At 42.9% G+C, this 51,802-nt stretch overlaps 2 protein-coding genes across 2 annotated transcripts; one reads left to right on the top strand and one right to left on the bottom strand.

The window, feature by feature from the left end:
- Nucleotides 1-15,047: 15,047 nt before the first annotated feature.
- Nucleotides 15,048-19,085, top strand: LOC122542037 (probable G-protein coupled receptor 139). Its single transcript, XM_043679326.1, has 2 exons — nucleotides 15,048-15,120; nucleotides 18,184-19,085. Exons 1-2 carry the CDS (start codon nucleotides 15,048-15,050, stop codon nucleotides 19,083-19,085), a joined length of 975 nt encoding a protein of 324 aa, XP_043535261.1.
- A 17,800-nt stretch (nucleotides 19,086-36,885) lies between these two features.
- On the bottom strand, nucleotides 36,886-40,076 carry LOC122541988 (gastrula zinc finger protein XlCGF71.1-like). The gene is made up of 2 exons (XM_043679282.1): nucleotides 39,980-40,076; nucleotides 36,886-38,377 (listed from the first exon to the last, which is right to left on the bottom strand). The coding sequence occupies exon 2, from the start codon at nucleotides 38,342-38,344 to the stop codon at nucleotides 37,661-37,663; it is 684 nt and encodes a 227-aa protein (XP_043535217.1). The 5' UTR covers nucleotides 38,345-38,377; nucleotides 39,980-40,076; the 3' UTR covers nucleotides 36,886-37,660.
- Nucleotides 40,077-51,802: the final 11,726 nt, after the last annotated feature.

Below are 51,802 nucleotides of genomic sequence, written 5' to 3'. Positions count from 1 at the left end.
TTCTTCCTGACCTCTCCGCCCCCACCCCAGTCTGACCTTTCACCCTCATCTTGACCTCTTTCCACCTATCACATTTCCGACGCCCCTCCCCCAAGTCCCTTCTCCCTACCTTTTATCTTAGCCTGCTGGACAAACTTTCCTCATTCCTGAAGAAGGGCTTATGCCCGAAACGTCGATTCTCCTGTTCCCTGGATGCTGCCTGCCCTGCTGCGCTTTTCCAGCAACACATTTCCAGCTAGAGATACCAAGTGGCCTATTCCAACTCTTGGTTCACTTGTTCGCATGTTCATATAAGCCTGACTCACTGGCCTGGAGTTTTTATCACCAAACAACAATGGTCTTCACTGCTGACCCAAAAGATCTAGGATGAGACAATTGCCTCCCTTGGGTGTGCACTGGATTTCTGACTGAATGAGGATTTCTACTGTACAAGTGCAGTTATTAAAGCAGTCAAGTGTGTGGTGCTGGAAAAACACAGCAGGTCAGGCAGCATCCAAGGAGCAGAAGAATCAACATTTCGGGCATAAGCCCTTCATCAGGAATAGGGCTCATTCTTGATGAAGGGCTTATGCACAAAACATCAATTCTCCTGCTCCTTGGATGCTGCCTGACCTGCTGTGTTTTTCCAGCACCACACTCTCAACTCGGACCTCCAGCATCACCTCTGCAGTCCTCACTTCTTCCAAGTTATTAAAGCAACCAATCACATTAAAGAATTATCAGATAGTCAGACAGGAAAAGAAAAGAACTAAGATCAAATTACTTTTTAAAAGTATATATAGAGAAAAATAAAGATAGCACAGGCTGAAGTTAGTATTTTTTAAAAATCTTGATGTTTAATGTGTGCTTTTCAACAACAGTTTACTGATCAGGTTCTTAATCATAATTCAGACATTCAACAATATTCCATAGATGTAAAATTGTTTTCAGAAGCAGATCTGTGAGATAGGGAAAGATTTGAAAGGGAATCTGAGGGTAACCTTTTCACACAGAGAGTGGTGAGTGTATGGAACAAGCTGCCAGAGGAATTGGTCGAGGCAAACACACTCATGATGTTTAAAAGACATGGATTGGAAACATTGAGAGGGATATGGGACAAATTCAGATAATGGGACGAGTTCAGTTTCAGAAATTTGCGGGCAAAATGAGTTGGGCCGAAGGGTCTGTTTCTGTGCTGAGTGACCCTATCTGAGCTATTCAGTATTGCTCAGATCTTCATTTTATGCACATAAATTATTGATGTTAGATTGAATAAACAGATAAAATAGCATCTGGGGCTCCCAGCCAATTTGAACCGTCCCAGGCAGCAAACAGTTAATGGGTCTTTCAGCCTGACTGCCTTCCTCGCTTTTGCAACTACATGTAAGCTCGGGTATTGTTGGAGAGGAAGCATGCTATATCCGATGGTTTCCTGTGTTTGTTGGGCACTACAGGGCTTGGAGTGTATTTTTAGTCCAGAAAGCAATATTTTAAATTGAATTTTGTTCTTTTAAATTTGAACATTTTATTTTTGTTGCAGAGCCTGTTTAAAAGGTTTAATTTGATTTCAAGTTGCTTTTAAAATATTATAAATATACATGCTGGTTTGATTTTGGCTTCCTCTGAGTAATTTACTGCTGAAAGAAGTGATGATTCCCTTAAAGGCAAAACTGCCCTATCTTAGGAAGGAGTCATGCTTTCGGGAATTACTTGGCAATCAAATGGCCAGGAAGGTGTATCAAACAACAAGGCACAGATACAGAAGACAAAACTGCTTGTTAGCACAGATACAGAAGACAGTCTGGATTCACAGGACTCATTCAAGGTCATGCAGCTTGTCAAGTATCATCAACAATTTCAGTCCTTCTGCCCCTCCTACACTATCTATTGCCTCATGCAACCATCTAATATCATTATTAACTTTTAGCCCTTCGGCCCATCCCAGACACAGACCAAAGAGAATCTTTCACTGAGTTAATGGTTTCCAGGTGCAATAGATGTTTGTCTCGGTGTGTGTTCGAGGGATCAGCCCACAGAGCGCAGAGCCCGTGTCATGTACCTACTCAGAACGAACCTCGACACAAACCACTGCATCTCTCTCCAGACTTCCTTTGCAAAGGCATATTCCACCAGGAGATGTGTGGCAGTCGCTACCACCCCGCAGCCACTTCAAGGATAGTGTGCAGAGGTGCAAGAGTCTGGGCAGACATTAAGGATCTGACACCTTCTCACCACCAGCCAAGCAATATCTTGGTGCTTGCTGTAAAGTTCTGGTGATGAGGCATTCTGCCAAATCACTTTTGACAATCTGCTCAAGGAACAACCTGACAACATCCACCCCCTTCTTTTCTCACAGGGTCTCCAGAACAATACATGCTGACCACTTCCTGATGGACTTGTGGTCAAAGATGATTTTCTTTGCAAATTTCTCCATGAAGGGCTGTTGATATGGAATGGTCCAACTACTTGAAGCATTCTGCAAAGCCGAACCCAGGCCCATCCTTCGCAACACCAGGAACAGGTAGAACCTCAGAACATAGTGACACTCGGTACATGCGTACTGAGGGTCAATGCACAGCTTGATGTAGCCACACACAAAGGTGGCCTTTAGGACGGAGGTAGTGTTGAGTATGTTCCTCCCCACTTTATCTGGAGTTTTGTACATGGTGTCCCTATGGACACTGTCCATCTTAGACCTCCAAATGAAGTGGAAGATGGCTGGGGTGACTGCAGCAGCACACATTCTGGGAATTGACCAGACCTGTGCCATGCACAACAACACTGAGAGTACCTCAAACCTGATGGAGAGGTGTTCCCAATAGCCCAGATTCTGCCTCACCTTGGTGATATGCTCCTCCCAAGATTTTTTCACATGCCCTGGCCCCTCTGAACCATGCTCTCTGCACCTTCAGATAACCTGTCCTGACAGTGAAGGGGATAAAGGATCGGTCGGCATAAATCCAAAGTTCATAACCTCATTCATGCCTTGATTCACCTTGGCTCCCAAGGCCAATTTGATATGGTCATACATGCTCATGAGTCTGTGCACTGAAGATCTGAAGAGAAAATGGTGATATCGTCCATGTACAGGGAGGGCTGGAATAGTCACCCCTCTCAGATTCACATCCTTCCTGACAGACTCAGCAAAAAGGCTCAGGAGGTCATGTTGTGCCTGTACAGGACATTGGTTAGGCCACTGCTGGAATATTGCATGCAATTCTGGTCTCCTTCTTATCGGAAAGATGTTGTGAAACTTGAAGGGGTTCAGAAAAGATTGACCAGGGTTGCCAGGCTGGAAGATTTGTGCTATAGGGAGAGGTTGAATAGGCTGGGGCTGTTTTTCCTGGAGCGTCAGAGGCTGAGGGGTGACCTTATGGAGATTTATAAAATCATGAGGGGCATGGATACGATATGTAGACAAAGTCTTTTCCCTGGGGGGGGGAGTTCAGAACTAGAGGGCATAGGTTTAGGGTGAGAGGGGAAAGATATAAAAGAGACCTAAGGGGCAACGTTTTCAGCCAGAGGGTGATACGCGTATGGAATGAGCTGCTAGAGGAAGTGGTGGATGCTGGTACAATTGCAACATTTAAAAGGCATCTGGATGGGTATATGAATAGGAAGGGTTTGGAGGGATATGGACCAGATGCTGGCAGATGGGATTAGATTGGGTTGGGATATTTGGTCGGCATGGACGAGTTGGACCAAAGGTCTGTTTCTGTGCTGTACATCTCTATGACAGCATATAAATAAGACAGGAGAGAGTGGGCAGCCCTGCCTGACTCCAGACCTGATCGGGAAGCCTTCCGATTTCCACCTGTTGATTGAGACTTTGCGATTGATGTTGGTGTAGAGTGGATTTCCTCCCCAAAGCTCATTTTGGAGAAGGTGAGCGATCTCCTGTCAATGGCCTTTTCCTGGTCCAGGCTGATGTGACAGGTATCCACCTCACTATCCTGCACATAGGCAATTGTATCCCTGAGGAGCACAAGGTTCTCAGAGAACTTCCTGCCCATTAGAGTACAGGCAGCATAGTAGCCTTGACCACATAGTTGGCTGTGGTTTTGTTTTTTTCTAGGTACATGAGGGCCTCGGTCAGCTCATCCAGAGATAACAGCTAGTCCAGGCTCTACCATGTGCTGTCGTCTAGGATCTCCATGGTAAAGGCCTGGAGCGAGTGGGAGGCCAAACTGTCTGTGGGTAACATGTTATACAGGTGGCATAAAAGGGTTTGCTGTTCCAAGATGATGTTACTGAACCATCTTCTTCCCTCAGGCCACTGAGCACAGAGCTCTCTTGTGCACCTTCTGGAAGAAGAAACGGATGCACATCCCATCCTGCTCCACAATGCAGACCCTGGACTAGAAGATTATCTTTGAGGCCTCTGAGGAAGAGTGCAAGGATTGCTGACTCTTCACCTTCTGGAGATCCTCCTTGACATCGACTCTCATCGTCCGCAGCAGGATTAAGTTCTGCATGTTTTTCTGGAATTTGGAGAGTTATCCCTGTCTCTCTCTCTCACCTTTTAAACACATCGAGGATAAAGATCCTCTTGATTCCCACAGTGTGGACACTGTCCATCTTAGACCTCCAAATGAAGTGGAAGATGGCTGGGGTGACTGCAGCAGCACACATTCTGGGAATTGACCAGACCTGTGCCATGCACAACAACACTGAGAGTACCTCAAACCTGATGGAGAGGTGTTCCCAATAGCCCAGATTCTGCCTCACCTTGGTGATATGCTCCTCCCAAGATTTTTTCACATGCCCTGGCCCCTCTGAACCATGCTCTCTGCACCTTCAGATAACCTGTCCTGACAGTGAAGGGGATAAAGGATCGGTCGGCATAAATCCAAAGTTCATAACCTCATTCATGCCTTGATTCACCTTGGCTCCCAAGGCCAATTTGATATGGTCATACATGCTCATGAGTCTGTGCACTGAAGATCTGAAGAGAAAATGGTGATATCGTCCATGTACAGGGAGGGCTGGAATAGTCACCCCTCTCAGATGGTGTGGGAATCTGAGGCCAAAGGGGAAGGGCTTAATGAATACTTTTCGTCAGTATTCACATTGCGAAAGGGCAATGTTAGTGAGAACACGTAGCTACAGGCTACTAGATTCGATGGGATTGTGGTTGACAAAGTGGAGGTTTTAGCAATTTTGGAAGATCTGAAAATAGATAAGTCCCCTGGGCCAGATGGGATTTATCCTTGGATTCTATGGAAAGCCAGGGAGGAGATTGCGGAGGGTTTGGCTTTGATTTTTATATTATCATTGTCAACAGGAGTAGCGCCAGAGGACTGGAGGATAGCAAATGTTATTCCCTTGTTTAAAAAGGGGAGTCGGGACAACCCTAACAATTGTAGGCCAGTGAGCCTTACTTTGGTTGGGATAAGGTGTTGGAAAAAGTTATAGGAGAGAGGATTTATAATAATCTGGAAAGGAATAATTTGATTAGGGATAGTCAACACAGTTTTGTGAAGGATAGGTCATGCCTAACTAACCTTATTGAGTTCTTCAAGAAGGTGACAAACAGGTGGAAGAAGATAAAGTGGTTGATGTGGTGTATATAATCTTCAGTAAGGTATTTGGTAAGGTTCCACACGGTAGGCTATTGTTCAAAATATGGAATTTCAGGATAGAAGGTGATTTAGCAGTTTGGATCAGAAATTGGCTAACTGAAAGAAGACAGAGGGTAGTGGTTGATGGCAAGAGTTCATCCTGGAGCTCAGTTACCAGTGGTGTGCAGCCAGGATCTGGTTTGGGGCCACTGCTCTTTGTCATTTTAATAAATGATCTGGATGTGGGCGTAGAATTTTAAGTTAGTAAATTTGCGGATGACACTAAGGTAGGCAGAGTTGTATATAGTGCCAAAGGATGTTGTGAGTTACAGAGGGAGATGCAGAGCTGGGCTAAGAAGTGGAAAATTGAGTTTAATGTGGAAAAGTGTGAGGTAGTTCACTTCAGAAGAAGTAACAGGAATGCAGAGGACTGGCCTAATGGTGAAATTCTTGGCAGTGTAGATGAACAGAGAGATATCGGTGTCCAGGTACATAAATCCCTGAAAGTTGCCAGCCAGGTTGATAGGGTTGCTAAGAAGGCATATGCTGTGTTGGAGTTTATTGGTAGGGGGAGTGAGTTTCGGAGCCATATGGTCATGCTTCAGCTGTACAAGACACTGGTAAGGCTGCACCTGGAGTATTGTGTACAGTTCTGGTCACCACATTATAGGAAGGATGTGGAAACTTTGGAAATGTTTCAGAGGAGATTTACTAGGATATTGCCTGGTATGGAAAGAAGGTCTTACGAGGAAAGGCTGAGGGAACTGAGGCTGTTTTTGTTGGAGAGAAGAAGGTTGAGAGGTGACTTAATCGAGACATATACGATAATCAGAGGGTTAGATAGGGTGGACAGTGAGAGCCTTTTTCCTTGGATGGTGAAGGCTAACACAAGGGGACATAGCTTTAAATTGAGAGGTGGTAGATTTAGGACAGATATCAGGGGTAGTTTTTTTACTCAGAGAGGAGAAGGGTATGGAACAGCCTGCCTGCAACAGTAATAAACTCTCTGACGTTAAGGGCATTTAAATGGGCATTGGACATACATATGGATAATAATGGAATAGATTAGATGGGCATCAGATTAATTTCACAGGTCGGTGCAACATCAAGGGCTGAATGACCTGTACTATGCTGTAACATTCTCTGTACTATGTTCTATAATGTTCCTCTTGACTGTTATCCACCTGTCCATTGGAGACTCAAAGAGGGGCTCCTGGTTCTCAAGTACGTGTAATCCCTTTTGAGCTCCTCAATGTTTTCTGGGCTCAACAGTTTCATATTCAGCTTCCACATTCCCTTGCTGGCTCACTGGCCAACCAGTAGGTGACAGTAGGCCAGCAGGAGGCAGTAGACAAAGAAGAACACTGGCCTGATGTTGGTGGATCTGACAAAGAATGAGCAGGACACGAACAAGAAATCTATTCTTGAACGGACAGACTTGTCTGACCACGACCAGATATATCTACGCTGTGCTGTATCTGCAGGGATGTTGGAGATATCATGCCACTTGGCAAGATTAATTTTCCATCAGAAATCTGGACATGGCATCCAGTTTGTTGTATACCCTCTGGATCTACTAACTGTATCAATGATGCAGTTGAAGTTTCTGCCCAGATGACTAGCCTGGTCATTGCAGTGGGAGCTGCTGAAGGACAGCCAACCGTTCACTCTTTACCTCTGAGGCATATACCTTAATCATTTTCAGGGGTGCCTTTTTGTACATAATATCTGCAACCAGGAGGTGCCTGCCCATCGCCACCTTAACCTTGGAGATGGTGAAGTTGCCTCCGTTCAGCAGAAAACCCAGTCTGGAGGAATGGTAATCATTTCCCACACCTCAACCAAATCAAAGGCCTGTGGGCCTACAAGCTCGGCCATTTCCTGTAGCAGCTGAGGTGTGGTATTAATGACTTCTGGGGAGGAAATCCATGATCCTTATCACAAAGGGTCACTCTGAAAAGTTCAGCATACTATTCAATTCTAAATAATATTGCCACAGAGAAACACACATCGACAGCACAAACCTGCTCATAATATATCAAGGAGATAGCCTACACCCTGATATTTACCTTATTTAAAAGCAACTGTAAGGTGCTGTGTTCCAAATGTGAATCAGTTGGTCTACTATTACGCTTTAAGCAAAACACACTTTATTTTGAGTTAAAATAAAAACAAACAAAAAAGAATTGGCCTAACTTTAACTGTAAAATATTTAACGAATAATATATATAATTTAACTGGCAATCATCAACAGTTCCAATAAGCACCATCCCATTTGGCAAAGGCAAATTCAGCAAAAACAGACATTCCTCACTTGCTGCTTCTTCCAGCCCAGGAGAAAGGAACACCAAAAGAAACAGTCTAGCAGCGAGACTGTTGTTGCGTAGAGAGATAGCTGTATCCATCAGCTTCAAACCCTAATTAAACCAAAAAAAACTAAAACCCTAGGTCTCTGTGGGCCTAACTCCACCCATTCATGCTTCTTTTGTCTTGTTTAAAAAAAACCCAGGGAGCTCAAAGCTTTTTACCCATTGCTTCTGTAGCAGAAATGTCATATACCTTTTTGCATAAATATCTCTCAAATACAGTATCATCATAGTACCAACACCACAACACCGGAAGCTCTTCAAGCAGATCTACACTACAATGTTCACAAGGACAAATGGGCAAAAAATGTTGGCCCAGCTAGTGATACTCACATCCCAAGAGTAAACAAAAAAACAGAAGACACATAATGAGAGTAATCGACAAAGGGACTAGAGAGCAGAATTATTTTTATAAAGTGTCCCCTTATAATCTGAAATATAGTTCCAAATGAGAATAGTAGCAGATTCAATTGAACATGGAGAAACATATTGAAATAAAGGGTTACAACCCCGAAGGGTATGCAGCAGCAGAGAGATTTGAATATTATTATGTATGAGATATTAATGGTGGCAGGACACATGGAGAGAGCAGTTAATAAAGCACAGCGCATTCTAGGTTTTATCAATGGGATATGGTAGCCTGTATAAGATACAGGCTACACCTCAGCTAATGTATTGTGTATAGTTCTGAACGCCACTCTTTAGGAAGGATGAGAACACATTGGAGTGAACGTGGAAGAGTTTTATGAGAATAGCACCAGGAATGAGAAGAAATATTCATAGATTCATGCAGCACAGAAAAGGCCCTTCAGCTCATTGAGTGTGCTAATCCCAAACTCCTGCACTTCTCCCATATCTTTGAATGTTATATTTGAAGTGCTCATCCAAATATCTTTTATAGGTTGTAACGTTTCTGACCTCCACTACCTTTCCAGGCAGTGCATTCCAGATTTTCATAACCCTGAGTAAAAAAGCCTTTTCCCAAATACACATTGAATCTCCAGCCCTTACTTTAAAACTATGCCCTCTCATGAGTGACCCTCAACTAAGGGGAACAGCTGCACCATACCTGTCATAATCTGACACAACTCAATCGTTTCTTCCCTCAGCCTTCTCTGCTCTAAAGAAAACAATTTAAGCCTATCTATCCTCTGCTTATAGATCAATTTCTCTATCCCAGACAACATCCTGGTGAACCTCCTTTGTAACCCCTCTAGTGCTATCACACCTTCCTGTAGTGAGGTGACCAGAACTGCTCACGGTAGTCCAGCTGTAGCCTGACCGATGCTCTGTACAACACCAATACTACCTCCTTACTCTTATACTCTATGCCATGACTGATAAAAGCAAGTGTCCCATATACCTTCTTAACTGTCTATTTCACGTGCTCTGCTGACTTCAGGGATCTGTGAATAATTATTCCAAGGTCCCTCTGTTCCTTTAAGCTACGCTTTGTCTTGCCATTTATTAAATATTCCCTCATCTTGTTTCTTCTTCCAAGCACTTATCAGGGTTAAATACCATATGCCACTGGTCTGCCCATCTGACTAATGTCTAACCTACAACCATCTTCTTCACTATTAACCACTCTACCAAGCTTGGCATTGCCTGCAAGTTTGCCTAACATTCCCTCCACATTTTTATCTACAGGGTGACTGACGTATCCTCAAGTCTGATTACCACTGTTTCAGTTGCCTGCTGTTTACCATGGCCCGAACATATTACAAGGAACATTCCAGAAGCCGGGGCTGCTGGGGATGTAAATTTCCCATTTAAATGAATGGGTTCGCTACTAATCGTGGTTTCGGGCATCCTCAGTAGGTCTTGGAACGTATCCTCTGCAGGTATGGGGGAGTACTGTATATCATTTATGGATATAACAAACAATAAGGGTCCTAGTGCTGATCCTGTGATACACTGTTGGACACCAGCTCCAGTCACATGAACAGGCTTCTACCACGATTCTTTGTGTCCTATTACTAAGGCAGCCTCTGATCTATCTTGCCAACTTTCCCTCAATTACATGTGCTTTAACCTTCTCAATCAGTCTCACGTATGGGACCTTGTCAAAAGTATTGCTAAAAGTATTTGTGGGCGGCACGGTGGCACAGTGGTTAGCACTGCTGCCTCACAGCGCCAGAGACCCGGGTTCAATTCCCGACTCAGGCGACTGACTGTGTGGAGTTTGCACATTCTCCCCGTGTCTGCGTGGGTTTCCTCCGGGTGCTCCGGTTTCCTCCCACAGTCCAAAGATGTGCGGGTCAGGTGAATTGGCCATGCTAAATTGCCCATAGTGTTAGGTTAAAGGGGTAAATGTAGGGGTATGGGTGGGTTGCGCTTCAGCGGGTCGGTTTGGACTGGTTGGGCCGAAGGGCCTGTTTCCACACTGTAAGTAATCTAATCTAAAAAGTAATCTAATCTAAAGTCCATATAAACTACATCAACTGAATTTCCCTCATCCACATATTTGATCACATTCCAAAATCTTCGAACAAATTTGTTAGGCATGAGTTCCCTCTGATAAAGCCATGCTGACTATTCCTAATTAATTCATGCCTTTCCAAGTACGTATTAATTTAGTCCTTCAGACTTTTCTTCAATAGTTTCCCTACCACTGACATGAGACTCATCGGTGTGTAATTTCCTGGTTCATCTCTACCACTCCTCTTAAAATGTGGAACCACATTTGCCATCCTCCAGTCCTTTGGCACTTCCCCCATGGCCAGAGAGGAATTCAAAATTTGGGTCAGAGCCCTGCAATTTCCTGTCTTACCTCACACAGCAGCCTAGGATGCAATTTATCTGGGCCACTGGATTTGTCTGTTTTTAAGCCCAACAGCCTACATACCTCCCCATTCCCTCTGTCAAACTGTGCAAGTTCCTCACTTTCCCTTTTCCTGAATTCCATATGTTCATTCTCCTTTTGCAGAGTGAAGACTGAGGAGAAGTATTCATTCAACATCCTTCCAATATCCTGCGCTTCACAACAAGTCATCCCCTTGTCCCTAATGGGCTCTACTCTTTCCTTGGTTAACCACTTCCCTTGTATGTTTTTATAAATAGCTTAAGATTCTCGCTAATCCTGTTTGCAAGTCCTTTATCATGCTCCCTTTTTGCTCTTCTAATTGCTTTCTTCAGGTCCCTCCTGCACTTTCTGTCTTCCTCTAGGGCCACAGCTGAATTGCTCCCTTTGGACTTGATAAAACCCCCTCTCTTCTTCTTTATCCAATCTTGAATTGTCCTAAACATCCAGGGTTCCCTAAACTTATCACTGTTATATTTCCTTCTGAGGGGTACATGTTGAAGCTGTACTCTCCCTATCTCCTTCTTCAATGCCCACAAGGAGCTATTCCCAGTCCACTGTGGCCAGATTCTGCTTTATTCTCACAAAATCCACCTTCCTCCCCAAAACCAAAGCCATCTTTTGCAGGCCATCCTTTTCCTTGTCCAGAACAAACCTAAACCATGTTGTGGTCATTATTGCCTAAATGTTCTACCACTGCCACATCAACTCTTTGTCTGTCTTCTTTCCAAAGAACCAAATCTAACACTGCACTGTTCCTTTGTTGGGCCTTCTATGTACTGATACAAAAATCTCCCCTGGATACATTTCAAGAGATCTGCCCCCTTTAAACCTTTAACACTATGGCTATCCCAATTTGCTTTGGGAAAGTTGAAGTCCCCTAGTATAATTATAACAGGACTGATAAAAGTTTTCAAAATCATGAGGGAGCTGGATAGAATAAATAGGGAGAACTGTTTCCAATCGTGAAAAAATCAACAACAAGACGGAGCAGGTTTAGAGACATAGAGATGGACAGCATGGAAACAGACCCTTCAGTTCAACATGTCCATGCCAACCAGATATCCCAACCCAATCTAGTCCCACCTGCCAGCACCTGGCCCATACCCCTCCAAACCCTTCCTATTCATATACCCATCCAAATGTCTTTTATATGTTACAATTGTACCAGTCTCCACCACTTCCTCTAGCATCTCATTCCACGCATGTACCACCCTCCATGTGAAAAAGTTGCCCCTTAGGTCTCTTTTATATCTTTCCCCTCTCACCCTAAACCTATGCCCTCCACGTCTGGACTCCCCGACCCCAAGGAAAAGACTTTGTCTATTTATCCTATCCATGCTCCTCATGATTTTATCAACATCTATTAGGTCACCCCTCAGCCTCTAATGCTCCAGGAAAAACAGCCCGAGCTTATTCAACCTCTCCCTATAGCTCAAATTCTTCAACCCTGGCAACAACCTTGTAAATCTTTTCTGAACCTTTTCAAGTTTCACAACATCTTTCTGATAGGAAGGAGACCAGAATTGCATGCAATATTCCAACAGTGTTGAAAAATGTGATGTTGAAAAGACACAGCAGGCCAGGCAGCATCCGAGGAGCAGGAGAATCGACGTTTTGGGCATAAGTCCTTCTTCAGGAATGAGGCTGGTGTTCCAGGCAGGCTGAGATAAATGGTAGGAGGGAGGGGCGCTGGGAATACGATAGGTGGAAGAAGGTGAGGGTGATGGTGATAGGTCGGAGAGGAGGTGGGGGCGGAGAGGTCGGGAAGAAGATTGCAGGTCAAGAGGGCGGTGCTGAATCCGGGGGTTGGGACTGAGATAAGGTGGGGGGAGGGGAAATGAGGAAGCTGGAGAAATCTACATTCATCCAGTGTGGTTGGAGGTTCCTAGGCGGAAGGCGCTCTTCCTCCAGGCGTCATGTGGTCAGGGTCTGGCGATGGAGGAGGCCAATTCCAACAGTGGCCTAACCAATGTCTGTACAGCCGCAACATGACCTCCAAGCTCCTGTACTTAATACTCTGACCAAACGCCTTCTTCACTATCCTATCTACCTGCGATTCCACTTTCAAGGAGCTATGAACCTGCACTCCAAGGTCTCTTTGTTCAGCAACACTCCCTAGGACCTAACCATTAGGTGTATAAGTCCTGCTAAGATTTGTTTTCCCAAAATGCAGCACCTCACATTTATCTAAATTAAACTCCACCTGCCACTCCTCAGCCCATTGGCCCATCTGATCAAGATCCCGCTGTAATCTGAGGTAACCTTTTTCGCAGTCCACAACACCTCCAATTTTGGTGAAATCTGCAAACTTACTAACCATACCTCTTATGCTCACATCCAAATCATATAAATGATGAAAACTAGTGGACCCAGCACCGATCCTTGTGGCACTCCACTAGTCACAGGCCTCCAGTCTGAAAAACAACCCTCCACTACCACCCTCTGTCTTCTACCTTTGAGCCATTTCTGTATCCAACTGGCTGGTTCTCCCTGTATTCCATGTGATCTAACCTTGCTCACCAGTCTCCCATGGGGAACCTAGTCGAACGCCTTACTGAAGACCATATAGATCACATCTACTGCTCTGCCCTCATCAATCTTCTTTGTTACTTCTTCAAAAAACTCAATCAACTTTGTGAGACATGATTTCCCAAGCACAAAGTCATGTTGAGTATCCCTAATTAGTCCTTGCCTTTCCAAATACATCTACAACCTGTCCTTCAACAACTTGCCCACCACCCATGTCAGACTCACTGGTGTATAGTTCCCTGGCTTGTCTTACCACCCTTCTTAAACAGTGGCACCACGTTAGCCAACCTCAGTCTTCCGGCACCTCCCTGTGACTATCGATGATACAAATATCTCAGTAAGAGGTCCAGCAACCACTTCCCTAGCTTCCCACAGAGTTCTAGAGTACACCTGATCAGGTCCTGGGGATTTATCAAAAAACCGTGCAATGTAAGGAAAGGCTATTCAAAGAGCATTTGGTATGGTATTTGAATGCACTGCCTGCAAATATGATTGAGGCAGATTCAATCAAGATCCATGATGGCACTAGTCACCTATTTAAATAGAAAGAATGTGCAGGATTAGAAGGAAAAGGCAGGAGAATGGTATTAAGTCATCATGGTCTTTCAGAAAGACAGTGCAGATATGAAGGTTGAGTGCCTTGCTTTTGCACCATAGAATTTCTGTGATTCTGTGACTTTCATAAGGGAATTGGACAAATACTTGAAGGGGATAGTTGTAAATAGCATCAGGGTAAAGCTGCAGGAAGTTTTTAATGAACTGCAACACCAAGGTATTCATAGGAATGAGAATAGTATGGTTGTGCACACCTCAGGTTTACCATGCTCCTCTCCAACCTTGACAATTTAATTTTCCAAACCCCTGGATAAATTGAAAAAGAATTCAGGATTTGCAGCAATCTGTGGCAGGCAAAAGATCATTATTTGAAAAAGAACCATGTACAGGAGAATGGTAAAGGCAAAATGCTAGTGGGTGGCACGGTGGCACAGTGGCACTGCTGCTGCCTCACAGCGCCAGAGACCCGGGTTCAATTTCCGCCTCAGGCGACTGACTGTGTGGAGTTTGCACGTTCTCCCCGTGTCTGCTTGGGTTTCCTCCGGGTGCTCCGGTTTCCTCCCACAGTCCAAAGATGTGCAGGTCAGGTGAATTGGCCATGCTAAATTGCCCGTAGTGTTAGGTAAGGGGTAAATGTATGGGTGGGTTGCGGGTCGGTGTGGACTTCTTGGGCTGAAGGGCCCGTTTCCACACTGTAATGTAATCTAATCTAATCATGCTCACTCAGAGAACTGGCACAAAGGTGAGGGGCTGAATGGTCTCTTTCAGCATTATAACAATTCTGCGAAAAAGCTACCACCCAGGGTACTGGGAGGAATGGACAATATACCACCCATACCAATGCCACTCTGATCCCAAGGAGGTATTTGTTTAAAAGATAAACTTGAGTGAGGCAAATTAAATGTTTGAAGTGACAATTTTACCAGCTGGAGTTCACACATGATAAATATATTCAAATGATTTAGCTGCTTGAGGCAAGAACAGATTTAAAACAGGTTTTAAATCTGAAATTAACTAAGTTATTTTAATCCCCTGAGCTCAGAACTCCCTTCTGAGCAGAGTACAAATCTTGGGACTTCACATTGTTTTTTGTGAATTAATGAGTCCTCACACATTCTGTTCCACAAACGTGCAGGGCCGATGAAGCAACATTTGCAGTCTCGAGGGAGATTATCTTCTGTATAAAGATGTTGGAGAATAGATTATTGTAGTGTCCAGAGCTTGCTGCAGAATCATTTGTTCTTATACAGCATGTATCAATATTTTATAATTCTCCAGATTGAGTTCATTTACTACACAGTTATTGCTGTGCTCGGTACTCTCGGTAAGCTGTTATTATTATTATTAAACAGTTGTTTTCTATGTGTAAAAACTGAAAAAAACTGCAGATGCTGTAAATCAGAAACAAATGAGGAAGGGTCACTCGACTCAAAATGTAACTCTGATGTCTCTCCAGAAATGCTGCCAGAGCTGCTGAGCTTTTTCAACAAGTTATGCTTTTGTTATCTATGTGTGATCCTGTTAACTAATTGTCTCATTTACTCCTCGTAACTTCATTTGATCCTTCACTGTAACTGATATAGTCTTTGGTTCCTAATGGTTATGTTCACCAGATGGCAAATTTTCATTTATTTTTCTTGATCAGCAAACAAACTTTGATTCAGATTGCATATGTTTTGAAACGCTACCTTTAACATAATGAAGGTTTAGCTTGGATTTCATTTAGTGGGAATGGAAACCATTGGCAGATAAACAAGGTTGATATCATCAAGATCTGATCTTTGTGAGAAATTGACAAACAAAATCTAGAACCAGAGTCACTATTTCAAAATTGGAGGTCACCCATTTAAGCTGGAGATTAGAATTTTTTTGTTTCTCTCACAGAAGATTTTGAGTCTTTGGAACTCTTTCCTCAAAAGGTAGTGGAGGCAGACTTTCTGAATATGTTTTAGGCAGAGATAAACAGATGTTTGATAATCTAGGAGCTGAAAGTTTATCAGTGGAATATTCAGATAAACCATGACATTATTGAATAGCAGAACAGGATCAAATGAGCCAAGTGACCTACTCCTGCTGCTTATTCATATATAGTTCAGTAATAAGCAGTTGAAATTAGTACTGAAAATGATGTGCAGTCTCCACATGTACATGTTTCACTATAGCAGGATTATTGTTAGTAAGGCAACCTTAAAAACCAAACATATTTCTCTTTCTTTGTGCTGTCAACAGGTAATTCAGGATTTTGACACAGAGAAAGTGAAGAAACAATGATTTAGTTCAACTTCAGGATGGTGCATGATTTGGTGTCATTCTGTTCATTTTTGCTCTAGGTAGTGGAGGCTTTTGATTTGGAAGGTATTAGTTGAAAGAGCCTTGATGATATGCTGCAATGCATCTTGTAGACATCACACACTTCTGTCACAGTGGGTCAGTGGTGGAGGAAACAAATGTTGAAGGTGTAAGATGCAGTGTCAGTCAAGGGACAACTTTGTCCTTAATAGTGTTGAGGGACAAGTTTGTTTGACTGGATGCACCAATTTGACCAAATCTCAGATAAGACAAGTAACTTAAAAACTGACTGGAAGGCATCTATTGATATGTTAACAGAAGAAGGTTCCTTACATTAAGAAATGAGGACATTATGATGGAAAACAAATAAATGGCAGGATAATCCAACACATACTTTGGTTGTGTTTTCACAAAAGAGGACACAAATATTTTCCCTGAGATGTTAAGGAACCAAGGGTCTAGTAAGACAGAGGAATTAAAGAAAATCATATTAGTAAAAAAAAGTGCATTAAATATTAATAGGGTTAACTGCTGACAAATCACCTGATGATTTGACTCCCAGAATGCTAAAGGAAGTGGCCTTGGAAATATCAGATGCCTTGGTGGCCATATTCTAAAATTCTGTTGACTCAGAAGTAGTTCCTTCAGATTTGAGGATTGAAAATGTAATGCCACTATTTTAAAAAAAGACAGAAAAGTTAAAACAGAGAATTACAGACCAGTTAAAGTAAGATCAATAGTAGGGCAAGTGCTAACATCTGTAATAAAAGCTGTGATAACAGAACACTTGGAAAGCAGTAACAGGATTAGACAAAGTCAGTGTGAGCTTATGAAAGGGAAATCATGGTTAACTAATCCAATGGAATTTCTTGAAGATGCTGCTAGTAAAATTGATAGATTGGTTCTTCCCTATTTGGATTTCACAATGGTTTCAGATAAGGTCTTACATTAAAGTTTTGAGGGCAAAATTAAAGCACAATGTATTGGCGATAATAGTCTGACATGAATTCAGAATTGGTTGACAGATCAGAAACAGAGTTGACAGGTGACAACCAGTGGTGTGCAACAGGGACAATGCTTTGGTCCCAGCTATCTATGCCAGATGTAAATGAGGGAGCAAACTACAATACTGACAAGTTTGCTGACAACACAAAACTAGATGGGATTGTGAATTATGAGGAGGAAATAAGTTGGCTTCAGGACAATCTAGACCAATTAAGTGTATGAGCAAACATATGGTAAATGCAATATAATGTGGTTAAATGTGAAGCTATACACTTTGATACAAAAAAGGAAAGCAAAGTATTATTTAAATAATAATAAATCAGGAAATATGGATATACAAAGGGTATCTTTGCACACTGGTCAATAGAAGTAAATAGGTAGGCATAGCAACAAATTAGGAAGGCAAATAATATACTGGCCTTCATTGCAAGAGGATTTTGCATCAGAACTAGGGCTGTCTTACTCCTTGTAGACAGGGCCTTTGTGAAATCACACTTGGAGCGTATTGTCCAGTTTTCATCCCCCTATCTGTCAAAGGTGAAACTGACCACAGATGGATTGCAGTATAGGTTCACTAAACTGACACTGAGGATGGCAGGACTGTCGTATGAGGATCGATTAGTTTAATTCACTAGAGTTTAGAAGAAAGAGAGGATCTGATTGAAATGCATAAACTTCTAACAAGACTAGACAGATTAAATGAAGGGAAAATTTTGCCCCAGGTATCACAATCTCAGGATAAAATGAGTAAGCCTTTTAGGACAAATAAGGAAACATTTCTTCACTCAGAGGGTGATCAACCTGTTCAATTCACTACTAGAGAAGGTTGTAGAATCTAGGTCACTGTGTATATTCAAGAAAGGGATTGATATATTTTTCGATATTAAAGGTATCCCAGCATGTGGGGAGCAAACAGGAATATGACACTGAGGTAGAGGTTCAGCCATGATCATACTGAATATCAGAGCTGGTTCAAAAGACTGAATGAATTACTCCTGCTCCTACTTTCCATGTTTCTAGGTTAAGAAGTATGTAACTGATGTTCTTGTTTCCATTTCAAATAATTGAATTGTTTATATTTTTGTTTTTGCAGCTAACTCACTAGCGATTGTGGTCCTGTGCCGAGGAAAGTGCAATCTCTCTAAATGCATCACTTGTTACTTGGTAGGAATGGCAGCAGCTGATCTCCTGGTTGTTACATCAGATGTAATATTGTTTAGGATTTGTTACTATTATCCTGGTTCTTTCCTAGATTCAACTCCTGTGTGTTGCCTCAATGAATTTCTGCGTTATGGATCGACAACAGTTTCTGTATGGTTAACTGTTGCATTCACTTTTGACCGGTTTGTAATTATTTGCTGGCAACATCTGAAAACCAAATATTGCACTGCAAGAACATCAGCTGTGGTTATTGGCACAGTGACTGTGCTAGGCTACTTAGAGTGTGTTCCCTGGTACTTTAGATATGAACCTCGTTTTGTCATTAACAACATCCCTTGGCGATGCAGCACTGCTCTGAACCTGTACATTTCCCCCTTGTGGACCATGTTTGAGCTTTTTCATCGTATTTTAGTTCCTTGTGTTCCCTTTGTTCTCATTTTGCTGCTCAATTCTTTCACGATCAGACACATTTTACTAGCCAGTAAGATCCGCAAGAGTCTCCGAGGCAGCAGTAATGGAGAGGATCATAAGGATCCAGAGATAGAGAGCCGAAGGAAATCAATAATTCTGCTGTTCAGCATATCAGGCAGTTTTATACTTCTGTGGCTGACAGACGTGGTATTTTATATGTACCAGAGGATTAGCAACATGAAATATTTCACTGCAAATGACCCAGCCTATATTGTGTCATCGTCAGGGGCAATGCTTCAGCTCCTCAGCTCCTGCACCAATACCTGCATTTATGCAGTGACTCAGACCAAGTTCAGAGAGGAGCTGAAGAATGTAATGGTATACCCATTTCATCTAATTGTTAAGTTACTTGGAAACAATTGAAACTGTACCAGAATCAGAGATTAATTCTAGATCCCTTCTGACAAATACGCTACAAGCAGCTACTGGGAAATATGGCTTAGACTTAGAAAGCTCTCATATATAGAGACCTGTGAGGTAGCTGACATAAATACTCCCATCAGTTTCTGTAACTTTCATTTCCTGTTGCTGGCCTGAAATCAGAGGCTTGACTTTTCTTTATTTGTTCATTGGAAGTGGCACCAATGGCTAAGGCCAGGATATATTTCCTGTCCCTAATTGCCTGACGATAGCTAAGAGTCATCTACATTGATGTAAGTCAAGAGTCAGATGTAGATCAGACCAGGTAAGGACAGCAGATTTCTTTCCTTAAAGGACACTAATAAACTGGTTGTGTCTTTATGACAATTGGCAGTGATTACATGATCAAAATTGCTTTTATTCCTGATTTTTATTGAATTCAGATGTTGTGATCTGACATGATGGGATCCAAACCCCATGTCCTGTGGTTTTTGATTTCTAGTCCAGTGACATTACAATTTTGCCAGTTTTGGGCTGTACTCAATACTCTGAACAGAGTTAGTGCCGTTAAGTAGAGAGGTCAAGTGCATGGCCTAGAAAACTGATCACTGCAGGTGGTAAGAACCATGAATTCTGAACACTGAACATATTGGAGAAACCAGTAACTACATGGAAAGCCAGAAAAAATAAAAGGTGGAATTTCAGTTTAAATTTATGTCCCGAGCAAAACTCAAGTCAGTCAGAATTGGGGAAGGTCTCCACTTGTTGGAGTCACACTGAGCAGAATGGAAAATGGATGTGGTTTTAGAAGTCAGTCATCTCAGCTCCAGCACATACTTGCTGGCTTTCCTCAGAGCCAACCATCTTTAGCTGCTTCATTAATGACCTTCCCTTCATTATATGGTCAGAAATGGATACATTAACTGATTATCACCACTTCTAATCCTCAGATACTGAAGCAGTCTGTGACCAAATACAGCAAACCTCAAAAGCACCCAGGTATGGGCTGACAAATGACGAGTAACATTTGTACCATACAAGTGCCAGGTGAAGACAATCTCCAACAAGAGAGACTGATTAGCAAGGTTAGATCTCATGGAATACTGGGAGAACTAGCCATTTGGATACAGAACTGGCTCAAAGATAGAAGACAGTGGGTGGTGGTGGAGGGTTGTTTTTCAGACTGGAGGCCTGTGACCAGTGGAGTGCCACAAGGATCAGTGCTGGGTCCTCTAATTTTTGTCATAATGATTTGGATGCGAGCATACGAGGTACAGTTAGTAAGTTTGCAGATGACAGCAAAATCGGAGGTGTAGTGGACAGCGAAGAAGGATACTTCAGATTACAACAGAATCTGGACCAGCCGGGTCAATAGGCTGAGAAGTGGCAGATGGAATTTAATTCAGATAAATGTGAGGTGCTGCATTTTGGGCAAGCAAATCTTAGCAGGACTTATACACTTAATGGTAAGGTCCTAGGGAGTGTTGCTGAACAGAGACCTTGGAGTGCAGTTTCATAGCTCCTTGAAAGTTGAGTCGCAGGTAGATAGGATAGTGAAGAAGGCATTTGGTATGCTTTCCTTTATTGGTCAGATTATTGAGTACAGGAGTTGGGAGGTCATATTGCGGCTGTACAATAGGATAAATAGACAAAGTATTTTCCCTGGGGTCAGGGAGTCCAGAACTAGAGGACATAGGTTTAGGGTGAGAGGGGAAAGATATAAAAGAGACCTAAGGGGCAACTTTTTCACGCAGAGGGTGGTACGTGTATGGAATGAGCTGCCAGAGGATGTGGTGGAGGCTGGTACAATTGCAACATTTAAGAGGCATTTGGATGGGTATATGAATAGGAAAGCAAATCTTAGCAGGACTTATACACTTAATGGTAAGGTCCTAGGGAGTGTTGCTGAACAGAGACCTTGGAGTGCTGTTTCATAGCTCCTTGAAAGTGGGGTCACAGGTAGATAATGCACCTGTCACATCAACCCTTTCAACCACTTGCATGTGTTATACATGGACTTCAGTCAGGCCTTTGACAAGGTCACACATGGAAGGCTGTTCCAAAAGGTAAGAGCCCATCAGATCCAAGGCAAGTTGGCAAACTGGATCCAAAATTAGCTTGCAAATAGGAGGCAGAAGATGGAGGGATGTTTTTATGATTGGAAGTCTGTGACCAGCAGTGTACCGTAGGGATCAATGCTAAGACTTGGATGTGAATGTAGAAGATACAATTAGTAAATTTGCAGATGACACAAAGTTTGGTGTGTTGTCTCAGGATACATACTGATATTGATCAACTGATAAATTGATCAGATCAATGGCAGATGGAATTTAATCCTGATAAGGGTGAGGTGATGCAATTTTGGGGGGTCTAAAATAGCATGGATACTATAATTAACAGTAGGTCCCTAAGGAATACTGAGGAACAAAAGCATCCTTGGTGTTCAAATCCATCGATGTGTCAGCACTGAGAGACATGTTGGTGAAGAAGATAGGAGGGACGCAAGTCTTTATTAGCAGGATGCAGAATATAGGAGCAACAAAATCTTGTTCCTTTATAAAATATTGGTTAGGCCACAGCTGGAATACTATGTGCAGTTCTGGTTGCCACACTATTGGAAGGACGTAATTGCACTGGGGTATGTGCAGAGGAGATTCACCAGGAGGTTACCTGGGATGACAACTCTCAGTTATGAGGAGAGACTGGATAGGCTGGATTTGTTTTCCCTTGAGCAGAAGAGGCTGAGGGGGGGATCTGACTGAGATATAGAAATTATGAGAGGCACACATAGGACAGATCATGAGAATATTTTCCCCATGCCAGACATGTTGAAGACCAGACAGCATAAATTTAAGGTACTCACGCAACATTTAAGAAGCATCTGGATGAGCATTTAAAAATGATAACAGGCTATGGGCCAAGTGCAGGTGAATGGGATGACTGTTGTTTGGGGTTTGTTGATTGGCCTAGAAAGGTGGGCTGAGAGGTCTGCTTCTATGCTGTATGACTCTGACTCTGTGACCAATTCTTTCAACCACTTACCACTCTGCCCTGAATACACCTATCATCCAAACTCTTTCACACACTTGCCATCAAACCTCTGAACACAGCTGCCACACTAAATGTTTCACCCACTTGACAGACCATCCCCTTAACATTCCTATACTTGGTTTAGTAGTTTGTAATCCTGACTATCTTGCAACCATGTCTCAATAATAGATAGCATGTCGAAGCTCTCAAACTGATGACTGTGAGATATCCATTGGTTTCTTACGTTTTGTGCATTCACAGAAAAGAATTCTCTTTTGCACCAAACACCCAAAACTGTTCTTCAACTCTATTGTTTTATTTGCATGTTATTTATATTTCTCTGAGATGGTGTAACAGTTTTCCCTTTATCTGCAGAGGTTGAAGTACAATTTCTGACTATTACTCTGCTCTCTTCCATTCTGTTTATTTTCAAACCAAACCTGTACTGTCTTACCTTTCTATCTGATCCCTGATCCCATTCTGGTCTTATGTAGGGTAGGTCATGCCTCACTAACTTGATTGAGTATTTTGAGGAGGGGACAAAGATAATTGATAAATGCAAAGTGGTTGATGTTGTCTACATGGAGTTTAGTAAAGCTTTTCACAAGGTCCCTCAGGTAGACTGGTAAAAAAGGTGAAGTCACATGGTATCGGGGTGAGCTGGCAAGATGGATACAGAATTGGCTTAGTCATAAGAGACAGAGGGTAGCGGTGGAAGGCTACTTTTCAGAATGAAGAGCTGTAAATAGTGGTATTCCGCAGGGATTAGTGCTAGGACTTCTACTGTTCATGATCCACATAAATGATTTGGAGGAAAACGTACATTGCAGACAATACAAAGATTGGTGGAGTTTTGGATAGTGAGGAACATTGTCAGAGGATACAACAGGATTTAAATCATAAGACCATAAGACATAGGAGTGGAAGTAAGGCCATTCGGCCCATCGAGTCCACTCCGCCATTCAATCATGGCTGATGCGTATTTCAGCTCCACTTACCAGCGTTCTCCCCGTAGCCCTTAATTCCTCTAGACAACAAGAATCTATCAATCTCGGCCTTGAAGACATTTAGCATCCCGGCTTCCACTGCACTCCGTGGCAATGAATACCACAGGCCCACCACTCTCTGGCTGAAGAAATATCTCCGCATTTCTGTTCTGAAATGACCCCCTCTAATTCTAAGGCTGTGTCCACGGGCCCTAGTCTCCTCGTTTAACTGAAACAATTTCCTAGCATCCACCTTTTCCAAGCCATGTATTATTTTGTACGCCTCTATTAAGTCTCCCCTTAATCTTCTAAACTCCAACGAATACAATCCCAGTATCCTCAGCCATTCCTCATATGTTAGACCTGTCATTACAGGGATCATCCGTGTGAATCTCCGCTGGACACGTTCCAGTGCCAGTATGTCCTTCCTGAGGTGTGGGGACCAAAACTGGACACAGTACCCCAAATGGGGCCTAACCAGAGCTTTATAAAGTCTTAGTAGTACATCTCTGCTTTTATATCCCAACCCTCTTGAGATAAGAGACAACATTGCATTCGCTTTCTTAATCACGGACTCAACCTGCATGTTTACCTTTAGAGAATCCTCGACTAGCACTCCCAGATCCCTTTGTGCTTTGGCTTTATTAATTTCTCACCATTTAAAAAGTAGTCTATGCTTTTATTCTTTTTGCCAAAGTGCAAGACCTCGAACTTGCTCACGTTAAATTCCATCAGCCAATTCCTGGACCACTCTCCCAACCTGTCAAGATCCTTCTGCAGCCTCCCCACTTCCTCAGTACTACCTACCTGTCCACCTAACTTCGTATCATCGGCAAAATTCGCTAGAATGCCCCCGGTTCCCTCATCCAAATCGTTAATATATAATGCGAACAGCTGTGGCCCCAGCACCGAACCCTGCGGGACACCGCTCGTCACCGGCTGCCATTCTGAAAAAGAACCTTTTATCCCAACTCTCTGCCTTCTGTTAGACAGCCAATCCTCAATCCATCCCAGCAGCTCACCTCGAACACCATGGGCCCTCACCTTGCTCAGCAGCCTCCCGTGTGGCACCTTATCAAAGGCCTTTTGAAAGTCTAGATAGACCACATCCACTGGGTTTCCCTGGTCTAACCTACTTGTCACCTCTTCAAAAAATTCCAACAGGTCTGTCAGGCATGACCTCCCTTTACTAAATCCATGTTGACTTGTTCTAATCAGACTCTGCTCTTCCAAGAATTTAGAAACCTCATCCTTAATGATGGATTCTAGAATTTTACCAACAACCGAGGTTAAGCTGATTGGCCCGTTTACAGGCTGAACACACACTCACTGTATTGCCTGGCGTGTCAGAGGCTGGGAGCGGAGCTTATGGAGGCTTTTCAATCATGAGGGGCATGAATCGGGTAAATAGACAAGTTTCTTTCGCTCAGGTGTGGCAGTGCAGAACTAGAGGGTATAAATCAGGTGTGGGAGTACGAGAATTGGAAAGGCAGTGATGGGCAATGACTGCGCGCAGAGGGTGGTGCGTTTCTGGAACAAGTTGCCAGACGAGCTGGTCATGGATGGTAAAATTCCAATACTTTTAAGGAATCTGGACGTGTATTTGAATAGGCAGGGTTTAGAGAGACATGGGTCAAATGCATGCAATCGCGACTGGATCAATTGAAGATATCTGTTCGGAATGGACGAGTTCGACCGAAGACTGTGTTTTCAGTGCTGTCCATATCTAATAGGCTCGATGATAGTGCAGGTGAAATGATAAAAAAGATAAATAAAATCAATGAAGTAAAATTGTCTCAAGTTGTTGAATTCAAACAACTTCAGGTAATTTTATTTCAATTATTTTATTTATCTTTTTTATTTGTGTTTTTTTCATTGTTCTGTAACTCTTATTTCTTGATTGTCTCTCTTTCTCCCGCTCCCCACTCTCTCATTACCTTTGTCCTCTTCTCTTCCCCCTTTGCTACCCTTCTCCCCTGTTTTCCATTTTGTCTCTGCTTCACCCATCCCCCACATATTTTGTCACATAGCACTGGCTACAGCCTGCGTCATTCACGGCTCCTAATCTCCCTTAGATCTCTCCATGCACTCTCATTATCACCTTTCCATCTGGAGCCCTGACTCACCATCTCTCAGCCTGGTGTAAACAGCTCCCTAATTCTCCCCCTTTTTTATCTTTAACAAAGTCTTGGGAATGAACCTCTGTACAGTGTCCTCAATTATACCTACAAACTCCTGCCATTTTTGCTCTACTGTCTTCCCGGTTAGCCTCTGCTTCCAGTCTATTTTAGTCAGTTCCTCTCTCATGCCCTCATAATTACCTTTATTCAACTGTAACACCATTACATCCGATTTTGCCTTCTCCCTTTCAAACTCCAGACTGAACTCTACCATATTATGGTCGCTACTTCCTAAGGGTTCCCTTACTTTAAGATCTTTTATAGAGTCTGGTTCATTGCAAAGCACTAGGTCCAGAATAGCCTGCTCTCTTGTGGGCATGTGCCCATGCCTCTAAATCAGTTAGAGGCATGGGCATAAAAATGGCAGATGGAGTGTAATCTGAACAAATGAGGTGATGAATTCTGGAAGGTCAAGAACTGGTGGAAATTGTACAGTGAATGGCAAAACCCTTCGGAGAATTGATATACAGAGGGATAGGGGTGTGCAGGTCCACAGATCAAATGAGGTGGCAGCGCAGGCAGATAAGGTAATATGAAATGTTTATGGCATGCTTGTCTTCATTGGAAGGGAAAATTAGTATAAGGATAGACAAGTTATCCTGTAGCTTTATAGAACTTTAGTTAGATAACAATTGGAATATTGCGTACTGTTCTAGTCACCACACTACTAGAAGGATGTGGATGCATTGGAGAGGGTACAGAAAACATTTACCAGGAAGTTGCCTGGTATGGGGTATTTTAGCTATAAAGGAAGGTTGAGTAGACTGGGTTTGTTTTCACTGGAATGCAGGAGGCTGAGAGGTGACCTAATAGAAGTTTGCAAGGTTGTGAATGGCATGGATAGAGTGGTAAGTAGGCTATTTCCCCAGGGTGGACGGGTCAATTACTGGGAGACACAGGTTCAAAATGTGGGGGGAAGAGAGAGAGTTTAAAAGAGATGCGAGAGGCAAGTTTTACACACAAAATGTGGTGAGTACCTGGAAAACATTGCCAGAGGAGGTGGTGGAAGCAGACACAATAGCAACATTCAAGAAGTTCCTGGACAAATACATAAATAGGAAGGGAATAGAAGGATACAGATCCTGTAAGTGAAAAGAGTTTTAGTATGCAAGGGCAAAATGTGGCAGTGCAGGCAGGAAGGGCCTGTTCCTGTGCTGTTTTGTTCATTGTTCTCTCCTCACCATGGAATCATAGAATTTTACAGTACAGAAAGAGGCCATTTGACCCATCTTATCTATACTGGTTCCTGGACAACCCAGCGAGTCCCATTCTTCAGCCCTATCTCTATATCCCTCTAAACTCATCATTTCCAAACATAAAAAATACACCACTCTTTGAAACATCTGATGAAATCCACCTTCACCACTCTCCCAGGGCAGCACATTCCAAATCCTAACAACTCTCGGAGTTAAGACATATCTCATTCCTAACCCTGCTACTGCTAATCTTGTAACTGTAACCCCTAGTTAGTAACATATCAACCAGTGGAAACAGAATATGCTTCTTTATCCTGTAAAAATTGTTCATAATTTTGAACACCTTAATCAGGTCACCTGTGCTCTGAAGAAAATAGGCTCAATTTCTCTAATCTTGCCTTGTACACAAAATCCTTCTCAAAGTCATGCTAATAAATCTCCTTTGCATTCTCTCCAGAGTTTTGACATCTTTTCTTAAAATGTACCCAGAACTGAATGATCAATGATCTGTGCAGCTTAAGTTCCTTGCTTTTATCCTCTATGCCTTTATTTGTAAACCTATAAGCCTTCTTAATAACTGTTTCAACTTGCCTGGCCACCTTTGGAGAATTAAGCTCTTGAACCCCGAAGCCTGTCTGCTCCTGTAGTCCCCTCAAAGCTGTATCATTGAGCCTGTATTGTATCGCCATGTATCTTCCACTGACATGTATTACCTCACATTTTTCTGCATTGAAATTAATCTGTCAAGTGTCTTCTCATCTTGTCAACTTGTTAATATCCCTCTGAAGTCGCTCAGAGTCATCCTCACAATTCATTATGCGCACCAGTTTAGTATTATCTGCAAATTTGAAGATTTTGTCCTCAACACTCACCTCCAAGTTGTTTATATAAATCAGAAAAAGCAAGGGTCCCAACAACAATTCCTGGAAAGCACCACTTTCAACTTGTATCCAGTCTGAGAAATGCCCATCTCCACCTATCTTCTGTTTCCTATATTTTAGCCAACCAACTTCTAATCCAAACTGCCAAGGACCTATCAATCCCAAAACATTTCTAATTTGCTCACCAGCCTGCCATGTGGCTCCATATCAAATGCTTTCTGAAAGTCCAAATATACACAAGCACAGTACTACCCTCCTCTACTGCCTGCGTCACCTCATCAAAGAACTGGCAAAGATTTGTCAGGCATGACCTGCCCTTAATAATACCATGTTGACTGTTTAGTATTAACTTATTTTTCTCTTAAGTGTACATTTATCCTGTATCAAGGCCTCCGACAGTTTTCCTACTATTGATATCAAGCTGACAGTTGCTGGATTATCTTTTTCCCCTTTCCTAAACAATGGTATCACACTTGCAATGCTCCAGTTCCCCTGGACTAATCCTGTGTTCAGAGAGATCTTGGAAAACTTCTGTTAATGTCTCTACGATTTACTCCCTTACCTCTGTCAGCAATCCAGAATGCATCCCATTTGGGCCTGGATGTTCTCTACCTTGAGTGCTGTCAGGATTTTTAGCACCTCTTCTTTATCTATCACTATACTGGACAATTGTCAGTATCTTCTAATTTGGCAAAGACAGAAGTATATTATTCATGTACTACCTCTTGCCATTTCTTTTGCTTCAGTGAGCAATTTACTTTTTTTTATATAGGCCCCACTCCATTTTCTGCTAATGTTTTACTAAGAACATGTTTGAAAAACATTTTACTGTTTGTTTTAGCACAGTTCACCTTCCTTTCCCCATGCTTGCTCTTAGCCTTCTTGATTTCAGCCTTAGCCTGTCTCCTGCATTTAAGATACTCTTTATTTCTACTGCCATTATTATTCTGGTACGCATCATATAGAGTCATAGTGGTATAAGCATAGAAACAGGCCCTTCAGCCCTCCATGTCTATCGTGACCAAGAAACACCAAACTACACTAATCCCATGTGCTTCCTTATTTTCTCGTCAATACCCTTCATCTTAGTCACTCTAGTTTTGGATATCCCGTATTTATTTTTCACTGTTATGGACCTACATTTCCCCCCAGTTATCTTTCTTTTGAAAGTCTCCTATTTTTTATCTACTGTTTAATCCACCAAAATATGTTTCTAATCAATCTGTTCCAGTTCAAATTCAGACTCCTAAAATGTGCCCTTCTTCAGTTTAGGATTTTAATCCTTCACTGATTTTAATCCTTTTCCAACTTAATATTGTATCTTGTTATATTATGATAACTATTACCCAAATGTTTCTCCACTCTGCACGTTCTGCATTTGGCTTGCCTCATTCCCCAAGATCAGGTTCCTGGTACAGCTTCCGCCCTAGTAAGACTGCATTCTCCTACACATATTGCAGGAATTTCTCCCCTTCTGTGTCCCACCCTTATCCCCGTCTACTCTAGGGTAATTGAAATCACCAATAATCACAATCCTAGTTGTCCATAATTGGCATACCCATGCTCACCACTATCTGATGGTCTAGATTAACTACCCAACAAAGTCACCATTCCCTTCCTGTTTCTCACCTCAAATCACATAGATTCTAATTCAGGAACTGCATCTTGTTCAAGGGCAATGATACTATCTTTGATCAAGACTGCAACACTTTTTTTTATCCACCCTGTTTCTACTAAAAACCTTATGGGATATTAATTGTCCAGTCCTGTTTTAGCTTGAGATATGTTTCTGTCAATGCTAGTTTGTCATATCCTCATCAAGCAATTTCTGGTTCTCGTTCCCTAATTTTGTTCACTATAGTCTGTGCATTGACAAAAGCAAATTTAACCCTGCCCTTTGAGAGGCAACCATTTGTTTGTTCACTGTCAACCATCAAGGCTTCCTTCACTTTCTTTTCCCTTTCGCCATCTTCTCTCTTTTGCCCTCACTGGTACTGCCAAAATTAGTCAAACATGGTTGAAGGCCTTCTTTCCTCTCTAGGGACTGTTTTCCTAGAACACTCGCCCCACTCCAGTTCAGGTAAAGCCCCTTCTGATGCAACACATCAGAAGTATTCTGTGAAATGTTGACCTGCTTCTTTGAGAAAGAGCATCTGGATCTGAAGGGAGTGCAATGAAGGTTTATCAGACTGACTAAGTCACAGAGGATCAAAAGTGAGTTGGAATTCAAAATTGGCTTGGTCATAGAGAAAGGAGAGTAGTTGTGGAGGACTGCCCCTGTGTCTGGAGGTTTGTGAGCAGTCTGTTAAGAATAGAGAACACAGAACAGTACAGCTCAGAAACAGGCTCTGTGACCCACCAAACTAGCATTCCAAACTAATTCCATTTGTCTGCACATGGTTTGTCTCTCTCTATTCCCTGTATGCTCATGTGTCTGTCTAAATGCTTCTTAAACTTTGCTAACCTTTCTGCTTCTACTACCTCCACTGGCAGCACATTCCAGGCATCTACCACTACTGTGTACAAAAACTTGCCAGGCATAACTACTTTAAACTTTCTCCCTCACACCTAAATCTATTCCCCTAGAATTGGACATTTCCACCCTGGGAAAAAAAAACTCCAACCATCCACTATATCCAATTATATACTTCTATCTGGTCGCCCACAGCCTTCGACACGCTAATGGAAACAAACCACATTTATCCAAATTCTCTTTATAGCTAATACACGCCAAACTAGGCAATATCTTGTTAAACTTCTTTTGCACTCTCTCCAAAGCTTCCACATCATTCCAAATGTGTGGTGACCAGAACTACACATAATAGTCCAAAATATGGCTAAACTAAAATTGTATACAGCTGTAACATGACTTACCAACTTTTATACTCGATTCCCAAATAAAAGAAAGCATGCCACACACCCTTTTTACCACCTTATCCAATGGTCTTGCCACTTTCAGGGAGCTATGGACTTGCATCACAAGATCCCTTTCTATGTTAATACTTCAAGGGTCTTACCATTTTCAGCATATCCTGCACAGTACAGTCCTCTTGAATTCGACCTTTCAAAATGCATCTCACACTGGTGCAGACTAAATTCTCCACTCAACTTTCCAAATGATCTATATTCTGCTATATCCTTGACAACCTTCACCATCTACAACCCCACCAATTTCCATGTCTTCTGCAAAATTACTCATCAGATCACTTACAGTTTCATCCAAATCATGTATATATTCCAAACAACAGAGGTCCCAGTATTGATCCTTTATTCAGTATTTCAGGTTTTCGAACCAAAGAGTCTGTTCCTGTCCTGCACCGTACTGTTCTTTGTAGAAGGGATGTTAAACTTGCATACAATCATGGTTTGGTTATACATGTAAGTATGATGCATAAGTCTCGCTTTCGTATTAATAAAAGGATAGACATGGAGGGTTTTGATAGAGTGAGTAAGGAGAAACTATTTCCCACCATAGATAGCTTCACAAATGAGAGGGCACACATTTAAGACCATTGGCAAAACCCGAGATGAGATGGCAAAAAGCCATTAAGTAGAATGTTGTTACAAATGCACTGTGGAGAAGCAGATTCAATACAAGCTTCCAAAAAAAGAATTGATTACAGAGGAACCTTGATTATCCGAACGAGATGGGCGGGCACTATTTCCTTCGGATAATTGATTATTCGGTTAATTGATTTCCTCTGGAGCACTGAGTTTTCTGTGGAGTCTGCTTCCCGTTCAGGACACTAGGCAGCAGCTCACAGCGTGAGAGTCCTGGCATACCGCCCGCCCCCACCTCCTGCCCGCCCTCAACCCTGCCTGCATCCACTGTCCACTTCCAACCCCGCCCAGCCCCCAACCCCAACCACCCCCACCCCATTTAATCATTGCACCTGTAAACAAATGACGCGATCTGGTCTGAAACAGCTCTGACATAATATTTCTATGAACACCTTGAGATCCCCTGCGGATAATCCGATTTCAGATAATTGATATTTGGATAATTGGGGTTCCTCTGTATATAAGATCACAGAATCCCCAGTGCAGAAATAGGCCATCCAACCCACAAAGTCCACACTAACCCTCCAAACAGCATCCCACCCAATCCCTGTAACCTTGCAGTTCTCATGGCTAATTGTAGCCCGCAAATCGCTGGACACTATGGGTAATTTAGTACAGCCAAACCACCTAACCTGCACATCTTTGGAGTGTGGAGGAAACCGAGCACCCAGAGGAAATCCACGCAGACATGGGGAGAATATACAAACAGTTACCCACCCAGGGCAGGAACTGAACTTAGAGTTCTGGTGCTGTGGGGCAGCAGTGCTAACTACAAAAAAATTGCAGGTCAACAGAAAGCAGAGGAGAGTAGGACTAGAGGTTATCTTGTTCAAAGAACCAGCAGCAGTCAAATCTAAGCTACAGAAGGATGCCAAAAAATATTTATCAGCATGAAATCAGAACTGAGACGATATCAGGTCTGAGACAGTATTAGAAAAGATTGGTCAGACTAGCGTTCTATCAGAAATAGATTTAGGGGTGAGGACAGTCAGATCTTCAGGATTATGAAAAGGTTTAACAGTGTAATTGTGGAGGAAATGTCTCCAATAATAATAATAATAATAATAATAATAATAATAATAACAAACAGAAAATGTTGGAAAAACTCTGCAGCTCTGGCAATATCTGTGGAGAGAGAAACAGTGTTAATGTTTTGAATCCAATCCCACTTTTTTTCAGTACTTTGCTTTTATTCAATCATAATAACAAGATAGTCACTAATAAATCCAATATAAAACGCAGGGAAAACTTCTTTAACCAGAATATGGTTAGAATGTGAAATTTGCTACTAAAAGGAATAATTGAGTAGGATTACATAATGCATTTATGAGAAATCTAGCTAAACATACAAAGAAATAGAAAGATATGTTTTGGGAAAGATGGAGTTGGATGCAGAAGGGTGAGAGAAAGCACATGTAAAGCACAAACCTCCCCCCCTCCAAAGACCAATCACACCACTTCAGGGAGGGAGGCACATTCCACATGACAACTTTCTTTTCTTCATACAGGTTTAAAAATAGTAATACAGATTAATATATATATATAACTAATGTATTTTAGAGTACACGCAGAAAGCAACTTATGTTAGATCATTTGTATAGAGTTCCTGGTGATTCAGGTGAACATGCAGCTTACAAAGTTTAATTACAATTAAATAAAAATTAAGTCTCTGATTTTTAATAACTAAAGACAAATGTTTGGTTGTTCTTTCTGTTGTCTGCTTTGGTTGATAATATTTGTCAAAAGTTATAGTCAATATGCAGCACTGTTGAAATTTCTGTTAATCGTCAAAGTTTGCCTTTCTGATTAAAGTTTTATTTAACAAAGGAAAACTTAAGAAATTTGCCTTGTGCTGAATTGTGACAGATGGATAGAAACAAACAAAACACATTTCCTGTTGATGATATAACTGTACAGTTGATTAAGATAAATGTGATGTAGTCATGTTCCTGGACTAGCAATCCAGGAAATTTCGAGTTCAAATCTCACATCTGCAATCTGAGAATTTAAATCCCACTTCAGTCTGGAAGTTTGCCTTTTAAGAGTTCAGAATATCCTAAACAAGTTCAAAACTAATTAAGTGTTTTTGAAAAACTGTAATCGAGGGAAAAGACAGCCAAATTAGGTAGAGAAAACAACTACAAACAGTTAATCTGGTTTGTTAATAATGACCAGTTGGTATCTTGGTCAATGTTTATCAGAGATTATTCCCCTGCAAGCCACTTTTTAAAATAAAGTCATTCATCCAAGCAGGCATATCAAAACATGGGTTATCCTGCAATATAGGCTTCCTTCTTTTTCTTAACCAAACCCTCAATTTCTCTCATCATCCAGCATTCCCTACACCTACCAGCCTTTCCTTTTACCCTAACAGGAATATACTGTCTCTGTACTCATTTTCTCATTTCTGAAGGCTTCCCATTTTCCAGCTGCAAACATCTGCCCCCAATCAGCTTTAGAAAGTTCTTGCCTAATACTGAAAAATTGGCCTTTCTCCAATTTAGAATATCAACTTTTAGATCTCGTCTATACTTTTCCATCACTATTTTAAACTAATAGAATTATGGTCGCTGGCCCCAAAGTGCTCCCCCACTGACACCTGCCCTGCCTTATTTCCCAAGAGTAGGTCAAGTTTTGCACCTTCTCTAGTAGGTACATCCACATACTGAATCAGAAAATTTTCTTGTACACACTTAACAAATTCCTCTCCATCTAAACCCTTAACACTATGGCAGTCCCAGTCTACATTTGGAAAGTTAAAATCCCTTACCATAACCACCCTGTTATTCTTACAGATAACTGAGATCTCCTTACAAATTTGTTTCTTAATTTCCCACTGACTATTAGGGGTTCTATAATACAATCCCAATAAGGTGATCTATAAGGGCTTCAGTAAGATGTTCGATAAGGTTTCCCTTGGGAGACTGGTTAGCAAGGTTACATTGCATGGAATACAAAGCGAGCTAGCCATCTGGATACAGAACTGGCTCGAAGGCAGAAGACAGAGGGTGCAAGTTGCTTTTCAGACTGGTAGCCTGTGACTAGTAGAGTGCCACAAGGATCAGTGCTGGATCAATATAAATGATTTGGATGTGAACATAGGAGGTATATTTAGTTTAATTGAGATAAATGTGAGGTGCTGCATTTTAGAAAAGCAAATCTTAGCACGACTTGTACACATAATGGAAAGGTCCTACGGAGTGTTGCTGAACAAAGACACCATGGAGTGCTGGTTCATAACTCCTTGAAAGTAGAGTCGCAGGTTTAAAGTATAGAGAAGATGACGTTTGGTATGCTTTCCTTTATCGGTCAGCATATTGAGTACAGGAGTTGGGAGGTCATGTTGCAGCTGTACAGGATGTTGATTAGGCCACTTTTGGAATATTGTGTGCAATTCTGGTCTCCTTCCTATCGGAAGGATGTTGTGAAACTTGAAAGGGTTCAGTAAAGACTTACAAGGATATTGACAGGATTGGAGGATTTGAGCTATAGGGAGAGGTAGAACAGGCTGGGGCTGTTTTCCCTGGAGCGTCGGAGGTTGAGGTGTCCTTATAGAGGTTTATAAAATCATGAGGGACATGGATAGGAAAAACAGACAAAGTATGTTTGTGGGCAGCACGGTGGCACAGTGGTTAGCACTGCTGCCTCACAGCGCCAGAGACCCGGATTCAATTCCCACCTCAGGCGACTGACTGTGTGGAGTTTGCACATTCTCCCCGTGTCTGCGTGGGTTTCCTCCGGGTGCTCCGGTTTCCTGCCACAGTCCAAAGATGTGTAGGTCAGGTGAATTGGCCAGGCTAAATTGCCCGTAGTGTTAGATAAGGGATAAATGTAGGGGTATGGGTGGGTTGCGCTTCAGCGGGTCGGTGTGAACTTGTTGGGCCGAAGGGCCTGTTTCCACACTGTAATCTAATCTAATCTATACGCCCTGGGGTGGGGAGTCCAGAACTAGAGAGCATAGGTTTAGGATGAGAGGGGAAAGATACAAAAGGGACCTAAGGGGCAACTTTTTCATGTAGAGAGTGGTGAGTGTATGGAATGAGCTGCCAGAGGAAGTGGTGGAGGCTTGTACAATTGCAACATTTAAGAGGCATCTAGATGGGTATATGAATAGGAAGGGTCTGGAGGGATATGGGCCAAATGCTAGAAAATGGGACTAGATTAGGTTAGGATATTTGGGAAGCATGGACAAAATGGACTGAAGGGTCTGTCTCCATGCTGTACACCTCTATGACTCTATGACACTCCTTCATTCTTTTGTAAGGACTATCTGGTCTGGAATAGAAATCGATTGCATAATCTTTTTGACACAGAGATCACAGTAACATTAACTGTGCTTTAGCACCTTCATTGCAAATCAGCATCAATAATTGAGAGCATTAAGCTACTGGACTGTCATTTATAAAAGCCAGCTGGTTGGAGTCCTACAGCAGGGAGACAGGCCCTTTGGCCTAAACGTTTTCATGCTGACCAAAATATCCATTCATGCTAACCCCATTTCCCTGCACTTGGTCCATATCCTTCTAAATCTTTCCTATCCATGTATTGTCCAAATACCTTTGAAATATACCCGCCTCAAACACTTCCGCTGACAGCTCATTCCATCTCTGTGTAAAAGGTTGCCTCTCAGGTTACCTTTTCTTCTTTCCCCTCTAAACTTCAACTGATGCCCAGTTGTCGTCAATTCCCCAATCTTAGGAAGTCGACTGAGTGCATTTACCCTCTCCATGCCTCTCACAATCTTCTACACCTCTACAACATCCCCCCTCAGTTTCCTAAGCTCTAAAGAAAACAAGTCCTAGCTTGTCCAACCGCTCCCTACAACTGAGACAATTGAGTCCAGGCAACATCCATGTAAATCTCTTCTGCACTCTTTCCTGTTTAATAACATCGCTCCTATAGCAAGGTGACCAAAACTAAATACAATACTCCAAATGCAACCTCACCATTGTCCTGTATAACTGCAACATATCTTCCCAACTTCTACACTCAATGCCCGGACTGATGAAGGTCAATGTGCCAAAAGCCTTCTTCACTGACCTGTCTACCTGTGACTCCCATTTCAGAGAACTGTGAACCTCAACTCCAAGGTCCCTCTGTTCCACTACATTCCTTAAAGCCCTACAGTTCACCATGAAACTCCTATCTTGATTTGACTTTCTAAAATGCAAGACCTCACACTTACCTACATTAAACTCCATTTGCCATTTCTCTGCCCACTTCCCCAGCTGATCAAGGTCCTGCTGCAATTTCTGATAACCTTCCTCACTGCCCACAATACTGCTTATTTTAGTGTCATCAGCAAACTTACTAATCGTGATTTGTACATTCTCATTCAAATCATGAATATTGATAAAAAATAATAATGGGCTCAGCACCAACCCCTCTTCACAAGCCTGCAGTCCTACAAGTATCCTTCCACTACTACCCTCTGCTTCTTACCATTAAGCCAAGCTGGTGTTCAATTTGCCAGCTCGCCACAGATTCCCTATGATCTCACCTTCCACAGCAGCATACCACGTAGAACTTATCAAAGGCCTTATTGAAATCTATACAGTCTACCAGCAGAAAGTGAGGACTGCAGATGCTGGAGAGTCAGAGTCAAAAAGTGTGGCACTGGAAAAGCACAGCAGGTCATGCAGCATCCCAGGAGCAGGACATTCTGATGAAGAGCTTATGCCTGAAACATTGACTCTCTTGCTCTTCGGATGTTTCCTGACCTGCTGCATTTTTCCTGCGCCACACTTTTTGACTCCACATAGACTACCCCTACAGCCCAGCCCTCGGCAACCTTCCTGGTTACTTCATCAAAGAACTCTTAACACATTTGAGAGACATAATCTCCTACTTACAAAGCCATGCTGACTACTCCTAATCTAACAAATGCATGTATATTTTATCCCTCAGATTCTTCAAGTAACTTACCCACACAGATGATATGCTTACTGGTCTATACTTCCCAGGATTTTCTTTGCAGCCCTTCTTGAATAATGGCACCATTTGCTACCCTCCAGTCTTCCAGGACCTCATCCATGGCTAACGATGATGCAAAAATATCAGCCAGGTTCATAACTATAATTTCAAATATAGCCCAAATGACTTCAGAAATATGACTGAACTTCAATTCTCCTCTGAAGTGGTCTAATAAAACTTATGAAAACAGAACTAGGACTGAAAGATGGTGGGTTCACCACCACCTTCAAGGCAACCAGGATGAACAATAAATGCTAGCTTCAGCTGCAACACGCACATATCATTGATATAATCCCCATATCGACGAGTAAGGTTAAACTGCATAGCTTTAAAATCCTAAAATGCAAATCAAAAATACTAACGAGATTGTCCTTCTCAAAAGAAGCATAAAATAATGGGGGAAAGGTCTGGCTAATAATGTGCAGAGACTGATTGGATGGAACTACCAAAGACCTGGCACACAAACAGCAGAATGGCCTTCTCTACATTCTGCAATATTCCTGAATGTACCTCCCAGTCAAATCAAATTCCCCCAAGTCCAACCCTTCCCCATAATTTTAAATGCTGCGTATGTCTTTGTGACAGTATCAATGCGTGCTGTAAGTGCATTAGTCTTTATCCAATTTATGTGTTCATCAGTGTATGCACATGCATTTCAATGTGTGTGTCTTTCCAACTTCATTCAGGTCAGTCAGCCTTTTTTTGTATGCCAATGAATATTAATATACGATTTGTGTTAACTATGCATTTCCTTTCCGTGTGCCATTGGTTTCAGATCTTTTCTTGATTGTGAGAACTTTGATGCTTGATCAAATGAGTCTGTTGCACAAAGCCCTTTCCACATACCTGACACTGAAACGGTTTCAAGCCACTATGCAAATACTGGTGTTTTGCAAGTCCACCAGAGTTTCGAAACAATTTTTTGCATAAGGCACATTCAAACGGTTTCTCAGTAGTGTGCGTGCGCAGATGCTCAATCAAGTTGCTGGATCTGGAGAATCGCATTTTACACAGAGTACACTGAAAGGGTTTCTCTCCAGTGTGAACTCGCAAATGCTGCACCATGTTACCAGATGTATAAAATCGCCTTTTACACACATGACATTCAAATGGTTTCTCTCCACCGTGTGTCCGCTGATGCCTTGTTACTTCAAAGGACCGATAAAATCGCTTGTCACACAAACTGCATTGAAATGGCTTATCGCCTGTATGAATGCGCTGGTGTCGTGTTAGGTAAGTAACTTTGAAAAATCCCTTCTGACACACAGGACATTCAAATGGCCTCTCCCCAGTATGAACTCGGAAATGCACCTCCAAATGCGACGGGTAAGTAAAACCCTTTCCACACACTGAACACCGGTACCGGTTTTGTTTCTGGGGGTCTGAAGGAGCCTGACCCTGTGAAGGCGATCCACATTCTCCCAGCGGGGAAACGTCGCATGTCTGCACATTCATCTCCACTTCACCAGGACGTTCAAAAAGAATGACCTATTTGATAACGTGAGAACCAGTGAAAAGGCACTGAGAGAGCAAAAAAAATAGTGATAATAAGTAAATCACTACTCAGCACAATTACTGAAAAGAATTGACTAATGTTGTGCTACAAGTTACATTTAAAATTAACTGCAATCATAGACAACATGAATCAATTTCTAGAATACCATCAAAGTCAGTGCGACATCATATTTATATATATTATAGATGATGATTTATATATATTTATGTATGATGTTGACAGACAAAGGGATCTAGTCACTTCACATAGTCATATAAAATAGAAGCAAGAATAAGCTAGTCAGCCCCATTCAGTCCATTCCATCATTCAGCATGATCATAGCTGATCCGCTAGCTCAGCACCAGACTCCTGCTCTCTTTCCCCATATCCCTCAACACCTTTAACTTCAAAAAATCTATTTAGTCTATCTTGTTAAATATTCAGTGATTTGCAGTCATCAGCAAACATCTCATTATGCCCCGAATTCAATATTTTAGGGCTAATCCTCCCCCAGATATCCCACTCGGGGCTAAACCTCCCCCAAATAACCCACTCGGGGCTAAACCTCCCTCCGATATCCCACTCGGGGCTAAACCTCCCCCCGATGTCCCACTCGGGGCTATACCTCCCTCAGATGTCTCACCCGGAGGTAAATCTCCCCCAGATATCTCAATCTGGGGTAAAATCTCCCCCAGATATCTCCTCTGGGGTAAAATCTTCCCCAGATATCTCTCTCTGGGGTAAATCTCCCTCAGATATCTCACTCTGGGGTAAATCTTCCTCAGATATCTCAATCTGGGGTAAATCTCCCCCAGATAGCTCACTCTGGGACAAATCTCCCTCAGATATCTCACTCTGGGACAAATCTCCCTCAGATATCTCACTCTGGGTTAAATCTCCCTCAGATATCTCACTCTGGGGTAAATCTCCCTCAGATATCTCACTCGGAGGTAATCCTCCCTCAGATATCTCACTCGGAGGTAAACCTCCCTCAGATATCTCACTCGGAGGTAAACCTCCCTCAGATATCTCACTCGGAGGTAAACCTCCCTCAGATATCTCACTCGGAGGTAAACCTCCCTCAGATATCTCACTCTGGGGTAAATCTCCCTCAGATATCTCACTCTGGGGTAAATCTCCCTCAGATATCCCACTCTGGGGTAAATCTCCCTCAGATATCCCACTCTGGGGCAAACCTCCCTCAGATATCCCACTCTGGGGCAAACCTCCCTCAGATATCCCACTCTGGGGTAAATATCCTTCAGATACCCCACTCTGGGGTAAATCTCCCTCAGATATCTCACTCTGGGGTAAATCTCCCTCAGATATCTCACTCGGAGGTAAACCTCCCTCAGATATCCCACTCTGGGGTAAATCTCCCTCAGATATCCCACTCTGGGGTAAATCTCCCTCAGATATCCCACTCTGTGGTAAATCTCCCTCAGATATCCCACTCTGGGGTAAATCTCCCTCAGATATCCCACTCTGGGGTAAATCTCCCTTAGATATCCCACTCTGGGGCAAACCTCCCTCAGATATCCCACTCTGGGGTAAATGTCCCTCAGATACCCCAGTATGGAGAAACTCCTTCTCACATTGCCCACTCTGAGGCAGATACCCCACTCTGGGGTAACTGGTCCCAGGTCCAGCTGTTCTGTGTCGATCTCCCGAAGGCCTGGCCGAAACCTCGGACTCCACTTTTACACAGCCGACTTCTCCATGTATGAAAGGGGCGCCAAAACAAAGTCTCGGCCTCCCTCAGTGAGTGTTACGTCGGATTCAGAGCCGCGGCCTGATAGAGACCCCATGCTTTTTCATTGGAAACCTCAGCTACCGGCCGATCTCACCTTCTCTGTCGCTGCTCCTGCCACCGCCTTTGTCCCTCTGCGGAAAGCCTCCGCCCAGATAGAGAGGTTTTAGCGACGCAGGGCATTCTGGGACTATTGCCCGCCATTGATACATTAAGTCATCCCATTACTGCGCAGGCGTATTCCACTACTACGCCACATCCAGGATTTCACATCCGCACACATCTGTCCATTTCACCCTCAGACTACACGCCAACATTACATCATCATAATGCATCTCAGCGTTACACCAGCAATCAGCATCCCGTCAAGACACCCATCACTCCACTCTATTCTTTTTAGTTATTTTCTGTTGGCACAGCTGCCTCACAGCATCAGGGTCCAAGGTTCGATTCCAGCCTCTGGCGACTCTCTGTGTGGAGTTTGTACATTCTCCCCGTGTCTGCGTGGGTTTCCTCCCACAGTCCAAAGATGTGCAGGTCAGGTGAATTGTCCATGCTAAATTGCCCATAGTGTTAGGTGCATTAGTCAGAGGGAAATGGGTCTGGGTGGGTTACTCTTCGGAGGGTCGGTATGGATTGTTGGGCCGAAGGGCCTGTTTCCACACGGTAGGGAATCTAATCTAATCTCAAAAATCATGGAAAATTGCCCAGATATGTCCTGTACGCAAAAAGCAGAACAAATCCAATCCTACCAATTTCCACCCTATCTATCTCCTCTCAATCATTAGTAAAGAGATGGAAGGTGTCATCAGCAGTGCTATCAAACAGCCCCTGCTTAGCAACAACCTGCTCTGTTACACTCAGTTTGGGTTCTACCAGGGCCACTTAACTCCTAACATTATTACAACCCTTGTCAAAACATGGACAAAACAGCTGAATTCTAGAAGTGAGATGGGAGCGACAGCTCTTGACATCCAGGCCGGATTTGACTGAGTGTGACATCAGGGAGCCCTGGCCAAGCTGGGATCAAAGAGAATCAGAGGGCAAACACCGTTGGTTAGAGTTATATCAGGCACAGAGGAAGATGGTTTTGGTATTTGAGATCAGTCACCCCAGATCCAGGAAACCTCTGCAGGAGTTCCTCAGGTAGTGGCCTTGGCCCAACCTTCCCTCCAGTGTAATTTCAGAAGTGGGAATGTTCATTGATATTATGAACCAGACCAGACCCCCTCAAAATATTTTAAGGAAATATCCTGGACCCTAACCTTTTCTTATTTTAAAGGCAAATGTGTTCCAAATGCAATTTAACTAGTCAAACTACATGACATTAAGCAAAACACAATTTATTCAAAGATGATAGTTAAAACACAACAAAAGAAAGAAGAACTTAGAATAACTTAATTCTATTAGAAAACTTAACAGAATAATAGATACAGTATCTAAGTAGTATTAGTAATTACTATTTAACATCCCATAAACACAGCCTTTGGCAAAAAGGCAAATTCAGAAACCAGATTTCATCTCACATGCAATCCATCAGCCCAGGAAGAGTACCCCCAGCTTTTGGCTGTAATCACGAGTGTGAAAAATAGCTTTCACTTCTTCAAGTCCACAAGAATAACTGCTGAAAGCTAACTAAAAATCTTTGATCTGTGAGAGCTTGACCACATGCACTCAGGCTGCTTGTAATGTTCCAATTTTTTTAAAAAAACCTAAGGCCTCACAAGTTGTTTATTTTCTCATAGACTTCTCAACATTTGTTCCCCAATCTCCCTGTAAAAGAAACCAGGATGAAACGCATCTCACAAAACCACAGCATTGTCACACCAATGATTACACAATGTTCAGTAACTATTATGACTCCTCAGAAACTGAAGCAGTGTGTGTTCAAATGTAACAAGACCTGGACAATATCCGGACTTGGGCTGTCAAGTGGCAATGACCGTCTCCAATAAGAGACAATCTAACTACTACCCCTTAACATTCAATAGTGTTGCCATCACTGAATCCTCCACTGTCAACATCCTGCAGGTTATCATTGACCAGAAACTGAACTGACAAGCCATATAAATACAGTGGCCATGAAAGAAGGTCAGAGGCTAGATATCTTGTAGTGAGTAATTTACCTCCTGACTCCCCAAATCCTGTCCAACATTCACAAGGCACAAGTCAGGTTGCAGCTCCAACAAACCTGAAGAAACGTGACACCATCCAAGACAAAGTTGCCCGCTTGATTGGCACCACATCCACAATGTTCCACTCTCTCCATCACTCACGCTCCGTAGCAATGGGTGAGTACTATCTGCAAGATGCACTGCAGAAACTCACCAAAGATCCTGAGACAACATCTTCCAAATCCACAACCACTTCTATTTCAAAGGACAAGAGCAACAGATAAATGGGATCACCACCACTTACAAAATCCCTCTAAGCCCTTTCCTGACTTGGAAATATATTAGTGTTCCTTCAGCGTTCCGGGATCAAAAAACAAGAATTCCCTCCCTCAGGGCATTATGGGTATACCTGCAGCACAGGAACTGCAGCAGTTCAAGAAGGCAGCTCATCCCCACTTTCTCAAGGGGCAACTTGGGACGTACAATAAATGTTGACCGGCCAGTGACACCCACGTCCCACATCTGAATTTTTACAAATTCTCACCCAGTCTTGTTACCACTTTTCTGTGTGATCAGCAACTTTTGAAATATTTGTTCAGTTCATCCGACATCCTGATATTTGGAGACCGGATGTATCAGTAAAAGTGAGACAAAAATTAGAGAGGTGGTAAATAGTGAGGAGGATAGCCTTAGATTACAGGAGGATATAGGTGGGCTGGTCAGATGAGCTGAGCAGCTGATGAGCAAATGGAATTCAATTAAGATAATGTGAGGTGATGCACTTGGGCAGAACAAACAAGCCAATGGAATACATGACCAATGGTAGGAAGCTAGAAACCTGAGGATCAGAGGGACCTTGGCTTGTGTGCACAATGGTCCCTTAGCATACCAGGACAGGTGGATAAAGTGGTTAAGAAGAAGCATAGTAACTTTGCCTTTATTAGCTGAGCATAGACTTTTAGAGCAGGGAGGTTATACTGGAACTATTTAAATCTTGGTTAGGCCTCAACTACAGCATTATGTTCAGTTCTGGAATTCACCTTATGGGAGTTAATTGCAGAGGAGAGAGTGCAGAAGAGATTTACCAAGATGTTGCCTGCGATGGAGAGTATTAGTTGTAAGGAGAAATTAGACAGAATGGGGTTGTTTTCCTTGGAGCAGAGAAGATTGAGATGGGACATGACTGAGATGTATAAAATAATGAAGGGCATTAATCAGGTAGACAGGAAGAAACTTTTCCCTGATGGAGGGATGAATAACCAGGGTCAAAAATTTACAGTGAGAGGTAGAAAGTTTAGAGCGGATTTAAGGAGAAATGTTTTCACCCAGATTTTAGAATTTAGAATATCCTTTATTGTCGTGTGTACTCAAGAACAGACGTACAGGAGTACAGTGAAAATTTTACAATGTTGGCCCATATGGCACCATCTTACCTACAAAGTACCTAGGTACAAATCGTAAATACAGAAATAAAGGGAAAAAGAAAGGAAAAAAAAGTTACATTATTTACAGTTGTTCATAGTACAAATTAGAAAAATGAGAATAAAGTTAAAAAAAGACAAGCATTATACTTTTTCAGTAGATCAGCACAGGAGGTATCCACACATACTCTGCCCAGGCTTGCAAGTTGCTGACCTCCCTCACAGGTCCCCAGTCGAACAACCGTCCCTGCTCTGCTTGGACCTTGAGCATAGGTCCACTGGCCATCCTCGCATTGCTGGGTCCTCTAGCCTGCTGGCCATCCCAGATCCACTCAGGGCCTGCTAGTTGTCCCTATACACCTCCAGGCCCACTGACTGTCCCCGCTCCGCTTGTTGTCTGTATTGTGTCATTTACAAAATACTGTGCAAGGACTGTAACAAACACTACATTGGACAAACAGGCAGAAAACTAGCCACCAGGATACATGATACTCACCACAAAAAGACATGACTCTCTCACTAGTATCCTCACATATGGATGAGGAAGAACACCACTTCCATCTAGGACAAGCCAAACAAAGACACACAAGAGAATTCCTCGAAGCATGGAATTCCAACTGGAACTCTATCAACAAACACATCGAATTAGACCTCATCTATCACCCCCTGAGAAAAAGAACAGGAAGTGACTTCACCACAGGAAATAACATCACCACCGAAAATGACATCACCAACCCAAAGAAACCCAAACACATAAATAGAAAGCAGGAATTCTCAGCATTGCTTTGCCTAAGGCCCACTGAAGATGTTACCTAGTAGGGAAATGAAACGTCTGGAAATGAACCTTGCAGCTCAGTGAGCAAACCTACATCCAAAACCTCAACCTGAGCTACAAATCTTTTCAAAACTTGGTATACCTGCAATGCCAAAGCATATAAGGCTATTGGCCAAGTGCAAGAAAATGGGATTAGAATAGTTAGATGGTTGTTTCTGACCGGTACAGAAATGATCAGCTGAATAGCCTCTGTGCTGTAGATCTGCATCTCTTTGTGACTAGGCACCTTTCCACCCTACCCAATTACCACCTACTTACCCTATCACATGCTACCTTTCCATCTGCTACCTAGCACCTTTCCACCCTTCCAAGCAGACAACCACATTGTTGCAATCCATCTAATAGCACTCAACATCTCTGCCAACCTACCCACTGTTTCACTCTATCCTCCATGCCCATCTACCAATTACCTCACTTACATTCATTCACTGGCACACTGCTAAGTTATTTAATTGTCACCAAGCCTTTGTGTTTTTTTTTGTTCAGTTTTGTGGGTGTTGTTGACTGGACCAACACATTATCCATGCCTAATAGCCTTTAAGAAGGTCATGGTGAGTTACCTTGTGAACTGCCTCAGACAATTAGGTGTAAGGACATCCAAAATATCTTGAGGAAGGCAGTTCAAGAATTTGACCCAGTTACACTAAATGAAAAGTAAAATTTTTCCCAGTCAGTATGATAAGTGAAGAAGAACTTGCGGTGGTGGTGATTCCATGTATTTGCTGCCCTATACTTTTAGATAGTAGTGATCATGGGTTTGAAAGGTCAGAGAATGAAGTTTCCAGATTACAGCAACTGGTGTTGCTTTCTCTCCTCTGGCAATCTTGTGTGCTGAAGAAGATCTCCAATAGAAGGTCATGCTGCATTTCTGCAGAAGCTGGATTCAACATCCTTCCCAGCAATGCTTCCCTCAGATATTGTGTACAAATTGAGAGCAAGTAGCTCTGTATTGGTGATTGTTGCCCTTGAAAGGTCTGGATCATTACACTCGATCCTCACGTCCATGTTATTGGAATAGATTGGAAATAGTTGTGATCCTTGTGCTGCCCCATCAGTCACAGTATGCTAACATGAGAATATTTCTGATTCCTTTATGAATTGCTTCACACTTCTCCATGTTAAATTTAATCTGTCCACTGTTTGCCCATTTGATCAACATAGAATCATCGAGTTCTATAGCAGGGAGACCGGCCCTTTGGCCCAAACTGGTTCATGCCGACCAAAATGTCCATCCACACTAAATCTCATTTCCCTGCACTTGGCCCATATCCTTTTAATCCTTTCCTATCTATTTATTTGTCCAAATGCCTTTTGAATGTTGTTAATGTACCCATCTCAACCACTTCCACTGGCAGCTCATTCCATATAGAGTCATAGAGATGTACAGCATGGAAACAGACCCTTTGGACAACCCGTCCATGCCGAACAGATATCCCAACCCAATCTAGTCCCACCTGCCAGCACCCAGCTCATATCCCTCCAAACCCTTCCTATTCATATACCCATCCAAATGCGTCTTAAATGTTGCAATTGTACCAGCCTCCATTGCATCCTCTGGCAGCTCATTCCATGCATCTACCACCCTCTGCGTGAAAAGGTTGCCCCTTAGGTCTCTTTTATATCTTGCCCCTCTCACCCTAAACCTATGCCCTCTAGTTCTGGACTCCCCGACCCCCAGGGAAAAGACTTTGTCTATTTATCCTATCCATGCCCCTCATAATTTTGTAAACCTCTATAAGGTCACCCCTCAGCCTCTGACGCTCCAGGGAAAACAGCCCCAGTTTATTCTACCTCTCCCTATAGCTCAGATCCTCCAACCCTGGCAACATCCTTGTAAATCTTTTCTGAACCCTTTCAAATTTCACAACATCTTTCCGATAGGAACGAGACCAGAATCACATACAATATTCCAACAGTAGCCAAACCAATGTCCTGTACAGCCGCAACGTGACCTCCCAACTCCGGTACTCAATACTCTGACCAATAAAGGAAAGCATACCAAATGCTTTCTTCACTATCCTATCTACCTGCGACTCCACTTTCAAGGAGGTATGAACCTGCATTCCAAGGTNNNNCTCCAATTTTGGTGTCATCTGCAAACTTACTAACTGTACCTCTTATGTTCACATCCAAATCAATTATGTAAATGACAAAATGTAGAGGGCCCAGCACCGATCCTTGTGGCACTCCACTGGTCACAGGCCTCCAGTCTGAAAAACAACCCTCCTCCACCACCCTCTGTCTTCTACCTTTGAGCCAGTTCTGTATCCAAATAGTTAGTTCTCCCTGTATTCCATGAGATCTAACCTTGCTAATCAGTCTCCCATGGGGAACCTTGTCGAACACCTTACTGCATGCCACTCTTTGTGTAAAATCGTTGCCTCTCAGATTCTCTTTCATTCTTTTTCTTCTAACTAAGCTGATGCTCTCTAGTCCTCAATTCCCCAATCCTGAGTACATTCACCTTATCTATGCCTCTCATGATCTTATACACCTCTATAAATGTCCCCCGTCCCCCCAGTCTCCTACGCTGTAAAGATAAAAAAGTCCTAGCTTGTCCAACCTCTTCCTGTAACTCAGACAATTGTGTCCAGGCAACACCATTGTAAATTTCTCCTGCGCTCTTTCCTGTTTAATAACATCTTTCCCAAGACAAGGTAACCAAAACTGAACACAATAATCCAAACATGGCCTCACCGATGTTCTGTATAACTGCAACATATCTTCCCAGCTTCTACACTCAATGCCCTGACTGATGAAAGTCAATGTACCAAAAGCCTTCTTCACTGCCCTGTCTACGTGTGACTCTACTTTCAGAGAACTGTGAACCTGAACTCCAAGGTCCCTCTGTTCACTACACTCCTTAAGGCCTTACATTTCACCATGAAACTCCTACCTTGATTTGACTTTCCAAAATGCAAGACCTCACCCTTATCTATATTAAACTCCATTTGCCATTTCTCAGCCCACTTCCCCAGCTAATCAAATGCTTCCCCTGCTACAATTTCTGACAATCTTCCCCACTATTCACAACACCGCCTAGTTTAGTGTCATCAGCAAACTTACTCGTCATGCCTTGTACATTCTCATCCAAATCATTGATTATACATAACAAACAGTAATGGGCCCAGCACCAACCCCTGAGGCACTCCACTCATCACAGGCCAGCAGTCCATCAAGCTTCCTTCCACTATTACCCCCTGCTTCCTACCATCAAGCTAATTGTGTATCCAATTTGCCAACCCAATTTGCCACAGTTTGTCAAAGGGCCGACAAGAGGGGAGGCCACACTGGATCTGGTGCTTGGTAATGAACCAGGCCAGGTGTTTGATTTAGTTGTAGGTGAGCACTTTGGAGACAGTGACTATAATACAGTTACGTTTAGTTTAGTGATAGAAAGGGATAGGTACATGCCACAGGGCAAGGGCAATTATAATGCAATTAGGCAAGAATTAGGATGCATAGAATGGGGTAGCAAAATGCAGGGGATGCAGACAATGGAAATGTGGAGCTGGTTTAAGGAACAGATATTGCGAGTCCTTGATAGATATGTCTCTGTCAGACAGGAAGGAAGTGATAAGGTAAGGGAACCGTGGTTTACTATAGAAATTGCATTTCTTGTTAAGCAGAAGAAGGAGGTTTATATGTTGATGAGACAAGCTGATTCAGATGAGGCGATGGAGAATTACACATCAGCTAGGAAGGATTTAAAGAGAGAGTTAAGAAGAGCAAAGAGAGGACATGAGCAGTCTTTAGCAAATAGAATAAAGGAGAACCCTAAAGCTTTCTATAAGTATGTGAGGAATAAAAGGATGACTAGGGTAGGAATAGGGCCAGTCAAAGACAGAAGTGGGGAGTTGAGTATGGACCTCTGTAGAGATCGGAGAGGTGCTAAATGAACATTTCTCATCGGTGTTCACTCAGGAAAAGAAGCATATTGTAGAGGAGAAGAATGAGATACGAGATATTAGACAAGAAAGGATCGAGGTTAGTTACAAAGAGGTGTTATTAATTCTAGAAGGAGTGAAAGTAGACAAGTCCCCTGGGCCAGATGGGATTTATCCAAGGATTCTCTGGGAAGCTAGGGAGGAGATAGCAGACCCTTTGGCTTTGATATTTGAGTCATCATTGTCTACAGGTTTAGTACCAGAGGACTGGAGGATTGCAAATGTTGTGCCCTTGTTCAAGAAGGGCAGTAGAGAGGACCCAGGTAATTATAGACTAGTGAGCCTTACGTCTGTTGTAGGAAAGGTTTAGGAAAGATTATAAGAATATGATTTATAATAATCCAGCAAGCAACAATTTGATTTCAGAGAGTCAACATGGTTTCTTCAAGGGCAGGTCATGTCTCACAAATCTCAATGAGTTTTTTGAGTAGGAGACCAAGCATGTATATGAAGGTAGAGCAGTTGAGGTGTTGTACATGGACTTTAATAAAGCCTTTGATAAGGTTCCACATGGTAGGCTAATGGAGAAAATGCAGAGGCATGGGATTGAGGGTAATTTAGCAGTTTGGGTTAGAAACTGGCTTTCTGAAAGAAGGCAGAAAGTGGTGGTTGATGAAAAATATTCAGCCTGGAGTCCAGTTACTAGTGGTGTGCCACAAGGATCTGTCTTGGGACCACTGCTATTTGTCATTTTTATAAATGACTTAGATGCAGACATAGTTGGATGGTTTAGTAAATTTGCAGATGACACTAAAATCGGTGGAATAGTGGACAGTTTGGAAGAATGTTACAGGTTGCAGGGGGACTTGGATAAACTATAGAATTGGGCTGAGAGGTGGCAAATGGAGTTCAATGCAGCTAAATGTGAGGTGATGCACTTTGGGAAGAATAGCAGGAAGGCAGAGTACTGGGTCAATGGATAGATTCTTGGTAGTGTGGATGTGCAGAGGGATCTTGGAGTCCATACGTAGATCCGTGAAAGTTGCCACCCAGGTTGATAGTACTGTAAAGAAGGTATACAGTGTGTTAGGTTTCATTGGTACAGGGATTGAGTTCTGGAGCTGCAATATCATGCTGCAACTATACAAATTGCTAGCGTGGCCGCACTTGGAATATTGTGTACAGTTCTGGTCTCCATATTTCAGGAAGGATGTGGTAGCTTTGGAAAAGATGCAGAGGAAATTTACCAGGATGTTGCCTGGTCTAGAGGGAAGGTCTTATGAGGAAAGGCTGAGAGATTTGGGTCTGTTCTCATTGGAAAGAAGAAAGCTAAGGGGGGATTTGATATAGATATACAAGATGATCAGAGGATTAGATAGGGTGGACAGTGAAAGTCTTTTTCCTAGGATGATGACATCAGCTTGTACGAGGGAGCATAACTACAAATTGAGGGATGATGGATTTAAAACAGATGTCAGAGGCAGGTTCTTTACTCAGAGAGTGGTAAGGGCATGGAAAACTCTACCTGCCAATGTAGTTAACTCAGCCACATTCGGCAGAATTTCCTGTCAGTTCCCCAGACTATTGAGTCTCCTATCACTATGCGCTTATTTACCTTTATCCTTTCCCACTGTGCCTCAGAGCTAGTCATAGTGCCACAGACCTGGCTACTGCTGCTTTCCCCTAAACAGTCATTCCCCCCACCCACCAGCAGTATCCAAAATGGTATACTTTTTTTTAAGGGGAATGTCCACAGGGGATTCCCGGAGTCTCTGCCTATTCCCTTCGGTGATGATCACCCAGCAACTCCCTGCCTCCACCCTAGGTGTGACCACCTCACTGAAACCCTTATATATGAATTGCTCAGCATCTTGGATGATCCTGAGTGCATTCAGCTCTAGCTCCAGCTCTTTAACACGGTCAACTGCAGCTGGATGCACGTCTCACACGTGTAGGCATCAGGGACAATGGAAGTCTCCCTGAGCTCCCACATCCTCCAGGAGGAACTCACAATTGCCCTAACTGCCAGCTTAACTGCTGTAAGTTTAAAGAGGAAAGTTAAAAGGACTTTATCTGAGCTTACCTGTACTTTTTGCTGAAACACTACTCTCCAAAGTCTCTCAAGTCAAAGCCTTATTTCTTACTCTATCAACAAATTTTGCAATAGCATGCTTTTCTAACTTTCCACTTTGTTTTGGTAAGAATGGAGAGAACTTTTGTTTTATTTCACAAATATACTTTATTCATAAAATATTTTGATGATCTGTACAGTTGGTCATGCCATACATATGTAAACATTCCATTTCTTTGCATACAGAGGTTGAGTAATCTTTCGTATATACAGGTCTGTACATTTGCTATCCATATATCCATATATTTGGCTGAGGCATCAACTTACTGCGTGGGCCCCCTGTTCTTTGGCAGACTTTACACGGTGGTCTTTCCCCACCACGCCTTGGCGGCAGCTGCCCCAAGCTCAGCGCGTCCCTCAACACATAGTCCTGGACCTTGGAATGTGCCAGTCTATACACTCAGTCGGGGTCAGCTCCTTCAGCTGGAAGATCAACAGTTTCGGACCACCCAGAGAGCGTCCTTCACCGAGTTGATGATCCTCCAGGCACAGTTGATGTTCGTCTCGGTGTGCGTCCTGGGGAACAGACCGTAGAGCATGGAGTCCCGCGTCACGAACCTTGACAAACACCACTGCATTTATCTCCAGACTTTCTTTGCATATGCACATTCCAGAAGGAGGTGTATGTGACAGTCTCGTCCCCTCCACAGCCACTTCGAGGGCAGCGTGCGTTGCGGCAGAGAGTCCGGCATGCATGAAGGATCTCACCACCAGCCAAGCCACGTCCTGGTGCTGTCGATGAAGCATTCTGCCAAATGACTTTGACAGGAACCGCTCGACAGGATCTGACCTCTCCTTTTCCCGAAGGGTCTCAAGGACACTACAGCTGACCACTTCCTGATGGATTTGTGGTCAAAGGTGTTTTTCTTCATAAACTTCTCCACGAAGGACAGGTAATACGGAACGGTCCAACTACTTGGAGCGTTCTGCGGCAGCGAGGCCAGGCCCATCCTTCGCAACACCGGGGACAAGTAGAACCTCTATACGTAGTGACACTTGGTGTTTGCGTACCGGGGATCCATGCACAGCTTGATGCAGCCACACACAAAGGTGGCCAACAGGGTGAGGGTGGCATTGGGTGTGTTCTTTCCCCTGTTGCCCAGATCTTTATGCAGTGAGTCCCTTCGGACCCTGGCCATCTTTGATCTCCATACAAAATGGAAGATGGCCCGGGTGACTGCAGCGGCACAGGTTCTGGGAATAGGCCAGACCTGTGCCACGTATAATAGCAATGACAGTGCCTCACACCTGATGACCAGGTTTTTTCCCACAATGGAGAG

This window comes from Chiloscyllium plagiosum, chromosome 39 (assembly GCF_004010195.1).
Source record: "Chiloscyllium plagiosum isolate BGI_BamShark_2017 chromosome 39, ASM401019v2, whole genome shotgun sequence".
Classification (NCBI taxonomy): Eukaryota; Metazoa; Chordata; class Chondrichthyes; order Orectolobiformes; family Hemiscylliidae; genus Chiloscyllium; species Chiloscyllium plagiosum.
Note: the sequence above shows the minus strand (reverse complement) of the source record. Positions and strands in the feature narration are given on the sequence as shown.

Bases quoted from the DNA above. Each gene is read 5' to 3' on its own strand.
- LOC122541988 (XM_043679282.1), bottom strand. From the start codon at position 38,344: ATGAATGTGCAGACATGCGACGTTTCCCCGCTGGGAGAATGTGGATCG.
- LOC122542037 (XM_043679326.1), top strand. From the start codon at position 15,048: ATGTATCAATATTTTATAATTCTCCAGATTGAGTTCATTTACTACACA. The intron at 15,121-18,183 runs GTAAGCTGTTAT...TTGTTTTTGCAG, and splicing joins TGCTGTGCTCGGTACTCTCG to CTAACTCACTAGCGATTGTG.